Genomic DNA, 71062 nt, shown 5'->3' on the forward strand with positions numbered 1-71062 from the left:
AATTCATTAAAAAACAATAATTTTTTTCATAATTTTCAACATACGTTTATTTATGCTTTTTTTTTTTTAAATATCACATCTTATTTTTATTTTAACAATGTTATATTTATAACTATGTATTTATTCATGAATATATATGATTCTAATCCAACAATTAATTTATAAAGCTACTAATTCATAAAAATAAATAAAACTCTGGACTCATTGATATACAGGGTTCATAGGGCTGATGATGAAGCATGGCGTGAGAATCTGCTTCCAGTTGTTGTGAAATCAATACCGATAAAATAATAATAATAATAATAATAATAGTAATAATAAACGACGTCGCGGTGTCGCGCGCCGACGTGGCGTTTCTGGGACGTGGGTCACCCTGGAGCGCGCGCGCGCCCTCGGAACATCCCGTCCACACTACGTGTACAAGTTGCGTGTCGTGTTACGGAGACAATGTGCTTGCGTGTTGTGATGTTGTGTTGTGATGTTGTGTGCACCTGCTGCCCGGTGACAGCGCGCCGACGGAGGCGCCGATTGGCTCGCGGAAGGGAAGCCCTAGTTGCGTGAGCGCCGAACTGACGTCACGAGCCGGTTTCAGCCCTTGTTTGTGTGTGTGTGTGTGTGTGTGTGTGTGTGTGTGTGTGTGTGTGTGTGTGTGTGTGGACGCTCTCGCGCAACCCTAAACCGGAGGGAATTTCTCTCACCTGCGGGCTTCCACTGGTGACGAAAGCAACAGGAGTTCAGCCGGTGTGAAAGGGAACCCTCTCCCGCGTGCGCATGCGTCTGGTTTATTAAAAGCAGACCATCCTGCACATATCAGATCGACATTACTGAGAAAAAAATACACTGCTGTGGATAAAAACTGTAAAATTGTAACATTGTGATTGTGAAAATCCTCATAGTTCTACACACACAAACACACACACACACACACACACACACACACACACACACACACACACACACACACACACACACACACACACACACACACACACACATACCTTGAAGTTTCTCTCTCTCCCTTCCATTATTGACAAAATTAAAAAGTTATTCATTTTGCTCTGATTCTGACATTCTCTTGCTCAGATTTGCACATATGATATTTTATCATTCTTATAGGAAGCCTTGGATTTCTAATTATCATGGGTTGCATGTACAAAGAATTTGTCCTGGTGTGTTGGTGCTATAAAAATATGAAAAAGAACCTGGGAGAATAAAACAAACAAACAAAAAAAATAATATAGACATTAACTATACAGTTTGTGCGGGGGATGTAAAATGAGTAGGTGCAAAGATCCTGAACAAGTCCAGGGTGCAGGATTGCAATATAATGGTCCGTGTTAATTGTGTTAATGGAATAATCATGTAAATTAAGTAACAATGTTGTATCTATCTATAAATTATAGTATGTCTCATATAATTCCCTCCACTCTTCTGGAAAGATGTTCCTCTATATTTTGTTCACCAGCCACGAGAGTCTTAGTAAAGTCAGGTACTGATGTAGGTTAGGTGAACAATTGAATAGGGATGAGGTCGGAGCTCTACAGCAGGAGGTCTTTTACTCCAAGCAATGCAAAGCATATCTTCATGGAGTTTGCTTTGTGCCCAGGGGGATTGTCATTCTGGAATAGATTCGGGTCTTTTGGTTCAAATAAAGGGAAAATTTTATGCTACTGCATCCCAACACACCCTGTACAATTGTGTGCCTTCAGCATTGGGAAAGTTTGGGAAAGAACTTTAAAGTAACCGAAAGTCCGGTGTCCCAATACTTTTGTCCGTATATCTTATGAAATAAACAGTGTGGGGTTTACATTACTTTACTGTTATTGTTAATGAAAGCAGGCCAGAGATGAATGTGGGTCCTTGGTATTGTTGATGAGGTTGGTTGCGGATGGGAAGAAGCGGTTTCTATGGCGGTCCTGATGGTCCGCAGACCCCCAAAAGAAAGGATTGACTCAAAAAGTTTGTGTCCAGGGTAAGAGGGGTCGGCCCTAATCCTAGTTGCCCTCTTTAGGGTCCTGGAGGTGGTGCAGCCAATCACCTTCTCACCAGATGTTGATATAGGAGGTGAGTATGGATTGAATGATGGAGGTGTAAAAGTGCACCACCATTTGTTTTTTTCAGTAGAACTTCTACAGCTGTTGCAGGAAGCACAACCTGAATAACCGGAACCACACACTTTAAACCAGAAACGTCTTTATTATTACTTGCAACATTTTCTCAGTATTTGCAGTGTGTTTTGTTGCTTGGGGATTCAAAAGAAAAATACTTTGCTACACAGATTTTCCGGTCATCTGCCCAAAAAAAAACCCTGCCTCTAAAGGCTACACTATCACATCTTTATGTATATAGGTGTACAAATAGTGACAGATTCCGGACAGGAATTTTTGGCCTATTGGGAAAATGTATCCTTTGAGAATATAGCTGTGTTGTAGTTCCCCTACTATCCATGCTAAATACTTTGCGAGATTATTAGTGTGTTGCTTCCCGCATGGACAACTAATTCTGGTCGTTTTCAAAAGCACGTATCTGGCAACACATTTTCAGCGAATATTTCCCACAACTCTTTGCACGGAGTAAAGAGAGGTTTCATGACGTTTTTTTGCTTTGCCGAATTCAACCTGCTTGCATACTCATTTGTTAACCACTTAAAAGTATGTATTTCTCTATTAACAAATGAGTACATGCTTGCAGTTAAGAGTATAAGTAGATAAATTGGAATGCAGCACATATAACTTAAAATCAGTGCCAATGGGAAGTTAGGATGTTGAACGTCTGATCATAAGGTTGTGAGTTTAAATCCCAGGACCACCAAGCTGCCACTGCTGAGCCCTTAAAGAAGGTCCTCGGCTGCTCGGATGTACAAATGAGATAATGGCAAGTCTGCCAAATGCTGACTGGAAGAAAATCATGTTAAAAACCAGTTACTTTTAAACGTGTTTAGTTCATTTATGTTAACTAAAAATTGCAGTTTGTTTTCTGTTTTCTTTTTTTGTTGCCTGCAACATTTCTAAATACGCTTTGTCACACCTAAAAGCCAAGGTCATAGCCAGACCTTTTGCAACCAGTTAAATCCATTTACTTCACTGGGATTGGGTAAAACACTAATAGTAAAATCTACTTGTCTACAGCTATTGATGGATCACATCAAATATACCAGACACACACTGTTTGTTTGTAATTCTTTGTCAGCTAGCAAGCAATCTAAAAAAAAAAAAAGAAACCATTGCTAACAACATAACACTGATTAGCGCTTATTACATGTGCTAGCATTGCTAATTTACTATCATCAGGTAACAGTAGCTGCTGACAGACTAAAGGTATATAATGTTATCCCTGCTTAGAGTAATATAAAAAAAATGAATATAAAAAATATAAAAAGAGTTTGCTCTGTGTTTGCGTGTCTGTTTTGCACATTGTGGTCCGTGGGGTGAAGGCATAGCAAAACCGGCTCGTTCCTTTAGCATGTGAAATCCGCTGGCAGATTCCAATCAATGAAACAATGATGAAACAAATGCTGCGAATCTCTCAGATGTCATAAAGGGCCTTGTGTTCCTATGCAAAGCTGCTGATTTAGCAAAGCGAGATTTAGAAAGTCATGAAGTGTCTCATAATCATAGTAAGAAGAAAAATAATAAAAATCATCATCATTATTTATCCCAAATTTAAATAAATGCAATGATTTTGTCGATTTTGTAAAAAAAAAAAATAATGCTGGAAGCTCCCAAAAGATTAAAATGACTACACACACACACACACACACACACACACACACACACACACACACACACACACACACACACACACACACCTTTTTATTATTTAAAGCATTTAAACCCCCTTTGTTCTATAATAACACATCCATCTGCTGAAATAATAACCATGCTTCCCCAAAATCGTTTATGTTTGAAACCTTTGGCTCCTCATCTTCCTCTTCTACGTGTTTTGGAAATTAAAACAATTTCAACAACTTTTTTTTTCTCTTCTCGCAGCTCTTTAATAGACGGCAATATGAGCTATAATCATGACACTATAATTTCCTGTCTGGCGTTCCAACAGTTGTGTTTTGTCGAGCCATCGCCATGGCGATGAATGCTTGGGGAGGCGGAGATTAAGTGCATGTGACGCAGGACAGGTGAGCGCTTACTGTACTCGCATTCCTTAAGAGCACTTCCGGCTGTTGTGTAACACGCAACCTTAACGTGCCCCCAAGGCCCCCCCTCCCCCTGCCCCCTCCCCCTTTGGAGCACCGCCATGGTTTATGCAAAGCCATAAACCATGAACAGCTTCCATAAAAATACAAATAAAAAAATAAAAAGGACTGTTTGCCTAGTCACATTTGTTTCGTGAATTGTCAGACAGTATGCGTCGGAGCGCAGATGTACTGTGTAACCAAACACGTCAGACGCTTGACAAAACGGAGCTGCACCAATGCAATCAAACTGTTGCTGGACCTGTTTTCATACAGCTCAGTACTTACTATGAATACTTTTACCCCTATTAAGCGAGCTGTGCCGTAACATGCACTGCTGTGGTGTGTGTGTGTGTGTGTGTGTGTGTGTGTGTGTGTGTGTGTGTGTGTGTGTGTGTGTGTGTGTGTGTGTGTTGTGGAAAAACTGAGACTGAGCTGTAAAGACTGTCGTGTAATTGACAGAGCTGTATTATAGCGCTCTGTTGATGTTTGATATGTGTCCATGGTAACCGAGTGATCCAAAATGAACTTTGCTTCTGGTTAAGCAATTGACCTTTGACCCTTTTTCTGCAATCACAACATTTTTCACAAGTTCTATATGTTATACGAGGATTGGTAGTAATACCAAAAGAAAACAACACGTCTATTTCGTGTGACATGGGGAGAACCGGGTGCAAATGCATATACTCTTTTACTTTTAGTGTAAAACACATACAAACAAAGAAATACAAAACAACCTGAAGTGGAAATAAGAACCATAACCTGAATTGTAGAAAAGGACTGTTGGGGGAAACCACAAACGTACATTAATACATTAATCAGATGTAAGGGATCAGTAACATGTGACAGAGATGTGTTGTGGAAAAAGACTATAGAAATAGTGCTATAGTAATAAACCTAAACTTGAAATTTGAATTCTGTATCTCTAAATATAATCCTGAATTTACAATTAAGCTCTAAATAAAAATATTTCAATCAATGCTCTATTTTACAGCAAGAGAAGGTAAAAAAAAGTATGTTTTCTAAATCGGATTTGCAGAAGGCATCTCTAGATTGAGGTCGACCAGGAAAAACTATTGGATATTGGATAGCTGATGGTTTTTAGCAATTGCCATCAATCACTGTAGCTCGTTCCATAGTGTAGTGGTTATCACGTCTGCTTTACACGCAGAAGGTCCTGGGTTCGGGAACCATGAACTTTTTTTTGGGAAATTTCCCCACTGTGGGATAAATAAAAATATATCTTATCTCATAGTTGGTTTCTAGTAAGTGTTACCAGTGCAGGACTAAAAAAAAACTGCTTGGAGAACCTAAAATTACTCGGATATGTGTTAATTGATTCTCCTAGGCTATTTTGCTCTATACATCCATTTGAGAAAGTCACATAAGCCGGAAAATCACATAAGCCGGAATAATTTGTTTTGCAATTACTGTCAAAATCTCAATCGAAATGTAAGTAGGAAAAGCAATTGTGTGTCTGTGTAACTACAGTGGCTAAGCTGAATTTTTGGAAGATTTTACTAATGCAAAGTTTATAAAGCGGTCTTAAGCTTTTTCAACTTAGTATTAGGGGAATCACAAAAACAGAGAGATCAGAGAGAAAAAATCTGTGTAAAACATTTTTAGATTATGTGCAACAGATTCCGCTCTGTTGAACTGTGGTTAATATAGCGTGGTTTATAACTAAGGCCAATGCTCACCAAGGAATATTTGCCTCAGGCCGTATACGTGCGAAACCCCAAGCTGTACAATGAGATCTTGTTGAATGAACGCTGGCTCTGATATCCAGCAGCTCGTGAACCGACTGAGGCTGCTTGTCTCGATCAATCTTATCCACCATTCTTCATGAGTACAGTGGAACAGGCTGAGGCTTGAACAGCAGCTTGTCTGTAAAACGCCGCCGTTTTCATTAGGACGGATCTCAGGCCACTCTTCTCCAGCTGGGAGCTATGAGCAGTTCGACAGCTGAGGCAAATTCAGTCACTTGTCAAAACCCCTAATTCTCTCTCCAATGGGCCGCAAAAACGCTTTTTGGCTTTTTACTCATTGCTACCGGCAGTCATTTGGGGTTTATTTCCTCCCCCCCCTAGTTTTTTAGCTTCAGAAATCCAATCGTCCTTGGGTCGGAATCTGGCATCCTTTCATTCTGCTTTCCTTTTTACTCTGTTTTTCTTTTTTAACAATTTTCTTCTCGCCAGTTCACAAACCCTGATGATATTTTCGCACATGTGCATGGCAACGGTAAAACAGTCCGAATTCTTGTCCCGACCACGTTTGTGAATTACTGATTGTGTAAAAAGCCGCTGCGGCTTGAAGATTGCAAACAGGCGGCGTGGGGACGCAGCATGCTTAACCAGGGCTCAAAATAGGCCTGTTTGTTTCTGCATAGTGCCCAGGACACATGTGTTTGACATCAGGATCACTTGCACAGACAGGCCTTCAGACCTTGCTTAAGACCAGATGAACGGCACATACCTAATTTCGCTTATTTACTGAAAGAATTCTGCGTCTGTGACAGCAAAGCTAATAAAGTTCACAAAGCCCAGTAATACTTTAATGACTTCAAGATTCTTGCAACGTATATGTACTCAAAAAAATTTAATAGACTGCATTAAATGTACTGTGTTTTTTTTTTTTATGCATCTTGCCTTAAAGTCCATTTGGTTTATTTGAAACCAGGCCATTCTTTGAGTCATTAAAGGACTGAATTTTTCTCCTGCTCTTGGGCAGTCAGAGAGGTTTTATGCTTGTTTTCCTCATTAGCAAATTGGTCTTAGTGTTGTATATTTGACCTAATCAAAAAAAATATATTGGATGCCAGACCCCCAAACTGACCACATTTCCAAGTCAATTTCTGCGTATTTAAAATCCTGTTCAGTGCAGCATTGCGAGTGGGAAATAATCCTACGAAGCCCTCATGGTCATGGATTTATTTGGATTTCTAGAAGTGAGTCATTGCTTTGGGCTGTTGTTACTGTACCCATGCGGCCACTCTGCCTTTAGTGGTGCATGAGGGTATTTCAAAGGTACCATGTGGATTTTTTTTTAGACCCAAATCAAAGTAAACGAACCACTGTGAAGCTACTAATTTGACATGCAGTACATCTGATGTTGGCCAACCTGCTTTACTTTACTGTACATCAGCCAATCAGCAGGCACAGTGTGGAATAAAGAAAGACAATTGCATTTGAATTGTTGCCAAAGTCCAAGTATGAATGTACAACGAAGGTTCAGCTTTTGCCAGTTCACTGTGGGAAACAAGCCGGCTGAGAAAAATCTACGCAGAGAAAAGGGTTGACCTACTCCTCTTTACCACAACTGAAAATGTTTTAATGCTCCTTATAGAGAATCCTTTCCATCCTTTCTTTCTCCGTCTGAAACAGAACCTAAACACCTTTAAGGGTGTTATTTGCCATGTGGTGAAGAAATGTATCAAATCACTATCAGCTATGAATATTTGTTTTTTTTTACTTTATCTAATATTGTTTACTTAATTAATTGTATTTAATAGTATTCATTAAATACAGTTGGTTCTTCTACTTTGCCTTGATTCTGCCATTTTATTTGTTAAGTGAAGATCCCTTCTTGAAACATTGCTTTACTAATTTGTCTTTTTTTTATGACCGTCTTATGTTGAAGAAGCTATTAAATTGATCTTAATTAATGCCGTATTGAGGAATATAATTTGATTTGTATTTCAGGAGATAAAACCTCACAATTCAACATTTTTTTGGCTTTTCACTAACATGTGTCTCAGTGTTGAGGACTAGTGCATCTTTAAACTTACTCTTAATGTGAGTCAAATACTTAAGTACTGTTAAAATCAGATACTTGAAGACTTTTACTCAAGTCATATTGGAATTGGTGACTTTTAACTTGTAATGGAGTCGGTTTTGCAGTAGGGTATCTATACGTTTGTATTCTTTACACCTGTTCATGTGATTCAGTATGAGCTGAAGAAACTATCTTATGCTATAACTTAAAAAAGTTTTCACATCACATTCATAACTGAATAACACGACACTGGAAACATTTAGGGTCTTTTAAAGGTGACTTGATTAGGCCAACTCACACTTGACCACCTTTTGCGTGTGTGTATGCGATGCTTGACTGCTGGTCAAAGAATGTAAAACAAACAGACCACATTCTATAAAAATACAACCTATAACTATAGTTTTCTCCTCTCACTGATGTATGATTGTACCCCTCTTTTGGGTTGTCTTTCTCTCTCCTAACCCTCGATCTATGGATTCCCCCCCCCCCATTGAATTCCTCCACCACAAGACAGCGAAGTTAACTGCCTGAGCGACATGTGTACTACTTCTGCCATAATTGGAGCTCTGCGATTCACTCGCGACCACTCTCCGTCGCGGCCATGTGCCGACTTGTGCACGCCACAAGCCCCCGAAGCCCAGCAAAAAATAACCCCACCAGCCGCAGGCTTTTCATTTGATGGGGTTTTGGCAAGAGTATGGGCATTGCTCATGACACCCCTCCTTCTCGCATTTACTCGGGGTGCTGTTATGATAGTGCACAAAGCAGCTAGTAATCTATAGATGATTTGCACGGAACAGGGGTAATTACGTTTGAGAGGTCGGTCAGAGGAACGGCGAGGGGTAACAGATATTTCTCTGGTCAGGGAAAATTCAAGGGTGAAGCAAAAATAGCAAAATAGCACACCACATCAGGAGGATCTCTTCAAATAAATACCACAAAAAAGGCTATTTATAATCCGGCACCTCCATCCTGGGGTCTACTCACACAAAAATAGGGTCTTATTTATGAAGGAAGGGTATAGTGTGAAAAAAATTGCTCAAGAAGGAATTGGTCTACAGTAGGGGGGTAACGGTACACAAAAAAAAAAGACACGGCTCGGTTTAATTTCGGTGCAGTTTAGGCGAAGAAATGCAAAGCACAAAATTGCTTGTCGTTTTTTTTTTCATTAACGCCGTTTATTGGTTTTAACATTTGTAAACAATTTTGAATAAAATGCCTGCTTGGTTTCAGTAAAAAATGTTATATATAAAAATGATAATTAAATGAAATTTACGTAATACACTTTTTAATTATAATGATTAAATTGAGTAATCGATTAAATTGGCAATAATTAAAAAAAAATTTATTAATGGAAAAATTTAATTAAATAGTTTACATTTAGAACTTAGAACATATTTGGGTAATACATATTTATTTATTTATTTATTTTTTTTACATTTAATATTTTTTGTATAATTTTACACTATTTTTTTTAAAGATAGGTTCTACTAATTTCGCATACATTAACAAATGTCTGCATTTAAGAAACATGCAAGAGAGATGTTTATTTACTCATTCAATTTATTTATTCATAAAAGAGTTAATTCCTTCCTTCCCTCCTTCATTCATTCATTCATTCATTCACTCCCTCGTTATGCTGAATTGTCAGGAATTTCTCATTTTAAGAGAAATTTTTTAAGCTGTACATCAAACACAAAAGAATCATGCGGTTCACCACTGATTATGTTCATGAGGGAACTCGGATTTTAACTATGTAAAACAAGGAGCGCATTTGGTACATGTGCACTGTAACAAAAGTCCTGTATCCTAACGGTTCGGTACGAATATGTGTACCGTTACACCCCTACACCTCAGACATCCTGGAAAGATTTGGACTGTCATTCAAGGACATATACACAAAGAACTTCACAACGTCAGCGCTACTGTGGAAAGTTTTAAAAACATTTACGTCTGTCATTATTGATTCGTTCTAGATCAGCATTGTTATCCTGAGGACCATTGATAATCGGAAAAGGCAGGTCTATATGACGTCAGCTGGCAAATCATTACAAAAACAAACACTTTGAATCAGTCATGTTATAATAGCTAATGACAATGGTGGTCACATCACACCGAGGGTCAATCTTATCACTGCTACTTGCTTGTCACTCAAACTCCTGTTTGACATTTGCTCAAGTTCATGATAAGGTCTCCACTTGATAAGCTTACAAATCATGCACAACAATCCAATTTCTATTAAACACAGGGTTTGGATAAACACGCTTGCCTTCTTGCACTGCAATACAGAGCCCTCGTATTGATAAGGAATCAATAGCGTTGTGGATAAAATTAATAAATAAATAAAGCTTTCTGAGAAAGAAGAAAAACGTTTCGCAATAAAAATATTTCCAACACCATCGACTGAACTTCCTGTTTCCACACACTGGAAGCTCACTGGATAAATGATGGTCACAAACATTAAACCCCCAACAAACCTTTATTCTTACTTTTATATGCACTGACTGGAACCTATTCCGATCATTCTGTCTTGGGAAAACATTTGAGTAAACTGGAAAGGTAACTGAAAAACAATGGCACTACAGGATTGTGTTTGCATTCAGACAGGAAACTCTGGAAGAAAAAACACTAAAACCTCCACACATACACAAAATAGCTTTCCTGATCAGGTTAAACATTTCCTTTACAATAAAGCGTTCTGCTCAGCTTCACTATCTACACAGAGTCTAGATGATCAAGTCAGTGAGATGACTCAGAGTCGAAGGGACGTGACAGGAAAGAAAATTGTAGAGCAAATGTTCCAAGGTTTTCTCGGTCATTCCCACTTGATTCCCATCCAATCCGGAATTATTTGCAGAAAAGATTCATCTTTATTCAAATGTAGAGATATTCCTAATATCCAGTTGTAATATTATTGAAATTCTTGAGTTTTAATTGTAAGCTTAAAAGCCATTTGCAGAGGATCTTAAAATCTTTTTTTGAAGCAATTTTCAAGTACATCTAATTTAGAGAAATAAACATACTTGATAGCGCTTTGTAATATACCATGCAAATAATATTACTCTGTCTGCTTTCCTTCATCTATGTAAAATCAGCCACTTCGTCCGTTCCTTACATCCAATTCCACAGCTATTATTGTACATGCTCCAGTTACCTCACACATTGATCATTGACTGGTTGGGTTACCTCACGAACTTCATTACCTTCACTTGGTTCGGAACTGAACTGCCCATATAATTACTAGAACCTCCTCCATCGAGGATCTCTCTCCTGTTCTCTATCACCTACACTGGCTTTCTGTTAAATATTCAGTAGAATACAAGATTCTGCTTCTCACTTTTAAAGCTCTTCATAATCTTGTGCCCTCATATCTCTCTGACTTGCTTCATTCTTATATCCTGACGCATACTCTTACATCTTCTTCATCTTGTTGTAAGTTCTGTTCAATTAGTCACTACAGGGTTTAAGGCATTTAACTGGGCTGATCGTCTTTGGAATTCCCTTCAATCAATTTTAACAGTTAAACGAATGTTGTTTGTTGTATTGTTTTAATTTTTATGATTATAATTTAGTCCTTGAGTGTTTTAAAAGGCGCTTTTAAATAAAATGTATTATTATTATTATTATTATTATTATTATTATTATTATTATTATTATTATCTAATAAGTGTGCATTTAGCTATTGGAATAGGCAAAAAAAACCTCTGGCTGAAATCTGTGACCAAATGGAAAATTCAGTCCATTGACGAAGGTAAACATGAGCTAAAGGTTATTATTAGGTTATTATTGATACAGGAATGATTAGACAGGATTGTGCATTGGGTATAAGGCCAATGTTTGCTGACACTCCCAAAGCTGGTACCAGTTAGTGCCATTATTTAAATGTAAAAACCAATATTGATCCATTATTAGTCAGCTGGAACTGGGCCAGCCACACTCCCTTTTCACCATCATTTCCTGCTGTGTCACAGTGGGCCAGTTGTCCATGTAAAAGGTTTTCTTTTTTACTTGGAATTATTTGATTTTCTTTGCACTAAAACAAACAAGTCTTACAATGCCAAGTGTGGCCTGTTCTTCCTACAAACTCAAAAATGTGGCAATTTCTTTTTTCACAATTGCACAACTGACACTTTAATACAGCACATCAACACTTGACACGTACACTGTGACACTTTAAATCTGGACTACTGTCAATATTTCGCTCATATCTATACCAATTCATTTCTGTCTTATTTTGTATATTCATTTTATAGTATGGTATATTTTTTTATACTTTATAGTTGTACTTTATAATTTTATTTATACCTTATATTTTTATACTTTATATTTTAATATAAATTTTTTTTAATATATATATTCTTAAGTATTGTACTTTCGAAGTAACATTTCACCAATGGTGGACAAAGTACACAAACCATGTCGTAGAGTTAAAATTAAAATGTTACTCCAGTAAAAGTGCTCAAATTTAAACTGTCATTTGAATAAGTCATTCATTTTCTCCCGCTAATCCGTAATTCGGGTCGCGGGGGCAGCAGTCTAAGCAGACCCCCGCCTTCGACTGCTGCCCAATCCTCACAGCACCGTCCCTTACGGTCCCCCCTGCAGGTGGTGAGCCCACGGGAAGGCGGCCCCACGTCACTCCGACGTCACGGACCTTGATATTTCCCTCGTAAGGGACCCCCGGAGCATAGAGGGTAATGGGCCTTGCTCAAGGGCCCAAGAGTGGCAGCCTGGCGATACCGGGGCTCGAACCCCCAACCTTCCGATCGGCAACCCAGCGCCTTAACCGCTGGAGCCACCACTCCCCCTTGAATAAGTCACTTGAATAAAAGTGCAAAAGTATTTGCCTTTAAATGTACTTAAGTATCCAAAGTACTATGATTTATTATGGCTATAATGTTTTCATTATCATTATGTCACGAGATTCTTTACTTAATCAACTCAGTTTATGTGAAAAGTTACTCTTTGTAAAGATACACTAATCTATTAATTGAATGATATTAACGAGTCAAACATTGATTGATATTTATTAAAATGTCCATGAGCCCAAAAGCTCCTTCTTCAAATTGCACAAACGAGGCCACGGGTGTTGTGTCAAGTTCGAGTCTGGAGTTTCTTCCATCTTTTATTCCTCTCAAAATGTTCTGCTTGCTGTTAGACTGATGCTAAACTGTATGTTGGTGATAAGTAGATACCACCAAGCAGCAATCAGAACAAGTTGAACACAGAGCGTGCGCTCAATCCTGATTGGTGGCTTGTTGTGTACTTGACCAGAAAAAAACACCTGATTTTACAAAATGAAGTAAAAATTTGGATATTTGACTTTGAAATGTAGTGAGGTAAAAGTAAAAGTTTCCCCAAATGGAAATACTTCAGTAAAGTACAGATACATGAAAAAGCTATTTAATTACATTTACCTCATCACTGTACACCACTGCATTTCACTACGTCATACTCTGTATGAATGTGATGTGACGATTAAAATTTTATTTGAAACTTGAACAAATAGTGACTTAGTGGTCGGCTCAATTTCTGAAAAAGATGCACTTTACTCTGCCCATAACCCTAAAAATAAACTTCATATCTTGTTATCCTGCTTGAGATTGAAATGAAAAAGTACTTGAAGGAACTGAATCTTTTATTAAACATCTATGTGCCAATTAGGAAGCTGGAAAATTGTTTGACTTACATCCCAACAGAGCTTTTTGAACTTTTACACATGTACATACAGTTGCACTGAGGCCTTCAAAAAGGTCACTGCACTATAAAACCATTAAATGTCAACAGCATAACGAGTTCCAAAAGTTCGTTTCAAGCCCTCATTTAAAGGACTAATGGCGCCATGATAAGGGTTTCATCTGACCACCGTAAATAGCCCTTGGACCTGCAGCACAATCCCATTAATTTTCTTGAATTTGGCAGGTTCCGATAGACAACGTTACCCGAAAGATCACAAAGCGGGGTGTCATCAGTACGTCCCCCAGGCCGCAGCTTCAGCTTTGATCCTGTGAATCAGATGATATCAGTGGCTTCACTTTACAGCCTTTTAGACCCCCCTCCAGCAGTGACACAATTAAAGCCAGCATAGATTGCTCTGATCATTATCTCTCATCAAGGCCTTTAAGGCTGAAAAGACCACAAAAGAGCCCCTCTGGCGGACTGACTGGCTGCAGCCAAGAAGATCCCGTTCCTAATGTGACACCTAAATCCCAGGGTTCCCTCCGTCTCAGGGCTGCAGAACTAGTCGAAGGCACCTGCTTTAGTTTTCTGTAAAAGCATTTCTGGCAATAGAGAGTCCAGAGAGAAAGACAGATAGATAGAAAGATAGAGACAGAGAGAAAGAGACAGAAAGAAAAGGAATAGGATGTTAGTTATTTCACCAGATGTAAAGTTTTTATCCCAGCCAAACCAGACTCACTCTCACTCTCGACCTTCGTGGTCAGAACATTTAGCTCATGCGGCTTCTATTAAATTTATTTATCTCAGCTCCCCAGTCCAAGAGTAGTTCAAGATTATATACAGAGGTTTTATGAAGTCACTCTAACGTTTAGTCTCCAACACATCTGTATATTTTAGGAGACGATTAAATTTTTTTTCAAAGGGGGAATTTAAGTATGAAACACTCATTGAAACTAATGCATGTTCGAACAAGCAGTAACATGAAGCCATTTAAAAAAATTTGAATCGCATTTATATGTCCGATTAAAGGCAGCGTTCCAAAACATCCTGTAGCACAAAGTTTATCCTAACCAAAGCGAGCCTTCTGAGCTCAGCTGTAACAGATAGGACTGTTTTTACCCTTCCTTTTCACATTATGCACTACACTGTTGCCACATGATTGGCTCATTCCATAATTACACCAACAGGTCTCCCTATAACATGGATAGTGCTTGTACGATGTGGTATCAAAAAGTCTCGAGACTAGTTTTGTAACAAGCCATCAGATGGAAGCACAAGGCTGCACGCGCAGTCACAGGTAGCACCGAACTTAATACGTCAGTGTGCCAAAAGACATCGTCCAGTGTACAATATAATAGATATGGTGTAAAAGGAAGTGTTAAGTATGAAATGCTAAATGTATTTAATTGATTATATATATTTTATGTTTTAGTTTGGAATAAAAGGACACTTGAATGCATTTTTATTGTACTGGGACAGAAAATTGCACCCAATCATGGAACTAGTCATGAAAGCCATTCAGCTAATTTTCTTTGACACTTTTTTCAGTTCAAAGATGGAGCTGAAGTTTTGAGTCCATGCTACTTAAGACTAAAGGTTTCCTAATACTGTGTGTCCAGATTATCTCTTTGTATCAGCACTAGAGCAAGTGTAGTTAAAACCACTTCGGGGAAAATCAGCCCATCCTGTGCCTTCTGTGCCTTCCCTCTTTTCTGTCAGTCTCAGCGATTTTTCCCTAGAGAATATTTCCTTCGGACACTTTTTAAAACACGTCTTGTTTTCCAGGGCCGCAAGGAACGTCTCTCTCTCCCTCTCTCTCTCGGCTTCTTATAATACGGAAAAATAATAACAACGGCAACATTCCTGTGAGGGCTGTAATTTTCTTACGGCTGGCAAAAGTTGTGCATTATGGTCTGGGTCAGAGAACACATCACAACCCATCATCAGGCCAGCATCGGGCCCACATTGTCCCCGTGCGGTCAGCCACATCACAGGCCACGGTCATGACCAGTGGAAAGGCCCTGGTTCTTCGCACAAAAAACGTAGCCAATCAGCGGGCGAAAACAAATTCCTGCCTTTTCTGTACATTTGCCCCCTAACCACCATTTCTTTCTAAATCAGGCACATATTCCTTTTAAATTACAGCATGCTGAACCCACTCCTCCCTACAATTAACGTGAGTTTAGACGTTGATGGGCATCCTAAACAATCAAACCGAAACCCAGGGCGAGAACTATGGAACTGGAGATAGGGGAGGAAACAAGAAACTCTAGAAAGGGCTCTGTTATCAACTGAGAGAAAGTGTGCAGTAAATAGGTTAGGTTTCACCAGGTCGACAAGATTCGGAACAAAGCGAAGCCACAAACCGAAAAACAAAAGGCAGTTCAAAAAACAGCGGTACGTGGCGTTAACAACAGACTCGTATAAACTGCAGCGTTTAATGTGGTCCACAAACTGGCGTGTTAATAGATCCAAGTTCACAGAGCAAACCTTGTGACTATAAAGTCTGAAATGCTTAAGTAAAGGCTTTGTGGTGAAAGCGTGTAGTGGACCTTCATGTACAGTACCCTTCGCTTTGACTCTGCAACCTCAGCAGTAGTTGAAACCAAACAGAACACCTAAAGCGGTTGGATGATATAATTTGGGGTTACATTCCATCTCCAGCCTATATTTTACATTTGACATCTTTCCTTAAACGAGGAAGCAGCGCTTGGGGTTGCAAACTGTCCATTTACTGTGTTGCTGACAATTTTTGTCAGCCTGTAAAAGTAAACCTGGACAAATTACAATATCCAGAGCATTACTCAAAAAAAAGAAAAAAAAGAAAAAAAGGATGGGATCAGACTGGAAGCGATTACGGTGAATTACGAAGGCATAAAAAAACATATTTATACAGACGCAAATCCTTTTTAAAAGCCACTTGCAGCATATGGATAAGGATGGCTTAGATGAATCATCAGCTGCACTGTTTTGCTATAGCGCATACCTGTAATAAAACACATTCACCCCCTGTTCATTCCTCTTTCGCCATTTTCTATTGGTTGCTATATATATTGCTTGAGCCTGGGAAGCCAGATGAAGAACTCATTCTTCAGAAATCCTCCCTTGCTTAGCCTCATGTGCAGTTTGTTTACTTGAGGAAACAGGTTGTAACATATTCTTTCGCAAAAACTGCACAGCAGGAGCTCAGAAGCACACAATGGCTGCGTTGCTTAAGAAAGAGATTCACAGCCAAGGTCTTGGTACATGCAGAGCTGAAAGGCCCAGTGGCTAGACAGAGATTTTACTAAACACTACAAAGCATGAAAAAATTTACATGACGTAGAATGGAGAATGTAGAATCTGCACAGGGCATATGATCATATGTGTATAAATTGTGTGAATTAAAATGCAGTTAATTTTGGGGATCAGTTTTTTTCTGTGTGTCTGTCGGCTATAATCTTAATGCTCTCATCTGGCCGTTGCAAAGGCCATACACTCTGTCTGAAAATCTTGGGGCAAATATTGAGAACATGGAGCACCCAATGTGTCCCACTGATATTGAATTCACAAATAGTTTTCAAATTCAGTTCCATCCAAGTGTATTTCTATAGCGCTGTCTCAAAGCAGTTTGACAGAATGTTCCAGAAATTTAAATATAAGTGAATTATGTGTATTTATTCCCGATGAGCAAGCCTGGGGCAATTGTGGAAAGGACAAAATCCATAAGATGGCATGAGGAAGAAACCTTGAGAGGAACCAGACTCAAAAGGGGAACCCGTTTTCATTTGGTTGACACCAAAATGTGATAAACCAAAAAAACATTACCACCACTGGTGAGTGAGAAATATCATGAGCACTGGAGGGTGTGATTATGAGTAATGTGCTTTCTACAGTCTTATACAGTCAGTTGGAGTTGTAGGACCAGGTGCTAACGAGAAATAAATAAGCTCAATTTCTGAGAACAATGGGTACATAAAGTAAGTTGCACTCAATAATCTGTAGATACCTGAGCATCACAGTCAAATACGGTTCTTCTCTTAACTGTTGCCACAAATTTCTAAGCACATATTGTATACCATGTCTTTATAGGGGCCCAAGATGCCTTGAGCAACAGAACATCGCCCTTGTGTTTAAAGCAAGCTCCATGAGGAATTTAGGTAAAAAGGGGGGTCAGAACGAAAGGTCAGTCATGATACAGCACCCCTGAAGCACAGAGGGTTAAGGGCCTTGCTCAAGGGCCCCAAGAGTGGCATATTGACAATTCTCAAGGCTTGAATGTTGTGTGTGTTAAGGTCTGACTGGAAGATCTTAAGTGTCCTTCACAAAGCTCTGATCCCAATCCCACTGTACACTTTTAGGATCAACTGGAACACCGACTGCATTCCAGACCTCCTCACGAGACATCACTAATGCTCTTGTGGCTGAATAATCGCAAATCCCTACAGCCAGACTTTAAGAATCTATTGGAACAACTTCCCAAAAAAATGAAGTATATTTTAACAGCAAATCTTGAATGAATGAATGAAATACTCAGAAAGCACGAGTGTAATAAAAATATTAAACTTTTGGCCATATAAAGTACACCTTTCCTTTAAATATATTCAGTTTTTCTTTTTTTTCTTTACAAATATACAAATTATTTATAAGAAGTACATTTTTATTTGCAGAACCGATGCTTTCCACACCTTTCTCTCAAACTTGTGACACATTACCCCACTCAAATATTTGGAATATGTTCAACAGGAAGTCCATTAGAGGAACCAAAGTCTGAAAGGGAAACCGTCCTCCACTGCATGACAGAAGACAGTAAAATTATAAATGATTACCTTGTAAGTGTTAGTGATGAAAGAATGTTTAGGCTTTATGATTACAGCAGCAGCTGATTAAAACTGTTCAAAATGTCCATATAAACAAAGGCAATGATTTCGATCATCTGCTTACTGGGATTGCAAGCACTTTTGGGATAATTCATTTAACAGACTTTTGGTTTGGACTTACTGGCTGAATAAAACCACTTGCCAGAGCATTTTATGAGGTTCAAATTGAATTTCACACCCTGTTTGCTGTTCTTTCATCCAAACTTGTTCTTCAACATGTGTTCTTAGAACACATTGCTAGATGGCTTGCATCACACTTAGCCAGATCACAGGTTGTTTTAGGTCACACTCTGTAGGTGTAGGAATCTGTACATGGTCTAATGCGTAAGCAAAAAAAAATGGTTCGACAGGTGTGTTATTCACCAGCGCAACCACAGTTATGCATGATTGCACCTGCCGATTAAAATCACAGCATTCCTGTGTCTGGCAGCTCATCTGTGGGAACAGCTGACATGTACGGGGAGATGATTCTCCTGGAACAATCAAGAAAGTGCACAGGCATGCAAATGAGATTAGACAGTTTTTCTGACACGCCAGCCTCGGAACAGGAATCTTCATTGTCTTTTTTTATTTATAGAAATTCAATGATATTATATATATTTTAGTTTAGACAGCCCCTGAATTAATAGTACCATTATTAAAGTAAAAACAGGCTCTGAAAAACATCTATGTGGGTAATTAGCTGGTTATACTAAGTGTATTCTAGGTTTAATTAGAAGAAATTATGGACGTTCAGTCTAATGCGAAATATTGTTTAGGCCACAATAATCTGTAACTGAAGCAATTGATATATTTTACTTTGTTAAAGTACTATTTTGTGTGTTTAATTCTCAGGCAGTCATCCACAACTTCCTGTTTTACTGAGCTAAACAAATAAATGTGATGTTGAAACCAAAATCCCTCAGCCATACATCAACATAGGACAGCTTATAAAATACTTAAATGGAATAAGCCGGTTTGTTCACCTTCTTACATTTGGTGATAGCAAAGCTACATGGCTGCAAAGCCGAATTATGGTAATAATAATGAAGAGAATACAAAATTTAGAGGAGTAATATACCTAAATGAACCTAGTGGTTCATAAGTAAAAATTGCTGCTAATTCAAAGCTTTTTGGGGTCATTTTGAGGACAACACATCTCCAAATGTGCATTTAAACACCACTTCAATGCCAGCCAATTATTTGAAAAGTGTGTCATAAGGTCCATCCAGGTTCACACAAAAATCCCTCATTTGCTGAATTGTCATCCATCCAAATCCCCTGCCTTAAACACCGTTGTTTACGCACGTAGAGATCTGAGAAAGAGGTTCAGCAGGAGAGGAAATGGACTTCTGAAGGATGCTGTATTGATTTCCAGTCTTATCAGATGAAGATGTAGTGCTTTTATATGCTGGCAGCATAATAAACTAAACTAAACAGGGGTACTGATAATTATGACATTTTACTTAGAAATAGTTGTAAATCAATGTTATTCAAATAAAGATTAGATTATATTTTTTATCACATATTTAATTGATCATCAGGCATTTTATGAAGGGTAGCACTTCTCTCATGAAGGGTAGAAATAATTTTAGAGCTTATTTATAGTTACTAAAAGTAGTAGTACTAGTTGTCATAATAATAATAATAATAATATAAAAATATAATAAAAACAGACAGACAGACAGACTGATAGATAGATAGATAGATAGATAGATAGATAGATAGATAGATAGATAGATAGATAGATAGATAGATAGATAGATAGATAGATACTATTAATTCCAATGGGAAATTATTTATTTATTTATTTATTTATTTATTTATTTATTTATTTATTTAGATAAAACCAGAAGTCTAGTGGAAATAAGAATGTGAAAATTACTAGTAGGTTTTTATTTAATGTTGCATCTTCAAATGTGAATCTGAAAGTATTCTAAATTTGCAGGTTATGGCTCTAAAAAAACAATGAATCTTTATTAATAATAATAATAATAATAATAATAATAATAATAATAATAATAATATAATAATATAATAATAATAATAAGAAGAATAATAAACAATAAAACATGTTAAAAAAAATTTATTTCCAACAACATTATATAAGGGACACAAACCCCTTCTTGAGTTCCTCGATGGGGCGGATTATTCAGGTTCTGTTCTCTTAGATCTCTTCTTAGCTTTATTTTTTTCAAAAATCATTAATCCAAAAAAAAGCCTCTGAGAGTGGACATTCATATTCTCTGTCATTTCTACACCACTGCAGTTTGTCTGTGAGTGTGAAGCGCAGAGTCTCCTTATGGTTCGAGTTGGACACAGTGATGAAGTGAAGGCATGAACTCCTGAGCCACCACATTAGAAGAATTCCAGCGTCCCTGTTTACACTCAGGGACAAACGCAGGCATTGAGGCTGACCTGAGTTCTGAATGAGCTCTTTCTCCACATACGGTCCCTTCGCACCCGCTGCACATCCCCTCAGCCCCTTTCATTTAACGTCAAACACACCACCACTTCAATAAAATAACTCACTTAATGACATCTGAGGACAACCCCAGGCACGCTCCTTCCTACACACACACACACACACACACACACACACACACACACACACACACACACACACACACACACACACACACAAACACATACACACATTCACATTAGCTGCACTACTTAATACAAGATTCATGTTCTTTTTTTTCCAGCATATATTAAAAGTAACATTTTTAACATTTCTGAGAGTCTTCCAGAAATATAAATACGTTTTAAACCGGGAAAGTTTGAGCTGTACAAACACGTTTAAATACCGCGTGTAGTAAAACTTTAAGTTGTTATTGGTCTTCCTGTTTGGGATTTGTTGAGAACCAAGACACATTTTCCTCTTGGAGGAATCTTTCTGTTGGAATTCATTGCAGGTCCTGTCAGTAAATGACCACATTGCACGTGTCTGATGAATTTATCAAGCAATAATCACAATGGATTTGTAGACCATTTAAGATAAATGTTTTGGCCAAATGTAAACTAAAGCAGTTATCATCATGAAGTCAGCTGTCAATCATTGTCATGTGAAAATGCATCAGTTGTATCTTCCTGTAGCAGTAACTATTAAGTAAGGAATAGAAGGACATGGGCTGTATTGTATTAATACTGAGTTCTAAACTGCACGTCCTTTAGCATTTTATTCCTCTTATACTACAGCAGTTTGCCAACCACCACATGTTAGTTGCAGTTATAACACCCAGGATAAAATGTCAGGTCATTTGTTTTTTAGATTACACTTCTGTGCTAGCCTGCTCCTTAAGCATAAATACAGAATGCTTTTTGTGAAAATATATTTTGTTCAACTTCACAACACTGAAAATGGTAACAAAGTTAACTTGGGTATTGCGGGTTGCTAACATGATCTAGCCAGCTGCAATTTTTTATGTAATCAATTTCCTGATACAATTATGATAAACCCGATGTTTTCTCGATTTTGCTCCAACCCCAAGTTCCAGCCTTGGTTGTTGTCCCAACCTTGGATCTAATCTATAAGATTTTAATTGGACGCCATTCAGCTCTATACACGCAAGCTACAAGAAGAATCTTAACATCAAATACACATTTAATGTCAAGTGAGAATGTTTAAAAATGTTAAAACTCACTTATACTCAGGTCATATTACTGCTCTTATTATTAATAAAAGGCTTTCTGTGTTCCTGAAAAGCAGTGTGTGAAGAAATCCTTTTTCGTTTTCAAAGTTAAAGGATTGCAATGTCTATTTTCGTCGTTGCTTTGAAATGCCTGAGCGTTCAGCTTGAATTTATAATAACAAGTGCAGCTTGGCAGACCATCTTGCTTCAATTATACAATACCACTATACTGTGCCCAGGATCCCCTCCCCAAACCAGAAACCCCTTTCCTCCACACACACACACTCAAAAAAGAGGCATTGCGTTACACCACTCACTCGTATCCTTGTCGCTACCATGTAATTATACAATCTGCAAAAACCATTTATTTTTAGGCTTTGTAGAGAATCAGGCTGGGTGCACATGGGGAGCAGGAGAAAGCAAGAGGCCCACATGTTGCACTTTCAGTTTCACAGCTCTGGAGGCTAGACTTCATGCAATCAAACCTCACTGCACTTGCAAATGGAGCATTTACATTTATGGTATTTGGCGGATGTCCTTATCCAAAACAACACTAATCTGAGTTACACAACAGAGCAGTTGAGCTTTAGGGGTTTTCCTCAGTTGCAGCTTCTAATTTTTAATTTGTAGAAAATTGTTAAGCAACATAATGGATCCCCACAATCTAGAGTTATTTTATGAAAACAATTGATTATGCTAATTATACAAATATGTACAACTAGTCTGACACTGAACAGGCATAACATTATGAGCAGTGAAGTGAATAACACTGATTATCTCATCATCATGGCACCTGTTAGTGAGTGGGAAAAATTAGGCAGCAAGTGATCATTTTGTCCTTAAAGTTCATGTGTTAGAAGCAGGACAAATGGGCAAGTGTAAGGATTTGAGCGAGTTTAACAAGGGCCAAATTGTGATGTCTAGACGACAGAGGGTCAGAGCATCTCCAAAACTGCAGAAATCTTTTGTGAAAAGCGCTATAGAAATAAACTTGACTTGACTTGACTTGACTTGACTAACGCTGACCCGTGTGATCCGATCCAACAGATGAGCTCCTGTAGCTCAAATTGCTGAAGAAGTTAATGCAAAAGGGGGACCAACACAATATTAGGCAGGTGGTCATAGTGTTATACCTGTTCAGTGGCTATAAAGGTATACCTGATCAGTGTATAATTTCTGCAAATGTGGCATATCACTGCAACAAAACAGATACTGATTTTCAGTAGGTGAGGTGAGGAGGCCTGGGGTGCAGTCAGCATTCGGCAATGCCAACTAACTTGTTGCAATGTGCTGCAAATGATCTGAGGACTGACATGCAGATCTTCTTCTTCTGCAACCTCAAAAGCAATGCTGGCAGCACTCATGCATCTGTTTTTTGAAGCACCTTCTGCACCTGACACACAGCACGAGGATGCAACTTCTTTAATCGAACCTTGCGAGGCCTGTTCTGAGTGGAACCCATCTTGGAAAACCTCTGTATGACCCTGGCCACTGAGTATGGTACTGAATTCAACAGAAGAAAGTACACCATTGAGCGTTGTGTGTGTGTGTGTGTGTGTGTGTGTGTGTGTGTGTGTGTGTGTGTGTGTGTGTGTGTGTGTGGTCAGGACTAAGAAATACTTGGCACACATTCCGTTTCTCAGACACTCTTGTTTCTCAGACACTCATTACACACATGCTTCATTAAATACACACTTGATTAATTGCTTTTAATTTATATATTTATTTACTGCACATCTATGTGTATTACATAGCCACAAATAGTGTGTTTTTCTAAAACGTGTGTGATCTTTGTGGTTTCTTCTGATGCTTTGTAGATTTTTTTGTACAGTTGGTCTGTGCGTGTGTGTGTTTTTCTCTGCAGTCAGGACTAAACACTTGGCACAAAATTCCATTTCTCAGACACTGTTCTGAAAGTGTTGTGATGAAATGATTTGTTAAGGTTGATGCGTGACACAGAGTTATACCACGGCGAGACTCGGGGCATTAGTACCAGTCAGAGGAACCTGCTTGAACATGTTCTCCCGCTTTTGTTCACTTGCTCTCTCTCTCTCTCTCTCTCTCTCTCTCTCTCTCTCTCTCTCTCTCTCGCTCTCTCTCTCTCTCTCTCTCTCTCTCTCTCTCTCTCTCACACACACACACACACACACACACACACACACACACACACACACTGCAAACCTGCTTGACATATCGATTTGTTTACCACCGTATCTGAAGTTCACGTTAGGCTGGTAAGAGGAAAAGGGAGTACAGTCACTGCAACTCCACTGTCACTAATGTGCTAACGTTCTGCCCTTACACGCTACATTTACTCAATACTCATTAAAGGATGAGGTATGAATAATTAGCATTCTTTCTTGGTACAGGAAGCACTTACAGTTGCACACGATGTTCCAAACTGAAATCCAAACCGCAAGCACATACTGTTCTGTTTATTTTAAATTTATATAAAAGAGGATCATTAATTAAAAAAAAAAATTAAAACATATCTTCTCCCACTATATATCTACACCACACACACATCCGAACACCCACACACACTGTACACACTGTAATTGCATACTATCTATGAAAGGTTCTGCAATCATGTTTTTCTGGGAAAATTTACAATCACGTCTCACTCATATGCTACAAACTTTAAGGTAAAATAGTATTTTAGACTGTATGCTGTAAGAACATACATTTTATCCAGAGCTAGCTAGTTAACTTGAGGCGAGTTTGCTAGCTGTGTTTAACAACGCAATCATTTTGAGAAAAGATAGCATAGTTTCCCCTAATATTCACCTTAGCTAAGTCATCTTAACTGTTCTACTAGCAAGTTACCGCATCTAGTTTTGACTAGCTAAATACTATGGTGCAAAACCCTTTTATAATTGCTTAGTCATAGCTAGCTAGCTAAGGTTACCTACAGTAGCTAGCTGGCTGAAGTATCTAATTCATGAGGAATTTCTTACATTATATCTTACAAACTCTGAATAAAAATGAACACACTGTCTCCTAGAATCTAGCTATTCACCTCCCTAATTTAAGAGTTATATTATTAGTCATATCACATTAGCTAGCAAACTACTATTGCTACAGTAGCTAAAATAAAATTAATTAGCTAGGTGTTTTGCTTAACTTGTTATTGAGAAATGCTGATCAACTCTTTAACATCACAGACTTTCTCCTGACATTAATGCTAGTTTTACAACATATGCTGATTATTTGGCTAGATAGCTAATCTAAGATATTAGCTGTATTGATTTCAATATATAATTAGCAATATGGATGTATCATTCTTTGAGGTATGTGAAGCACTTTATGCACATGGTGTACTAAAAAGAAATTTCAACCACACACAAATACAGACAGACTTAAGATTCTGCATAGCCTCATATAATTTCTGAGTCATAGCTAGCTAGCTAAGGTTATCTACGTAAGCTAGCCTGCTTACGTAACGTATTTATGAGGAATAACTTTCATTATACATTACAATTTCTGAAAAACATAAAACACACTATCTCCTAGAATTTAGCTAGTCACTTATAACTTTTTAAAGAAACGTATACATTACATTATTAATTACATTATATTAAGCAAGTCATCTTACATTAGCTAGCAAACTACTATTGTTTGCTTAGAGATAGCTATCTTAAATAAGATGAGTTGATTCGCTGATCAACTTATTAATGCCACATATTTTCTTCCAACATTAATGCCTGCTAGTTCATTACATATGTTGATTATTTCGCTAGCTAGCTAATCTTACATTAGCTGTAATTATTAAAAGATATAATAAAAAATAAGGATGTGTCATTCTTAGAGGTATGTGAAGCACTTCATGCACATGGTTTACTAAAAATACATTCCAGCTACAAATCACATACGCACACCCACATAGAACCTTTCTACACATACAGAACCCTGAAAGGGTTCTGTATGAAAGGAAAGGAAGTGTGAAAGGAAGTGTGCATGTCTTTCTTAGCATAATCTCATATCAGCAAGGCACAGGGGAAGCCTGAGGAACATGAATGCACCAAAACAAGTGAGGGGTGAGGAGCTAATTTATTCTGTACATGTACACATTGTTTCAGGATGCTGGCTCGGCCGGTGAAACGGCTGTGACAACAGCTTTGTTTACATGCAGGTGCATCGAGTAAAGGTCAGTTTATATATAATTAAGATCAGAGCGAGGATGAAAACTACACATCAGTACAGTCGAGCGTGTTGCTTTTAGTTTTTTCGGCTTCCTCAGACCCACATCCTGAGTTACTGATCACAGATTAATACACTCTCCCACACACACACACACACACACACACACACACACACACACACACACACACACACACACACACACACACACACACACACACACACACACACACACACAAACGTCAGTCATGCACATGTTCACATGTGCAAGGTTTTGGATGAGAAAGTCCTGCTGAAGTTAACGATTCTACAGTAAACAGCTGCACACTTTTGTGTAGCTTTTACAGAACACAGAATATAAAGTGGGCTGCCTGAACAAAAAGGTAAACATACAATTAGCTCTTTCGAAAAAAGCAACCTTTTTTTGCACTATAACAGCTGCATTTGGCCAGAGCTATGAGCTCAAGCAACTGCTGCACATCAGATTGAAACCACGTTGTGTTGGGGTGGTGTTTCGAGGGTTGGGGTGACAGACATAAATGTAAAATTGCTTCTCAGGTTGCAATGTGATTGTATCTGGCAGGGACGTAGACTGGACACTTGTAGCTCATAAATACTGTTTACTGAATGAAAAGTTGGAATCGCTGCTCCTGACTGAGAGAGAGAAAGAGAGAGAGAGAGAGAGAGAGAGAGAGAGAGAGAGAGAAGAAGAAGAAGAGAGAAGAAGAAAAGAGCAAGTGCAGCTCTTACTTTAATGAAGGAGTGCTTGTTAATGGGGACGTTCGAGGAACCGTTAACCACCAAGTGCGTCATGAGGGTGTTTTACAGAATGAGGCTAGGGAACAAGATGCAAAGACATCAACACAAACTCTTTCACACCCACACACACATACACACAAACTTGCCTTTGACATTTAACTGTTAAATCTGGAACCATCATTGTCAATCTAATCTTGTGCGTTGACATAAGCCTTACATGAGGCTTCTCTGTGGATAATTTAGTGCATCTAAACGGGTTCTACTTGGAGAGTAATTTGATATAATAAACAAAATCAAGATTTAATCTTTCGAACCCTTGAACTCCAAATCGGTATTGGTTTTTGGAAGGAAACACTGTTATGTTATACTTCAGCAGTGCATATGAAGTTATACAAAGTTGCACTGCCATAAAAGGTTTATTTTATATTTGTATGTTTATATATTTATATTAGATAAGTTTTTTTTTTTTGCTATTTGCACTTCTGGTTAGATGCTAACTGCATTTCATTGGCCCTGTACTTGCATTCAGCACAATGACAATAGAGTTTAATCTAATTTAGTCTAATCTAAACTAAAATGTGTCTTAATTGTTGTGAAAGGGTTGCATGTACTTTTTGAAAGCTGCTCAATAAAACTCTATGTGCTGCGATCTCACTTGACTTATAGAAGTCGTAAATTGTAAAAGTTGTAAGTTATACTTGATACATTATTGCTATGTTTCTGCCTGCGTTATGAAGGGCTCAACAAAAAAACTTAACGTTCGACAAACCGATCTGAAAAAATGACAAGAATCCAAAGTGAATCAGATGTGTATTGTTTCTGTATGACTAACAACTGAGACTGAGATTACTCTGAGAGATTACTCCAGTAATCATGTTACTCCAGTAATCATGTTAGTTCTCACTCTCCAGTGTTCTGTATTGTTGAAAGATTTATGATCAAACTGTTGATGTCACCCAAATGAGGATGGTTCCCCTTTTGAGTCTGGTTCCTCTCAAGGTTTCTTCCTCATAACATCTAAAGGAGTTTTTCCTTGCCACAGTCGCCACGGCTGCTTGAAGGTTGCACACCATTCACCTTCACTGTTGATTTCTGTAAAGCTGCTTTGAGACAATGTCTGTTGTGAAAAGCGCTATAGAAATAAACTTGACTTGAATTGACTTGACTTGACTAGAGGCTTCTTCCAGTTCCAGTGATAGTCCTTTGTAAATTCCATTCAATTCGTTTTTATTTGTATTGCACTTTTAACAATGGACATTGTCCCGAAGCACAATGAAATTAAGGTTATGGAATTGCAAGTCTAGTACCTATAAGTTTGGTTATCCCTAATAAGTGAAGCAGTGGTGACTATGGCAAGAAAAAAAACTCCCTCAGAAGGTATGAAGAAGAAACCTTATGAGGAACCAGACTCAAAAGCAAACCCATCCTCATCTGGGTTGCACCGAATGTCCATTTATTACAGTTCCATCATTGTTGAGGTGTACTGTTCAGTGGTAGATGCTAAAATAGAGAGCCTTTAATGCAAACTGTGGTTCTAAGCGACTACAAACCAGCTTTTCATATTAATTAAATGACATAGCTTTTTTTTATTTTACAAAAAAGAGAGGATGGTGAGGACTTGGCCTTTATTGCTGCTATAATGTAAGTGCCAACTAGAACTATTTAGCAAATGTTAAGTATAAATGGATTTTAAAAAAGTATGGTTTGTTTGTTAATAATAGTGTGGTACAAAAGGAATAACACACTTTGGGATGTGCTTTTTATTAAAAAATAAAATAAAAAATCATCATAGTTAATGTTAACGCTGCTTTGTGTGAACTTTGAGTGCCTGGTAGTTGATCGTTTCTCCTGTTAACAGAACACCCCTAAGCCATTTAGCAGAAATGCACATGACAGCTGTTATAGAGTTTTTCAGGAAAAGATATTAGTATGTGAAGCAAACACTCGTTCAGAAAAACACTCATCGCTCATCACTGGATGAAAAATGTGAAGGCAGCTCAAGACAGGACATAACACCATGTATTCAATTTATAGCAGGGTTATGTCAGGTTTATGAAGCAGGGTTGAAGTCAAATATTATTACTATTACTTTGTGAAAGTTAAAAACTTGAAAATCAAACATACATGGATTCTAGAGAAAGGGGAAGGGTGGACTTTTCTCCCTCTAGCACAATCCTCTTCCCTCCTCCACCTCCTCCCGCTCCTTTTTCCTCCCAAACAGGATGTTTGATAGCTTGTGTGCAGTGGCCGAGCAGATGCGAGCCGAGAGCTCTTTCTTGGAAAGTTATTTGAGGTTAGATAAAGTTATCAGTGCTCCACTCCCAATACTTCATGCAACGCTAACATTGATTTACTGTGCGATCCCTTGCACAAGCGGTTGATTAAACAAGGCAAGAAAAGCCAATATCATCAATAAAAGCGCACTTCGTCTTCCAAGCAGCTATTCATTTTCACTTTCTGCCATAACTTTTGTCCTAATGAGCTGGGGGAGACTTGCTTGGGGTTTGGAGCGTGAAACGTAAAATGGCAGAAACTTGGCTTGTTTCATGACGATTCCTAAACTGTACACACTGATTCAGAGAGGCAGGAGAAGAACAACAGTATCTTTTATACGCTTTTATACATTTCAATGACATTGGAGTGTAGAAGTTTGCATTTTTATCTGAACCCTATTGTATTGCAGCTGATCTTTGTTATATGAATATGATTCGTTATTGTGTCCAGTTTATCATTCATGTCTATTATGTCGTTAAAAGTGTTTATTTTTTAACTTTGAATACTTAATACTTTAATATTTGAAATACTTTAGTACTTAAATACTTTATTTGTATTAATTATGGCAGCATGAAAGTCCAGGCGAAAACTCTCAAGCAGGTCTCTGTGAGATGTCGAGTTATGAGTAAACGAAAGTCAGTAAAGAATTATCTCATCTAAATGGAAAATATTTCTCTTCACAGAGCTGGAGAAGGAGACCAGGCTGAACAGTGAAAACTGTGATCCAGACACGAAGCATACACAGATACAGAACCTTAATGGTGGAAAAAAAAACATAGGGACAACAACCAAATTTAATAATAATAATAATAATAATAATAATAATAATAATAATAATAATAATAATAAAATTTAAAAATATAAACTATTATTATAATGAACATACCGCATATTAATGAATTTATTATTTCGATTTTACACTGTTTCTGCTATTATTTACTGCATTATTATCATAATTTGTCTTTTTACAAATAATGATATTTGTAAAAAGTTTCATTATTTTTCAGTTTTTCTGTTTCCTTTTATTTCTTATCCGGTTTAGAAATACCATTTGATCATTTCGATATGTTTCCATGTTTTATCAACTTGTTACTTTTGACTGTTACTTTTGACAAAAAAAAGTTCAGTCTTCTTAGCATCAAATCGGGGGTGCACAAACTTTTGCAATCTGCTACAAGAAATGTCAGAAATCACTTGATTGCTTGACTGATATGCTGTTATTAGAGTGAGCAGAGGATGTGTGGAACTGTGTGTGTGTGTGTGTGTGTGTGTGTGTGTGTGTGTGTGTGTGTGTGTGTGTGTGTGTGTGTGTGTGTGTGTGTATAACAGGTAGTGAGGCTCTTCAATTACAGCCAACCAGTACTTATAGCTAAACACCTGCTGATCGGATAACATCTAACCTGACAACATTTTGGATACACACACACACACACACACACACACACACACACACACACACACACACACACACACATGTTAAAAGAGCACTAATCACCTCACACTCTTTTTTTGGCCATGCTTTGAAGTTCCACCACATGATCACAGAGCGAGAGCGGCCCGAGGGACTGATCCGCACTGGACACCTCAGCATCGCTAATGACAGAGAGACTGTAATCACTGCAGAGTGCAAATCATCAAAAGAAATGCAAATAAGCCTTCCTGAGATACAAAATGTATGTATGTGAGGCATATATATGCAAAAAAATAAATAAAGATTTAAACAATATAACCTCAAGAATGTGAGAAAACACACAGATAACTGGTGTGAAATAATTTACTTTAATAATCACAAGAAAAAAATTTAGTTTGTTTGAATTTCTGTGCAAATGCCTTATTTGCAAACGCTATTTATCTTACTATTGATCAAATCCAGTAACTCGGTCTTTTGTTCATATACAGCAACAGCTTTTTCATGAGTAGGATTTGACCTGGAGTTTCTCCTGGGAGCACTCAGTGTGAGATGGGAATGCACCCTGGATGGGACGCCATTGCATCGTAAGGTCCACACAAACACATTTATACACTTATTTACACCTGAGTAACTTGTCTAAATACTAGAAGCTTTTTCTGAGGTTTGAGGAAACCAAAGAACCACAGATAAACCCTGTGAGGACATGATGAGAACATTTAGTACCTGTAATGAAACAAATATGAAAGGTATGTAGTCATGAGAGTAAGGAAAATCTCTCAGGAACTGCAGATATTCCTTGAAAATGATTTTTTTGAGAAACATTATAAAACTCCCAGCACTTGAGCTTGAATTTAGAATGAAGTTTTTTTTTAAATGAGCACAATGTGTTGTGTTGGGACACAACATGAAAAGCAATGCCTCCTCAACCAGTTCCATTGGCTGGGTAGTGATAGCGAGTACCCTTGTAGCATAAAGCTTAAAGATGCATCTCTAAAGCCGGTCAGAAATCTGAAATTACGGCCCTATGGGAACGGAAAAACAGTTTCTCATTCACTGACACAAACATTCCTCAGCTCAGGTTATAAAGTGCAGCTGAATGTTTGGTATGTCAAGTGTTTTCTCTGCAGTTTAAAGAAGTCTATTAAAAATTTGCCAAGGAAAGATCTTCAAGCGTTCCTCAGAGCCAAAATGCTCGCAGGCTTGTTTGAGGTTTTAATTAAGTTCGGTATTTAATAATGCTCCTTTGTTAAATGTTAGTGATGACAAAATGCATGTTTTTTGCAAAATAATTATTCCATAACTCAAATCCCTCACCCTCACAGACACTCTTGTTATCGGACAGTGAAAACTGACACTTCAAAACGATTGGTGTCTGTTTCACGTGGCTTACGACATGTTTATAACAGTCTTGTTCTCACCTAATATTAGGTATCATAAAAGGATTACGCTACGGGTCATCTTGAATAGGTGACTGTTCTATATTTCTAATATTAATCCCGGCGAAAAACGGGGCAGAAACCTTACACACGGATGGTTCTGGTCGTTTTGACGTCAATCTCATAGACCTTTTGTAATGAGTTCCACTGCATAAAAAGCAGCTTAATGCATGAGCTCTTTTCTTGGCTACCTACTAACAAAAGCTCATTTTTGATGTCTCCCAGAAGTATGATGCAAACCCATACACGGTGTGTTTGTGTGTGTGTGTGTGTGTGTGTGTGTGTGTGTGTGTGTGTGTGTGTGTGTGCAAATATGTTTTCAGTCCAGGATTGATTTCCATCTGTCCTCTTTCCCATGCAACACAATGCAGTGTCTAAAGTCTCACAGTAACAAGAGCAGCAAATATCTGTCATTTACACACTGCACTTATTACGAGCAACTACTGAAAGGGGAAACACTCTGTAAGTGCTCTTAATACTGCTTAAATGAGCAAACAGGCCAAACATTTTTAAGCTTTTATCTCGTGGAGATATATATTTATACATACAGGTGGTCCCCAACTTACAATGATTCGACTTTCGATCTTACAATGACGATATCGATATTATAAAATTGAAAAAGTTTCAAGCGGCAGGCAAACGTAGCAGTGTATATGTGGTATGATACGTTGGGATGCTGCCAGGATGTACAGCGTTTGACAGAGTTTAATTGCCTCAGTGATAGAGCGTGTATTTCTTTCTGTGTCTCTGCTGTTTAAAAGCCCAATTTTAGCTCTTGTCTCTCTCCTTTTTTATCTGCACCACCGGACACTGAAACAAAGCGCACTGATTAGTCTCATCACTACATGTGTGCCTATAAGCATCTATTTTTCCCAAAACCATTACCACAAAGTTGGAGGCACACAATTGGACGTGGATTGTCATTGGATAAACAATATTAAAATTTTCCCTTCACTTAAACTTGGAATGCCGAACCTGTTCCAGCATGACAGTGCCCCTTCGCACAACATCAGCTGTATGAAGATATGCTTTAAAAGGGTTGGAGTTGAAGATCTTATGTGACCTGCTATAGAGCTCTGACCTTAACCCTATTAAACATCTGGGATGAGTGTGAACGCTGACTGCACTCCAGGCCTCCTCACCTCAAATACATCAGAACCTGTCCTAGTGGAACATCTTCCCAGAAAAGTGGAGGATATTAAATTAAGAATGAAAAGCACATATAAATCTTAGGGTCAGGTGTCCACAAACTTGTTCACTGTCTATTGTCCTTTTGAGAGAAAAAAAAAGTGAATAGTGAGCTATCTGTCTAAATTTATAGTGTATTAATCTATAAATAATAATAGTAATAGTAATAATAATGGTAATAACAAATTCGACAATTCATTGCATGTTAGTTTTACAATAACTCGTTTACACAAGTGGCCAGTTGAGGGTTCGTTCAGGGACCAAGCAGATTGGCAGAATTTAAACTCTTGACCTTGTAAGACTAGATAGATAGATAGATAGATAGATAGATAGATAGATAGATAGATAGATAGATAGATAGATAGATAGATAGATAGATAGATAGATAGATAGATAGATCATTTCAATGGGAAATTTATTTATTTATTAATTTATTCTTTTAAATAGAAACCAGAAGTCTAGTAGAAATAAGAACTAGTAGGTTTTAATTTAATGTTGCATCTTCAAATGTGAATCTAAAAGTTTTAAATTTGCAGGTTATGGCTCCCACTGATGTCCATCACCATTTTAGGTACCAGGTAGACCAGGATCAGTAGCCCTGAGAGACCATGACACAAGGAGGGAGTTGGAATGTCAGTGTAAAGACTCAACAAACAAAATTAGCAATGATACAGTATGACACCAATATAACGTGATTTTATGGATGCACCTTTCATAATATGTAACAAATTTAAGTTATATGGGTAATACTGTGGAGCTGATAAAAAGCCATTTCCATATGTGACCTTTTATTCATTTAGTTTTATTTTACTTTTTATTTTATTTAATTTTATTTTGTTTAGAAAATGAAGTAATTTCTTTCAACAGCTCAAATTCATGACATGAGGCATAGAGCAAACAAAAATTAATGGCATGCTGGTTTTATTTGACATTACTTCTTATATGACTGCTGTCTCAGCAAACATAAAGCTCATAAAAGTCTTCACATCACAAAATAATGATTTCCTGACAAATACAATATTAATCATTAAAAATAAATGCCATTAAACCTGTAAAGTTTATGGTAAACAAATGAATCAGATCTAGACTTCCTGTCAGTCATGACAACAAACAAACAAAAAAAAAATGGTTATGATTTAAACTAGATCTTTATCTTAATTAATTTTGTCAGTTCCAAAGAAACCGAAAGACATTACTGTCATTTAAACTCATAATTATTAATGCAACGTAGCAGATGAGATGATTGATTTCACAAGCTTTTAGCAACCAAATATTTCACTATTTTATAATCAATTAAATGTTTTATGTTGTTACATGCAGTCAAATTCCTCCTGTAGTTATGCCTCAATGGCACAATGAGGGCAAACATCCTCTTATCACCCGAGTCAAACCAATCTTTAATCTATATATCTGCAATGCTGATAATAAAGCTAATCTAGCTAATTCATCGAGATAGCAAGATAAGGTAAGAATAGTATGAGCATTTTTGTCTTTACAGTGTGTGTGTGTGTGTGTGTGTGTGTGTGTGTGTGTGTTTCATTTTTTATATCAACACAAATATGGTTCAAAGCAAATATGAAAGCAGATTAAGAGGTTTCTTCAAGAACTTTTTCAACAATATCAACAGTATAAATCTCTCTAAAAATCTATAACTGCAATACAACTAACCACAACTCTGAACATGACAGAAGCACAGCTGAGCTGTTGATCTACATGAAAATATCAAAACCTCATTAAAAAGCCCACCAGGTCTGATTGCATCATCTGTGTGGTAAAGATCTATGGTGTTCACTCTGACGTCTTTGTCGTTTCGGTAATGCTAAACGCGTCTAAATACCCCTGAAACAACCGTTAATATATATCTCTCCTGCCCCATGACTGTAATCAGGCTGCGCAAGGCAGTAATCTCCGTAACCAGCACCTATAGTGTCTGCTGAGTGGTAAAAACTGCTGCATAAACTCTAGGCCTGTAATAGTGGGAGAGAATAATGAGTCTAATGGAGCAGAGAAACGAGAGAGGATCATTTGAGAAGGTAAGTAAGAAGAACACTTGAATAGGCCCTAATTCATTCTTTTGACAAAGACTGAGACAGACAGACAGCTCTGGAGAGAAACCTGAGGAGAAACAGAAGGAATTCTCTCTATTGTTTTGTGTGGTTGTTGTTTTTGTCCATAAGCCCCTTTTTTCTGCCCCCCTGGGGTGTGAGCCAGCAGGGGGGTGTGTAAACACAGCTCCTGTAACTCACAGCGGCTCCTCTCGCAGGTTTCTCCCCATTCACGATCAGGCTCCCCCGGGCTCCACTTTCCCAGAGGGAGCGAGGCCCATTGTGCCACTCCAGAGGCCCAGCAGGAGAGCTCTGAGCTGCACGCCAGAGCCCCGGGATGATCGTCTGTGCCTGGAGGCCGTGGCACGAAGGGCCGGCCTGGAGACACTGCGAACTGAAAAGGTGAAGAACTTATGCTCGAGGAGTTTTGGTTAAACTCAGGTTAAGGAGTGGCTCAAAGGTGCAAAGTCCGTAGGTGTAGACACACTGATATAAACCTTCATGTAAAGCTACCAAACTATACAACATTGCACAGTGGTTGTCTTTTTTCTACTGTACATACTGTAAGTGTAAACATTTTGCGCAGGTTCATTGGCGCTATAAACACCATGCAACTGATACACCAATGTGACTTTATATATGACCATATTTATATAAAACGGCATATAACGGCATTCACTTTATTAACGGGCCATTAATGCAGCATATATATCTCTTTGACCATTTATATAAAAAATATAAATAAAATAATTATAAAAGAGGTGAAATTAAAGCCTTCAACGAAACACACATTTATTCACGACATCCTTTCTTTACTCGGATGTAAAAAAATAAATAACAGATGCCATGATGAACAGATAATCAGTTATTTACTTCACACTTCATAATGTTATAATGTCATAAGGATTGCTACTGATTTGATTTTAAATCCTACTCTTTTTAATGTTGAACTTAAGCATGATATCACTGCACACTATAATAATGACATGGTCACATGTTTGTTTTTTTAGACATAAAAAAATACGATTACCAAATTTCAACATCGAGAACTCTCGCTATCAGCAGCCTAGGTGCCAGGCATTGGGACAGACCGGAGACACCTGTTCCTTGTAGACAGCAGAGTCACTGGACACACCTTTATGACCGCCCTGAAGTCCATCCAACCTGCACAAGATGCACGGACTGGCTGGACTTTGCCCCTCATGCAGACGTGAACAATGTCACATATTCAGGCCTGTGTGTGACTCAGAGACTGACAAGGCTGACGAGTTGACAAGACAAGGCAGTGTGCTTGCGCTAATTGGAACAGACTTTGTCCTACTGTGAAACGTGCCTGAGGCGACACGGTGTTTACCTGTGCCAGGATCCATCCAAAAAAATAAAAATGTCGGAATGCCATGACAGAGACGGCGAGACCCGAGGGAGATTGTACAGCACAAACACACGTGTGATTAATGCCGGAGAGGGCAAACACGGCCTTTTGTCTGCGAGTGTGATATGCTTCTTTGCTCGTGGCAGTGCTGGAGATGACGATAGAGAAAAACAAACACTTCAGTCTTATAGTTTTCAATCAGCCTCCATTCACTACTAATGGGCTGTGTGTGACAAGCCTGGCTGACCAAACACAGGTGTGAAATCAAACTCCCACGCAACACCAGGCCTGCATGCATGCGTGCTCAAAAACAGTGTGCTTCACCATTTCACAAGTTCACTCAGGTATAACATAATACCGCTACCTATATCTCTGTATGTTTCTGTTTGGAAACTCTTAGACACAGTGAGCAAGGTCTAAAATGTTTCTTATTTATTTTTATGCTATTTCTAGTTCAAAAGAAGCGCAAACACCGAACAGCACATCTCCTGTTAATACTTGTTTGCATATTCATTTAGGTCTCATTATCTGTTTAATACAAAACTGCCAGTAAACACAAGCCAAGCCAAGTTTACCATGTGACACCTTATCACACTGGCTTTACTATAGAAAGACCTATGTTCTATATATACTATCAACACCTACACAACAGCAATATCTTTATTGACATCTTGAAGGCCATTTGACTGCTCAGAACTAGAGGTTGTTTTTTTTCACACAGTGCGCAGTCCAGCATGCTGTAAATCTTAACTAGGTAATGAAACCATAGACTTTTTCATATCACCTTACATATCCACTCATGGTAAATAATTACAAAGGATGATCTATACACATAAACTACAGAGGCAAAATAGACAGCATCCAATTTCTAAGAATGGATTTTATAGGCAGATGAACGACACATGAGCAGAAAGTCTGTAGCGTTTGATCCGTGTATTCAATAAACAAGCCCAAACCTTCATGATATAACGAGGATACCGGAGTTGTGTTTATACGCATTGTACACATTGTACACACTGTACACACTGTACTGTACTGTAAGCACACATCCCTTTGTGCTAATTCATCAAACAAAATACTCTCTTGTCCTGTGTAATAGATGCAGCAGCACATTTGAATAAACAGCTAAATCCAGATGGGACTCCAAATAGTCAAGTGACTACTCATCAGACAAATTCTACACACAGACAAAGAATGTTCCAGAAATACACACTAACACACACACATACACGCGCACAAACATACACACCTGTTAGTGGATGGATGGCTCAAAAACTCCTTCTGCATTCCGGAACATCAGTCTGTCAGACACACCCACCTAGACTGTGAGAACCGCTCAATGAAGATCTGGAGATGTTTGTGTGTGTGTGTGTGTGTGTGTGTGTGTGTGTGTGTGTGTGTGTGTGTGTGTGTGTGTGTGTGTGTGTGTGTGTGTGTGTGTGTGTGCTTGTTAGATGGCCTGCGCAATATTACATGTTTCGTTATATTGATTGTACAAAGAGTACAGCTTTGCTCAAATCACTGTAGTCATGAATATATATTCTGAATCTATACACTTTACAACTTCGACATATTAATATAAATATAGTGTACTGGAATAATTGACTTGCATATTAAATGCAATCCAGTGGGTCAGCTAGCAAAACAAGCAAGCTAACATTGGTAGATTAGCAACACGTTACACCAAATAATACACATCAATGATACTAAAGGCAAATAAGTTCACAAAGCAGCAAACACCATTTAATTAAAATTACACAATTTTAAAAGTCTAAAAAATGTGTTTATATATTCGTTACAAAGAACTATATTGACAAAATAGGGAGTCAAATGGGAGTCATGAATGCGCTAGCTTAGTATTGTAAGTGTAACAATCACTGACGAGCCAATGTCAACAGCTAATAAATGAAACGGCACAGTGTCTGAAAGTCTTCTACTGATTGGAAAAAATATATCTTGAAATAAACTGGCGTGAAAATGATTAGCGTCTCCTCCTTGTACTTGCGTTTAAGGAGCTACCGTGTCCACTCTAAAAGGGTCAAAAGGATCAAACCATCTTGACGACTGACCCAGGGGTCAATGCACCTTAAGTCATGTACAAAGTCTCACCTTTCTGCTTTCTTTGTTCAGATTTTCTAAAACATTCCAGCCAGCTTGAAGTTTTTTACTTCTTGGTTCCAACACCAAAATAAGAAATAAATGAAAGCTTAAATGTAGGACAAATATATTTCCATTAGACACTCTTTATTGAGCAAGATGTGTATGCGTTATTTGACACAGAAAATTGTCTGGAGAAGCTTCCTCTCTGGAGACTTTTATTTAACATTTAAGGAAGGAGTCTCAAGTGTCAGCGCTTTGATCAATGTGAATTTGTTGCTGATGTTGCATTTTGGTAGTTAGCCATGATCATTTTATCTTATAGCTGCTAGAATGAATGTGATAAGAAAGTACATTTTTGAGGTGCTACACTACTGTAGCTATAAATGTATAAAATGTATTTTAACAAATAAAAAAACTTGTAAAATTGCTGTAGTATGAGAGAAAAAAAACATGCCAAGTACACTTTATGAATAAAGTATTGGGAAACATAATTATTTAATAATACATATAATACACATTGTATAAACATTATAATACCATAATACACATTGTTAATACTGCTTTTTAAACTGTGCAATAATAATAATACAATTATTTTGTGCAATAACAAAAATTGTAACTTTGCAATATTCCCCAGTGCAATTTGTTTGTTTAATAGTGTAACTACTATTATTCTATATAATATATATATATATATATATATATACTGTATATATAATTTTTCCCAACCATATGGGGTTTTTCATTAAACTGTTGTAGGCACACATTTATATTGGATTTATATATTAGGATGCTGCAGTATCAAATTTTCCCTTCACTTGAACTAGGAGACCCAAATCTGTTCCAGCATGACGATACAACTGTGCACAAAGCCAGCTCAATGAAGATATGGTTTGCAGTGGAAGATCTTGCGTGGTGTTCTATAAAGCCCTAAACTCAACCCTACTGATAAACTTCAGGATGAATTGGAATGCTAATTGGAACTCAGGCCTTCTCACCTACTGGCTGAATGTTTACATGGATACAACTATATACTGTATAATATATATAAAATATAATCTCGCTCGTCACCCAGAAGAAAGGATTCCCTTTTTAGTTTCCTTTCTCATCGTCATCGCTGACACCTTTGGTATGTTCATACATTCTGGAATCCACATTGTGCATGACTCTGTTCAATTTAGAAACATCTAAAACATTTCACGTTTCCATAGAGACTCCTGGGTTTGTATCGGTTTTTTTTTTTTATGTTGGTTGCTGCTCCCTGAAATGATTCACGCCACTGTAGATATCACAAGTAACTTGTGTTATTTGCATCCCATGCAGGTGTGTGTAAATGTCTCTTGCCCGAGTGATTCCCTGCACTTCAATTACCGCAGGCACGGCCGATAAACGTTGCGGACCAGGCTAGAGGCTTTATCTTATCAAACTCAGTCTAATGAGTTCTTGATGAGCGTGCAAATCTATGACCCAGAAAGTTCACCCTCAGCGAAAAAAAAAGAAAAAAGAAGCTTGAAGAAAGAAATCAGATCAACACAAACCTGCTTATGTGTGTTGATATGTGTTTATCATGTGGAACTAGACTGTGGCAGCTAAACAGTGCAAACTTTCTGAAGACCATTCCTGCCCTAATCCGTCAGCTCAATTTAAGGTATCATTTTGCTTCAGATAGCTTTGGAGTGTGTTTTATCAGTCATTCTTGGAAAAGAATAGCCCAGGACCTATGCAAACATGCTCATTATTATTAAATGGATCTTTCATGAGAAGGCTTTATGCTTGCCAGAATAAATACTATATGTGTGCTTTCTGATAAAAAAGCTAATTTAGAAACTTGTATGTGTACCTTATGACTTTGTATACATGGATAAGTTGAAATGCGTGAAAGCACTCCTGACCCACTCAAGAAAGCACGTCGATAATCGTATGTATGTATTTTCGCAACAGTCCTGGGTGCACCCAGGTGACTCAGTGCTTAAGATATGAAAGGCACCAGGTACTCCTTTTGTCTTGTATTTATATATAAAACAGAATATGAACTTTGGGTATGTGTGTGTGTGTGTGTGTGTGTGTGTGTGTGTGTGTGTGTGTGTGTGTGTGTGTGTGTGTGTGTGTGTGTGACTCCACTAAGACTGCAGAAAGCAATAAAACAAGTGCATCAATAAAAACACTAGTTTCTGCCAGCCATTCTGTTTTTATTATGTTATTATCAACTCTCACCGTTTACATCAATGAATGGCTTTGGAGTGCTGTAACACAGATGGAAAGCAGTCATCTTAGAGATAACAGCACCACACACACACACACACACACACACACACACACACACACACACACACACAGGCACAGGATGTACAAATAAGGCATAATCACACAGTAGCATTAATATGGACAAATTTTAAAAGAAATTAAATAAAAAGAAAAATTCACTACAGTTTATGGTTTCAATGTGTTACTATATGATTTTGGTGTATGCGTTATTATGGTAAGTACGCTTGCTGTAAATTAAACATAACATGATCTTGGTTAGAATTTTGTAGTCCTGAGTCATCTGTAAGTACATGTATGTGCAAAAGTGTGCAAGTACATAGGTAATAAGTAAGTATGTAAGTACATAAGTATGCAAGTAAATGTGCCGAATAATATAAGATAATATAATATAATATACATAAGCATTATAAGTATGCAAGTACATAAGAGTATGTTAAGTATGTAAAGGTAAAATGGTAGAGGTACTTTATACTTGTCACATGTACTTTACAGTGCAGTGACCGAGCAATGTTTTCAGAAGCTTTTAGAAGGCCTTTCTCAATGGCTCCAATAGTGGCATCTTGGTGATAGTGGGGCGTGTACCCCAAACCAGTAACTCAGTGCATTAACCGCTGAGTTACCACTTAGTGTAAGTAGATAAGTATGTAAGTATAAGTAAGTACATACAGTATGTAAGAACATAATAAAGTACATCTGTTACTGTAAGTAGAAGTATTTCAGTAAGTAAGTACATATTTAAGTAAATATTCTGTATAATATAAAGTATGCAAGTACATGATAAGTATATTTTACTTTACGGCATTTGGCAGATGCCCTTATCCAGAGTGAATTTGATCTCATTTATACACTGAGCAGTTGAGGGTCAAGGGCCTCGCTCAAGGGCATTGCTCATGGGACCAGCAGTGGCAGCTGTGATGGTGCTCAGATTTGAACTCATGACCTTCTCACCAGAAGTCCAACATCTTAACCACTGAGTTACCACTTCACATATTAGTAGCGCATGTAAGCATGCAAGTTAGCAAGTAATGATGTAAGCAAGGCCATCTTTAGGTATAAGTATGCAAGTATAAGTAGATAAGCAAATAAGTATGCAAGAATGTAAGTTTGTGTGCGATTAATAGCAGGTGCTCAGATCACTTCCTTTGCTTTAGCAGAATAGTTTTCTGAAACAGTGTTAGCTTCAGTCACGTTCGAGCTGCTGCAGGGAGAGTGTTTGGTATACAGTACATCAATACGGAGGTAGAGTGGAGGTGATGGTTGTGTTTTGGAACATATCATGTAATGTTGTTATTGTCCTTGGTGTAGTTTAGAGTTTCGCATTGCTCCATTTGGGAAAAGGCCTGAAGGCTAACTATTGTCCTGGAAATGCAAAAAGCAGTATTGAGGACATATGAACTGAACTCTCACGCACACACACACACACACACACACACACACACACATACATGCACACACGCACGCATACACACACACACACACACACACACACACACACACCTTGCCTTGTTAACATTGCTTCTATTGTGAGACGTGCATCAGGTCTATTGTAAGGCATGTCCTCTTTGCACTAGTTACTGTACAACCTGTTCCTTTTTTTTTCTTTCTATAAACGGTTCTCATCTTAAGTATGTATGACTCACACATCCATTCAGAGTACTGGAAGTCAAAAACAATAATACACACAAACAAACATGGTTAGAGTTAAACACTACTGTTTAGCTCTTTTATTTCAGCAATATCACTGTTCTTAATTAGTGTTTCATGCTTTTTTTTTTTTTTTTTTTACTTTCCCCTCCAAAATTTTTCAGCTTTTTATAAAACGGTAATTATTTTGTTTTTGTTTTTTTTGGTTCATTTGCTGTATGGTTCCACTTAGGTTTAAAAAAAAAAAAGGAAAAGCATGTACTTCTACTGTGTCTGCTTTTGGTGCGAGGAATGTGTTTACAGAAATGAAGTATGTTATTGCAAAGATGATTTGCAAGCACTGTTGTTTTGTGAATAACAGCAAGATGAAGTCAAGTTTATTTCTATTGCGCTTTTCACAACAGATATTGTTTCAAAGCAGCTTTACAGAATTTACAGATTACAGATGAGAGGTGGTAAAATCGAACACTATCTTAAGTTTACGCTCTTTAAAAAGATTTTCAGAATACAATTATTACAAGTGTGAGTTTGAAGGTGTATAGATTCAGACTTTGGGTGCCCACAGACCGTTCTGAACTTGACGCAGAGGATGAGATGAATCCGGTTACGTGGGCAGAATGAGACACAAGAAACTCCCTCACTCCAGAGCTGACATAAGACCCCAAGTGTGCCAGCGGATCTGTGCCATTGGCTTTTTTTTTTGTCTTTTTTATTTCTTCCTGGAACATTCCAGGCCTGCTGGTAAGAGCCTTGTGGAGCTGAGAGCAGGTGAAGAGGATGTGATTTATTGCAGGTGCGTGCTGACGTGTCTCTGGGTGATTTCTCATGGCGGGAGCATTTCTGTGGAATGAGGCGAGATGCTTCAGCGGTCAGCAGTGTGAAACCGATCCTACCTGTGGGAGAGATCTACTTATCTGCTCTTTATCAAAACACACACATACACATAACAATTTTCAAAAGAAGAGATCACCTGCATCATTCTCCTCGTTCTTATGAATTGGAAACTTGCACAATATTCACATCCTGTGGCCTATAAACTAAAAAATAACCTTTTAGCACAGTTTTATTTTAATGAGCATAAACATAAAATGATTCAAATTTCTCATTGGTTCAGCATCTATAAAAATATTCCCTAAATCTGTTTTCACTCCAGTTCATTTGGCTTATAACAGCTGACCTGCTTATGAAATCTTTTATGAATTTAGAACATTCTAAATGATTCTATCTTAATTTTAGAACCCTTTTTGTCACACTCTGTAATTAATATTACTTATTCATGGCAGCTGAATGAAGTGAGACGTTACAACATTTCTGACTAATGAGATCAGAAAATTCTCATCGCTTATTCAAACCCTCCCTAACTGCAACTCCATCCATAAATGTCTTCAAATTCCTGTGAACGTCGAGTCAGGCGATCCTAAGGCATCCATATATAAACGTATGCTTGTCATCACTTTCCAACACACACACACAGTTCTGAAAGTCCTGCACATTTGGATAACATTATAAAAACATGACCCACGACCACTCCGATTTTATATCCGACTAAACAAACTCTATTCGCCGGACCCATAAAAAAGGCAAATTTAGAGATGAGATTTAAACATCCAGCTGTTGCACATGTGCCCGCGGGCTTCGATTCACTTCTTAATTATATCCTCCACATACCATAATTGCAGGGGATGAGAGAGAAGAGGATAAAGCATGGAAGAAAATACACCATATACTATACAGTATAATACCACCCCCTACTCACACGGCAAAGACAAAGGCAACGCACGTCTATAAACCTACCAAATTAGTTCAAAGAGATTGTGTGTGTTGGGGGAAGGGGTGGGGGGGGGGTTTACTGGAAGAAAGAAACAGGATCAGGATGAAGAAACGAGTTAAAACTGTATAAAACGAAGGAAAACACATGTCCAGTAGTTTTTGTCTGAGGCCACAGTATGTGTGTGTATGTGTGTGTGCTTGCATGCGTGCGTGCGTCAAGCGTGTGTGTGTGTGTGTGTAAAGAGAAAAAAAATGGACTTCCCTGGAATCCAAAGCAAACAAGCACAGAAGGACCTGACCCAGATCAAATACTTCTATGTCCGACTCATCATAGCTGACCAGAGAAAAAAGAGAAGAAAAAATAAAACCTGGACCTGAAAGTATAGTATAGTTAAATATAATATAATATAATATTATAGAATAGAATAGAATAGAATAGAATAGAATAGAATAGAATAGTAAAAAAGTACATAGTAGAAAAATTTGGTAGCTTATGCAATAGTCGCTGCTAGGCTAGGTCATGCAAGGCTGCTAGGGGTGTAATAACGTATTCCTGAAAATCCAGAGCAGCTTGTCTTGGCACTGCCTATTAAGAAAATAAATAAACACACAAACACACACACACACACACACATACACACACACACAAACATTATTATCTCATCATTGCACCTGTTAGTAGATGGGATATATTAGGCAGCAACTGAACATTTTGTCCTCAAAGTTGACATGTTAGAAGCAGGAAAAATGGGCAAGTGTAAGGATGTGAGCGAGTTTAACAAGGGTCAAATTGTGGTGTCTAGACGACTGGGTCAGAGCATCTCCAAACCTGCAGCTCTTGTTGGATGTTCCTGGTCTGCAGTGGTCAGTATCTATCAGAAATGGTCCAAGGAAGGAACAGCGGTGAACCGGTGACAGCGCCATGGGCGGCCGAGGCTCATTGATGCGTGTGGGGAGTGAAGGCTGGTCCGTGTTGTCCGATCACACAGATGAGCTTCTGTTGCTAAAATTGCTGTAGAAGTTCATGCTGGTTCTGATAGAAAGGTGTCAGAATACAGGAGTGTGTCAGAGTTTGTTGAATATGGTTGCATAGGCAAAGACCATTCAGGGTGCCACGCTGACATAATGTTATGCCTATATATATATATATTTATAAGCCATGAAATTCTGGGGAATCTACATACTAAAAACTAAATTAAATGTAATTAAAATTCAATTCAATTAAAGCTCATCTGTATTCTAAAGCATATAGTGTTATGTACACATCCTCACAGCATGGGCATGGTCAGGGATAAATGATTGGAATGCGTTATCTCTTGTTACTCCACGTACTGCAAACACACCCAGCCCACAATCTTTCAAAAAAAAAATAAAAAATTACTCAGAGACAAGAGCACTCCCTGAGAAAAGAGGAGTGGAAACAGAAGCATCTCGAGGTTGTGTGTAAGTCAGGCCACATGACTATCTCCAGCCGGCGTATTGCACAAATGATTCAATTCTGAAATTGGGGGGGGTGTTGCTTTCTCTGGAAGTCTACGTAACTGCCGTAACTTTTACTGTAGATCATAATCATGCTGTTGTGACATGGACACACACACACACACACACACACACACACACACACACACACACACACACACACACAGACAAAACACATATCCATTTCCCCTAAATAAACCTTGTTGCTCATTGTAATTGAAACTAGTTCCTGACTTGTGACTTATGAATTATTATTATTATTATTATTATTATTATTATTATTATTATTCATTCATTCATTCATTCATGAATTCATTATAGCTCTGACAGAAGATCAGGCTATAATTCAAATCACAGCATTACACCATGGAAGGTAAAACTCTCTAAAAAGTCTTCAAATAAGGAACAATAAAATTGTAGCTTATCTAAAAAGGTGCTTTATATGGGAATTAATTAATTAATTTAAGCCAAGGTTCCTTAAGGTTCCTGAACAGTTTTCTTCACTAATCACCTTTGCTCAGTTCCATTAAGGAAGGTCAGTAGTTATAAAAAGCTTCCAAGGGTAAGAGGTTAAGCACAAATTCTGTATTTCCAGGAAGAAACCTTTCAAGAAGTGCTGCACTGAGAAGCATTGCTTCAATACCTTACAGCACCAGGTTCTCCCGATCTTAGGTTTCCTCTGGGTTCTTTGGTTTCCTCCTACCTCCCAAAAACATTACACTGGATGGATTGTCTGTAAATTGGCTCTGAATTAGTATGTCAAAATGTGACAGGTCACATATCTGGATCAGAGCCAGTGCTCCTGAAAAGAATCCACCACAACATTGATGTAAAAAAAAAACCTTGACTTGCATTAGTGTGATTCTGAATCCTTGACAAGGAGCCAAGGTAGTAAAGTGATAAAATAACTCACTGTCAATCGAGCTAATGCAATTTGTAATTTATGTTTTTTGTTTTTTCTCACCTTATATCATTCATAATTTTTTTGGAGACTGCTGGAACAATTCACAGAGTAAATATTTGATTGTATGGTGTAACAGCGACATGTAGTCCCCATTCGATGTTATAATAACCTCCATTCTTCTGGGAAGACGTTCCACTAGATGTTGGAGTGTGCTTGTGTAGATTTTTCTCATTTAGCAGTAGTGGGCAGTAATGAAGTAAATGTAATTTGTTACTGTATTCAAGTAGCTTTTTTGTTTATCTGTACTTTACTGAAGTATTTCCATTTACTTTCACTTCACTACATTTCAAAGCCAAATATCTTTCTTTTTACACAACTACATTTTGTTAAATAAGTCATTCCTTTTTATTTATTAGTGGATAAAAAGGTAACTGGTCAAGCATGCGGCAAGCCACCAATCAGGGTCAAGTGCACGCTCTGTTTTGATTGGCGCTTGGTGGTATCTACTTATCACCAACATACAGTTCAGCAACAGTTCAACAGCAAGCAGAACATTTTGAGAGGAATAAATGATGGAAGGAACTTCTGACTCGAACTCGCCACAACACCCGTGGCCGTTTTTGCTCGATTTATTTTTTAAGTAGTTGAAAAGAAGGCCTTGGGGGGTTAATGATAATTTTAATAGATATCAATCAGTCAGAGCTCTGTATCGGACCACACAAGAAGTTTCATTCCAAATCATGTAAAGTGTATACTTGTTACACAATTGCACTTTTGACCACCTAATATACAGTTACAGTATATGAGTTACAGTATAACTGCACTTTCCAGTGTCATCCAGATGAGGATGGGTTCCCTTTTGTGTCGGGTTCCTCTCAAGGTTTCTATTTCTGTAAAGCTATTTTGTGACAATGTTTTGTAACAATTAAAACAAAGCAAAATGGAAATCAATTGAATTAAGATTTATTCTTCGATTCAAGACAGTTTTGTCTAAGATTGACAGTTCAGGTCAGTTCAAAATGGTCATTTTGCAATGTGGTACATGGGAAGAAATCTCACTGTTGAAATCCTTCCTACACACTCAGTGGTGTCACTCGCATAAGGAAATGCAAAGTTCATAAGTTCAGTGTACGATGACGGCTAAATGAGGTACGTTCTTTCACAGCACTGAGGCAGAGAGAAACACTTCTAGCACTTTTCGAATAAACCTCGGTAAACACGAGGCGACAATGCAGGGCTTTAGAGACACATAAGCCGCCTTTGGTTCAGACCAACTGGAGCACATCAGTGTAGCTGGACCACAGCCTAACATTCAGAACTCCTAAAAACACACAAAACGTGGTTCGCAGGAGCCAGAGGAGAAGAAAAGCTGGAATAACATCTCGATCCTGCAGCTAAGGTGTTAAAGCCGCCACTGGGTTTTAAACGCTCTGAGAGGAATGTGTGTAGCGTAGAGGTGTACAGTGTGTGCTCTGTGTGGTGCTCTACACTACTACACTGCACCTTATTGTGAGAAAGAGGCTCACAATCCTAAATACTAATCCTAACAGGGCCTCCTGATGATGATTGCATGTGCTGAGACGCTATATATATATATATATATATATATATATATATATATATATATATATATATATATATATATATATATATATATATATATATATATGTGTGTGTGTGTGTATATGTGTCGCAATGAAAACAATCGTGGAGCGTGTACGATGGGAATCATTAACATGTTCTAGCGCCTTGGGTTTGTTTAGTTTTGTTTGCCTTGTGTAAAAACACAGGAAATGGTGCTGCAGGAAAAGGTGCCATTTTTCTCTATGCCTTTGTTTGAACGAATTTGCAAGGCTTAAAAGACATCCATTTTATTGTGTGCATTGGTACATGTCCTCATGTCTGTATGTGTGTGTGTGTGTGTGTGTGTGTGTGTGTGTGTGTGTGTGTGTGTGTGTGTATACGTTTCCTGTACTCTGATTTCAGCTGACTGCACTTTTCCCTTCCAGACGGCAGACATTCCTGGACTGTAAGCGCCACAAGATACAAGGTGCGAGTATAGAAAGCAGCCTTTCAGCTCTTCGGAAATTATTTTTCGACCTCCGCATCTTCACCCACACACCAAGACGTGCTCCTCGTCACATTCTATACTTACGCGACACCCATTTTCTTGAGCCTCACAGGCCCAAGTGAAGAGAGAGTGAAGGTGGCTGCCACATGCTAACGCTTAGGTCTTAGGTCATTGCCTTACTAGCAGAAAGTGGAAAATGTTTACTCTGTGTAATGCTGTAGGCTCACTAGCTGTCATGGAGCCAGTATTTCATAAGACACAGAAAAACCAGCACTTTCTGCAGTTCTTAAAAAATATTTTATAAGTAATAGCTTGTAAGTTAACTGAGAAGGTGATAATGTCTAGTTAGGGATCTACATTGGATGTCATTGCTGGATAGTTAGTGTCTTTTTTATCTTTTATACAGAGGCTTCTGAGGGTTCTTAAACAGTTTTTCCTGTGGAGAAAGGCACTTGACAGCTTTGCTCAGTTCCATTAAGGAAGGTTAGTAGCTATAAAAAGCTTCCAAGGGTTACAAGTTAAACACAAGTCCTGTATTTGTAGGTAGAAACCTTTGAGAAAGCAGTGCACTGTATCTTCCCACCTGCCAAATACATGCCTCTGGATGGATTGAAGACAGTAAATTGGCTCTGTCTATGGCATATTCCCGTATCACAGCAAGTGTTCCAGTGATAGACTCGGAATCCACCACAACCATAAAAAGCATAATATTGTGTTTTATGAATGAAAACCCCTAAACACAAAAAATAAAGAAAAAATATTTCTAAATAAATAGAAATTACAGTAAAGCAAAAGTCAATTTATTTGGAAATGGGAAACAGAAATAAAAGAATAGCTTCAATTTAGTGTTTATGAACAAAAACAAAATGGAGGCAGTGTTGATATTATATAGCGCCTTTCTTCCCCATTATTTTCTTACGTTTAAAGAAAAATTCAAAGTTCCCAAAGCTGCAGCACTCCTATAATCACTTCATTTTTGTTTCTTTTTACTAGAAACAATAGCAAGCCCAGTATGACCACTGTATTTATGCTAATGCTAACAAAACTTTTTCTCAGGGTAATTAGCAAAACACAATAAACAAACATGGTTACTGATGTTGTCTTCCTTTGTTGTACATGATGAAAGATTGGTTTTGAACAGTAAAACATGTTCTCAGGCTGCAGGAGAGGTAAAATCCTCAGTTCGGTTGACTATTAGCATTTTGAATGGTTTAGCTCTTGTGTAAAAATAAGCTAGTTTTGAAAATCCTTCCTCACTTTCCTGAAAGAGCACCAAGGCACCTCGTGAAAAAAAAGGACAAGATCCTGAGGCAGCTATTTGTACATGTGTACATTGTGCTTCCTGACAGCGCTCCTCACAGTGCTTCAGTCACAACAGTCTGAGACCTACGTAAGGCTTTCCACTATAAGTGGCAAAGGTTAGGGAAACACAGCAAACCTTTCAAATTCCCTCGCTCTCTCTTGCTCTCTTTTACCTACTATCACCAGGAAACATCTTTTCGCCGGACAGGAAGTGTCGCTGTCTAATTGGCTATGTGTGATTCAGTGAAAGCATGTGTGTGTGTGTTGTGTGTGTGTTTTCTCAGCCAATGAGAAAGCAGCTATTTTGAGGCTTAGTATAAAAGGAACGAGGGTGAGGAGATCACACATCACAACTCTTTCCAGGCCAGGCCGCACTCTTACATGCAGTCTTTCCGCGCAACGAACACTCACACATTCAGAGGAACTGGAGGCGATGAGCCATCGCCACTCTCCTGAGTCACAGGGAACACAATATAACAGCTAGTGATCTATTACCTCACCAAGTGAGTGTGAAGTAAAGGCACACGGCGATGTAGAATCATAGCGTCGAATTCACTCTTCCCCGCGATTCACAATATTAACGGTGTCTTTTTGCTGCTTTTTCGCTGTTTTGACGCGCCAAATTCATGAAAATGTAACCTTACAAGATGTCTTGAGGCTTCGATACGGTCTAAACGTTGATATGGTGACGTTTTCTTTCGAGAGATTTCCGCCTAAGAAAAAGCTTCATGGTTGATTTTTTTTTAGCTTTCTGATTATCTCATCGGCTTTAAGATTGAAAAAAGAAGGGATCTATGAGAACTACAATGTATAACTGCTCTAATGAAAGAGGAACTGACGAGTTCCACAAATGCTCCCTACCATTAAATGTAACTATAAATAGATTTTAAAAAGTACAGTGTGTCATTCTAGATAAAGCATGTTATTGGTGGCAGATTCAGTGTGAGAAAATAATTTGTGCAGATTGTTGAAGTTGCATTGGCAAAAAGTTCCAGAAGCCATTTTGCAGGTGTTGTGTCCCATTTGCTAATTTGGAGGGAACAGGTTCAGTCCTCAGGTGATGCTCGAACGGCCCGCACATCAGAGAATATTGAGGCTGTTCGAGCTGCCAACACGCATCATCCTTGTGTTGAGCTGTTTATTAAAAATGATGCACTCATGTTGTAAGCGCATGAGAAAACAGGACACGAATATGATGTCCTAACTGGTAGATTCCCTTTAAGCAGCAATCTTTATAAAAGGCTTTTACAGCAAACGCTTGTTATGTACCACTCCACTGCTCTATTATAACTAATGGCAAGGGTTTCAAAAGGAACTCGCACTGGATCCAAACTGTTTGGAACTCCCAGTTACAAAATTTACTGTTTCCCTCTGCCACCCACTATAACATAGCTTATACTAGTTTAAAAATATTTGTCAGCAGAAGTGCAGAAACTGGGAAGTGATATCATTAAAAGGGTCAAATAAAGGGTCAAATCTAGAACCCTTGACAGAGGGATTCTTCTGTTTGTCTGTCTGGGGGTAAGTTTACAATAAAACATTTCCTCTCACAAGTGGTGAAACTAAAACCCTGAGAATTCTTGAAGAATCAATTTACATCATTATACTGTTACATCTTCACAGTAGTAAATGTCTGTAAGAGTGATTTACCCACAACCTACAATGTAACCAATTAAATTTTTTCTAGTCAATTAAATTACTATTCATTATGGAATTTCACTACACGCTGTGAGACACTACGTGATGCAGGGTTTACAGGGATGATTTAATAGCGTGCCAGCATTACAGCAAGAACCAAAAATACCCAGTGTCCATAGAACTGCAGGAGAAGTAAAGACCTGGCAATATCCAGCATACCGGCGGAATTCCGTAATTAGCCGTCACAGCTCCGGAGACAAAGGCACTGCAAAGGGACAGGAAGGAGAACAATCCTGAAGCCTGCGCAAATTCCAAGAAAAGATCAACACGTAGGAATTGCACAGCGGCCCGGCTCCTTCGCTTCAGACTTAGACCGGGTGACTCATCTTGGTTAAAAGCAGTGATGACCTAAACAGCAATTTGGTCACCAAAACTTCATGGGGAAAAAGATGAACAGGCCTGAAAGAGCAACAGTGGGTTTATTTATAATGAAAAGCAGACTCAAGCAGATTAGGAGGTTTAATGCTATGCCATGCACTATATGTACCTGAATGAAATTGAATCTAAACCGTACATCTATGTCCCAAAAAAGTGGAACAGTGGAAAAACACCAAAGGTAGAGATGCAGCTCTAGTCAGTATGATGCTTAGTCTCTGGCAGCTTCTCAGCCTCAGCTACATCTCTCAAGTCTGTAATTGGGCTCAACTAGAAGATCCCACCTTGTAGGATCCCAGGCCTGAAGTGCTGTATATCAGCTTTTGCATTACATTTACGGCATTTGGCAGACATCCTTATACAGAGTGACTTATATTTATCTCATTCATGCAACTGAGCAGCTAAGGGGTTAAGGGCCTTGCTTTGGGGCCCAGGAGTGGCAGCTTGGTGTGGCTGGGATTTGAATTTATGGCCCTTGGATCCAAAGTCCAATGCTCTAACTAAGCTACCTCCTCTATGTTTTTATCTTTTATATCAAGGTGAATCTCAACCAATAGGGGCATTTTAACAGAGTATGTTTTGAAGAAGGCAGTTCAGACTGAATCCAGCACCCCAGATGATTTAAAAGTTGGTTATGAAGTCTAAGTTCTGCACATTCAGAAAAGGCGATAGTAGCTTTTGCCCTGATGATTTCTTTAAATATATATAGTATTCACTATTAATATCTTAACACAGTAATAACAGTACAGTGTTCACTATAAATATCTCAACACATCTTTTAGTGCCTGTACATGTCATAAAAAAGCACACCTGTGAAACCCAACACACTGTATTTGGCTTCTTCATTTTTTCCTAAGGGTATGCAAACTTTTGCATTTAACTGTTAATAGAAGGTTTAGACAGGTTTTAAAAAAAAAAAATCTATAACCAATAAAAATGTATATATTAGACATACAGGTTCCTGCCTCCATGAGTGACGGTATCTTTATTCATTCTCTTATCCATTCGTTTATTCTTTCATTCATTCATTTGTTCGTTCGTTCATTCATTCATCAACCCTGCGGCCTACACGCTGTAACCTCAAGCATGTCGGAAAAACTTCTCATAATATTATGAATAGCCATATAAAGTTATGACAGGGGACATAATTAAACATACACTCATGCAGGATGTTATTTTATTTATCTCTGAGTGGGTGGCAGGGTATTTAGAGCAGGAGCAGCCCACTTTAGCCCCACTCTCTCTTTCTCACTCACTTGGTGGTCGCAGACGGAGGCAGAAATTAAGAGTCTGTGTAACACACACTCGGGAGAAGGATTCGTCTTTCTTTTCCATCTTAAAGATAGCACTCCTTCTCTAAACGTTCGCATTTGCAGCATTAGAGCATTACCCCACCAACCCATCATTAGTGGGCTTCTGGCGAGGTGGCACACCCAAACTAGAAGTTTCCGGCACGCTCTAAAAATGGCCGCCCTGATGATGGGGTCCGGGCCGAGAAACAGGGCCACCTCGCGTTACTTTCTTTTTTTTTTTTTTTGCACCAGAGCATTTATAGGCCTCTGAGAATTGTGGCCTTTTTTTCCTCTGTAGCGCATTTTGCACACTGTGAAAACATTTTGTTGCCGTGACCTTGGTTGCTCCATTCCATCATTCCACCTACACACGCTAATCACACACTGTCAATTCAATGTATTTTTTATTTGAATAGCGCTTTTAACAATGAACATTGTATCGAAGCAGCTTTACACAGATAACGTGGTGATTAAAAAATAAATATGTTCTTTATCAATATAAATATGTTCTTCACACAGTCTTACGGCATGATACATGAGAAAACAGAGAAACTCTTTTCTCACACCTTTTGTATCACAAGTAAAAATGAGTGTTAGACAAAAAAAAAGGGATGAGTTCCTGGAATATTTTAAACGCTCGATGCAAATTAATTCGGCTTTCTGAAAGTTCTTTCTTGAAACTTTGATATCCGGATCTCAGATTAAACGTCAAGCCGATGAAGACTCTTCATTCGTGACATGTTAAATGTACAGTTTCAGTTATCAGGCTTTTTTTTCTTAATCTCTCAGAAACTGCCTGTCATCTTTCACACCATTTCAGTAACTAACACAGACAGAAAAAGAGAACGAGGCATGCGTAAGACAAAGGTAGTGTGTATGTGTTCCTGTATGTGCCTTGCAGCTGCTTTGCACACACATACACACTTTCTCTGCTGCTTCCTTTGACAGGCACTTATGAAAGTATGATATGAGTGTGAAACAGCCAACGTTAAACCACAAAACACGCTAGCTGTAATCCACTACTCTCAGTGTTGCCACACAAACACGAACACACACACACACACACACACACACACACACACACACACACACACACACACACACACATACATATACACAGAGGATAGAAAAGTATTACTTTTATTATTTTCCAACTTTTAGCAGCTGGCAAGCATTAGTCAAATCGAATGAGGTGAAAAACGTTTCAGATTTGATAAAAAAAAATGAAAAAAACAATCCTCGTTCAGTCATGAGTCACATCAGGATATTTTTTATGACAGAATGTGAAAAATGATAGTGCGGCCCCCAGGCATTTTCAACTGCAGCTCACTCCAACACGCCACAACTGGGATTATAGAATTCGCATCCTAGATTCGGAATAAGACACCAGATGTGGAGTGAGTGTTTTATTAGGTGCGTATACAGCATGCTGATGATTTACCAGGATTTAATATGGAAGAAATAAAATACTTGCATGCAGTTATAAAAAAAAAGATCAATCCACTGGGTGATGTGACCATCACACTGTCACAACATCTAGTATTTAGATCGTTTTTTTAAGTAATAATGAACATGTATTGTTAGACTGTTTGTAGGTACTTGGACTTGGAGCAGTAGTTCCCTCACCACATTCTCACCACTTTCTTTCACTTTTTTTCAATAAAACAAAACAAATACAAAAAAAAAAAAAGCTGGTCTATCACTCTTGTATGTTCCAACGCACTAAGAATCAAGACTCCTGGTCTAGAGATGTCCAGTCAACATGTAAGCTTCAGTTTTATGTGATGTGTCCTGTAGTTCTTGTGAACAAGCTGTTACTGTTACATCAGAACAAATACGAACCTGTGCCTGGAATTCTAGCCGGAAATTTTTTGCCCAAGCTTCTGGGACAGGAAATGAATCAACAGCATCTGGACCATCAGAACTGAGAAAAAAAACGGTGTGTTGCCTGAAAGGTGAGATTTTCAAAGCAGTTGTTCTTAATGATATACGGTATATTCTGCCATATTTGCCATCGTGGTGGCTGTGGTGGCTTCTGATCAGTCATGCTTCACTTTTGACCACGTAACCTCACTTGGTCCGTACGGTGGTCACACTTTTTAAAATTTTTTCATAACTCTTATTGTTCTTTGTAGTTACTATCAACCATCAGCTTTAAGATGAATAATTGTAGAGCTTTGAACAGCAAGTTTAGCTGGAGGTTGTTGAGTTCAATATGCAAAGTTCTACTAGGCGAGTAAAAATTGAGAACAAAAGAAAAAAACACAAAAAAAACGCTGAAGATATTGAAACCGAATGAAAAACAACCGAACTGGAAAGAAAACAGTGCGACTGTAAACACGGCGCACATGCAGAAGAGCAATGATGTGATAGGAATGTCATGAGCTTTGTTTTTAGGTGGGGAAAAGAAAACTATGGCAACAAAAAAGGGGGAGACCCGAACAGCTGTGTGTGTGCGTATGTGTGTATAAGGTCTTAGGAGAGCTTCCAGCCGGACTGCATCACTGGTGATGTTTTACAGATGGTCGCGCTGAAACAGCTCGAGCCGGATTATTTTCTTCATCATCTAAATCACCACGAGCGCAACGCGTTCCCTGATACAGCCCTCAGCTGGGAGCAGCTCTGCTGTAGTGCTGTGAGCTCACATGCTGGCACTGAGGCATTAATCATAATAAATGGACAGGGGAACCCCCGTAAAAAACGCGTTCTAAGACACGTTCTGAGACTCGTGTTTTGAGTTTGCAGGCACAGGGCAAATATGAAAGCAGAAACATTTACTACTTTATTTGTTTCACTCAGTTATTTTCCCTTAATTATGAGCTGAATCCACTGAAAGAGCTAAACTACATTTGGTAGGAAGCTATGCAGGTGTCAGCTAGCATGCTAGCAAACCCAGATTTAGTATAGTGACTGTGCAAAAGTTTTAATCTGGAGTGGAAAAATGCTGCAAAATAAGAATCCTTTCAAAAAATCAAGTATGTGTATGGTTTATTTTTATCTTTTAAGAAAATGCAAAGTGAGTGAACAAAAATCCAAATCACCACCACCCTCGGCCTGCAAAATAGCATCAATACTTCTAAGGCACACTTGATTAAAAACATATCTTTTTAGCAAAGTTTACACATAACAAACATCACATCATATCCTTGTGCTCCAGAACATCTGATCACATGCACATTATCAACTTGTGCTGTTAATATCATGAACAGCAGCTACGCTAATTCCTCTCCACTGCTTCTCTTTCTCTCCCCATCCCGAGGCATCCTGAGGTTGCTCCAGCCCCAGTCACATCCCACCTTATGAAGATTGTGGACCTTTAAAGAAGTATATGCCGACCCCGAAAACATCCCGAACCATCTAGAGACGTACCAGTGCCAATTGGATCCCATTTTATGTGGATTTTGGACATTGGACCTCCTTGAGTGTTTAAAGGCTCTGCCATGGAGAAGCTGGTGTTGGATCTGTGATGATTGCAAATGTTGAGCTAATTTTTGAGTTCCTCAGTAGTTCCTAGTTTTATAACCACAATGACTTAAAGACTGTAGAAAGAACATTACTCATAATCTCCAGTACTCATGTTAGTTCTCACTCTCCAGTGTTCTGTATTGTTTAAAGACTATAATCACAGTCTTGATGTCACCCAAATGGGGATAGGTTCTCCTTTTGAGTCTGGTTCCTCTTGAGGTTTCTTCCTCATAACATCTGAGGGAGTTTTTACTTGCCACAGTCTCCATGGCTGATAATCAGGGATAAATGCACACCATTTACATTACCTGTTAATTTCTGCCAATGTCTATTGTGAAATAATAGAAATAGAAATAAACTTGACTTGACTTGCACACAGTTTTTGAAGGAATTCGACAGGTAGGTTGTTCCAAACATCTTGGAGAACTAACCAAAGATCTTCTTTGGATGTAGGCTGCTTCAAATCCTTCTGTCTCTGCATGTAAACCCAGACTGATTTGATAATATTTAGATCTGTACTCTGTAAGTGCCAAAAACCTTTACTTCCAGGGACTCCTTGTTCTTCTCTACACTTAATGACGTTGGCTGTATGTTTGGGGTCGGTATCCTGCTGCAAAATAAATTTGGGGCCAAATAGACACCTCCCTGATTGTGTTGCATGGTAGATAAGTATGTGCTTGAAGTGCGACACTATTAATCCTGACCAAATCTCCAACTCTATTTTCAAAAATGCAGCCCCAAAACCTTCACCACGTTTCACCATTGCCTGCAGACACTCATTATTGTACTGATCTCCAGCCCTTCGGTGAACAAACTGCCTCTTGCTACAGCCAAATATTTCAGATTTTGACTCATCAGTCCAGAGCACCTGCTGCCATTTTTTGCACCCCAGTTTTTATGTTTTTCATGTATAATTGTTTCCAGAGCCTTGTCTCTCACAATGGAGGGATGGCTTTTTGGCCACAATTCCTCCATTAAGACAACTTGGGTGTACTGGTTTCTGCTAGTTCTTTCCTAATGGCACAGCTGGACGTTTTCTGATGTCATAGAGAAGTAAGCATGATGTGTCTTTCATCTGCTTAATTAAGTTTCTTTGGCCGACCACTGCATCTACGATCGTCAACATTGCCTATGTCTTTGCGCTTCTTCTGACGCAGTATCATGATGCTGTGAGCAATCTTGCCATGTGTCATTACTGTGACATTTTTTTAATTGATAAAAAATAAATAAATAAACAATGAAAAAATATTTTGAAGCATTCTTACATTACAACATTTCTTTACACCTGCCTAAAACTTGTTCACAGTAATGCGCCTCTAAGCATGAAAATGGCAGCTGTGGCTAGCGAATCTGGCTAATCATTTACATTTACATTTGTGGCATTTAGCAGTCGCCCGTGTCCAGAGCAACGTACAAAAGTGCTTTGGGTCTTTATTAATTAATAAATCTACACTGGTACACTAGATTACAACTTACGATAAATCAGCCTACAACTTTTTTGGGAGGTTTTTATTCAATTTTTTTTATTTGATCATTTTTAATAGCATAACAGGTAGCCTAATTTTAGCTCAGGATCCTATTTATATCTATCCAGAAAAAAAGAGATAGATTTTTTAGGCTTTTTTTGTAATAAAACTTGCACTGGCACTGAACACTGCCACTGTTATTAATAGCGGGAACAGTAATCAATTTTGAGACTAGGAAAGTAGTGCAATAGTGCGAAGTGCAAGAGCCATCTGCTATGAATCGAGCTTTGCGTAGGTGCAGAAGCAAAAGTCCCCCCCTTACCACACAGTCACCCATACAACCACCAGTTTCAGATGTGCCACACACTCTTCTAAACCACAAGTATATACACATACATAGTTACACATCCTTGAGGCCACAGAATTTCAATTCGAACTAGAAAACAATCATGTTGATAATAAATGAAAACATGCTATTAGTCACTGTGGAACTTTGTACACAGTTTGTACACTGTGTCAGCAGAATGAACTGTTTAGTAATCACAGTATATTCACTTACACATTATTAAACCATTTTCAAATACTTATCAATCAAGCTGCATTTATCACCAGCACCTGATACACGCAGAAAATACACAGGTTGACTCAAACTGCATGAACGACGTGCTCTCGCTTTCACTCTCTCTTAACAACAAAATTACAAAAATAGAAATGAATAAACGAATAAAATAATCAATCAAAAGTTAAATCAATTAAAATAAATAAATAATTTATTAAAACGAATAATTGAATAAAATACATTTAAAAACCGAATTTAAAATAAATGAATAATTAATTAATTAAAATGAATAAAAAGACATTTTAAATTAAATAATATAAGAACTAAAAATATATCATTCAAAACAAATAAATAAACAAACAAATAAACAATAGCTATTTTCATAAAATAAAATATAAAAGTCAACAATCTAAATAAGTGAAAAATAAAATAAAATCATTTAATTTGTTTTATAAATAAATATAATGTAAATAAATAAAGAAATGAAATGCATAAATATTGAATTTTCATCAAACAAAGTAATAAATAAATATTAGCGTTTGTTCTCACTTTACAACACAATGAAATAAACAAAATAAAAAGCAACGAATCAAAAATATTATAAATAAAAAACTAATTTAAAATAAATAAATAAACTAGCTAACTAGCTAACTAACTAATAGATAAATGAATAAATAATAACTCATTTAAAAATAAATAAATCAATAAATATTGTCTCGCTTTTTCTCTCTGCACAACAAAATTAAATATAAAGGGCAAATCATCACTATGTTTTACATTCACTATCACATTCAAATGTAATAAATGAATAAATAAATAATACAAATAAAATAAAGTAACAATATTTTAGATAGATAGATAGATAGATAGATAGATAGATAGATAGATAGATAGATAGATAGATAGATAGACAGACAGACAGACAGACAGACAGACAGACAGACAGACAGACAGACAGACAGACAGACAGATTTTGTTTGTTCATTTATATTAGGCACCTGATGTTGTGGAATTGTTCTATACAATAAAGAAAGAAGGTCTGTGCATTTTTGAACAACATTTTCCACACTTTTCTGAGTCATTTCAAAAACGTCTTCCTCAGCATTGAGAAGCAACGTTTGAAGGGTGATGGTTGGTTGTCCCCTGCTGTCTGAAATATGATTGGTTGATGTTGGGCACAAATGAGAGGCCACAGGGCCACAGGGTTTACGGGAATGTTCCACAGAAGTCAGGGTTTACCAAAATGCAGAGAAAGCAGGCCTCAGACTGGCCAATGAGCAGATCTTGGCATGAAGACAACTGTCAAAATGTCCAAGTGTATGGATTTTTTTTAACTCTGTCTCCAAGGCTAAGCAGATGACTTCTCAGTTAAAGCTTTTAGAGACTGCCATGTTTAGCAAGTATATTTCAGAATAAAGCTCCAACCATAATAAATTAAATTGAAATGTAAAAAAAAAAAAAAAAAAAAAGGTTTAAGTGAAGGAGGGCAAAGCTTATGGCAGGTCAAACCAGGACTGAGCATGTAATTTCGATGAGCAGCCATATTGGCATCATATTGGCAAAAAAGTAGAGCTAAGAGTTCAACATGAGAAAGCTCGATTTGCTCATAAAGGCTGCAAAGCTACAAGCAAAGCCTGCAAAGTACACAGATCACCTGACTAGTCATTCTGAAAATTGACCGTATGAGTGTACGGGGCTTTTGCTTTTCTGCCGTTCCAAATATAAAATAAATGAGAGAAAAAAGAGAATGAATTGTTCGGCAAAAGTCCATTGCTGAATCATTTGAAAAAAAAATCATGCTGGTTGTCACTTTAATAATAACAAGATGAGTCAGAAAGTCGGGTGACATCCCCTGCGCTAGGAAATAATAACGTATTAGAACCAGTCGAGTTTTTTGAATGGCGTGAGTAGAAATTAAGATGCTATGAAGTAATAATGTCAACCTGCATAACTTCCTTATGATGCAACATTTTTAAGCTGACTGAGCATGACTGGCACTTCTGGACCCAGATAAACCTGAGTTTATGTACATAACTAGAAATCATTTTTTTTTTTAGCTTAAAATGTCTTAGAAGCATCAGGGCACAGATACTTTGTGTCTGAAAAACTAGTTTAAAAATTAGCTGACTTTTAGTTAAAGATCTACAGAACATCTGTCTTATCATATCTTTTTTATCTTGCAGCAAACCTCCACAGCTGCACTGATGTTATAAAGGGACACATTCCTTTCCTTAATAGCGCCAGGGCTTAACAGCAATTATCCCCTTATGGAACAGCAAGAGAAACAAATCCTCTACCTGAATCAGGCTGATGTGTCCAGACATGCACTTTCAATCTATATATATCTCACACACACACACACACACACACACACACACACACACACACACACACACACACACACACACACACATTCTCCAGTTAAACACTTACAACACACGTGCTTAATGCAGTACACAGGGGGTGGGGGGGCTTCAAGAGACACTTTAGCCCCAGGCCAAGGTCAAACATGTGCAGCACAACTCTGACAGCTCCTTGAGAGGAGTATGAGGTCAGACTAAAGGGTGTCAGAAGGTCAGAGGTTGTGGATCACAAGAGGTGGAGATTCTTGGTGATATCCTTCGCTTTAATTCCATACAAATACACGCACACCTGCTCATTTGACCTCTTACCCAAAGCTCGCGCGATATGTCTTCCAGAAAAAACACTCCTTTATCAGTCGAATAGAAAAATCTACTGCATTCTCTCAGAGTGCCTCATACAATCTTGCGTAACACATGCCGTTGCTGAGTGACCGGGGTACGAGTGTTTTCTAAACACAGCCAGGCCCAGTACAGGGTGAGGGAAAGAAAGAGAGAGAGCAAGAGAACCTGTAATGACTACATCGCCTCGTAGGAGGAGGGAGGAGAGGGGTGACGAACGAGAACCATGCGGTTGGCTCGAGCGTGGGTTTATGTCAGAGGTGCACTCCCCACTCCAGGTGGAGGAAACTCAAGGCCGTGTTCGCAGCACAAGCAAATCCCAGCCAAGTCACTTAATCAGGTTAAATCAACCGTACCCAAATCCCTTAACACGACTGTAACGGACAGCTCGGAGATAAAACCAGGTGTCGACACGCGAGCCAGAAACACGCACGTTTCAAGACTTGCTGGCGAGTCATCACGCATGGCGCGTTTCCCAGCTCTGTATCGTAATCATATAGCATTGTTTTTTTTTTTCTTCCCAGATGCTTTCCATTAACGTGTGTATTTGGGTGTTCACGTCTTGAGTGAGGAATAATTACACAAAGCAAGTTCGACAGTGTTTATTCTAGGGGTGTCCCCTACATATTCGATTTAAAATTGTCGTCTTCCCTATAGTTGACTGATAGTTTAATCATGTGTGTGTGTCGTCAAACAAGTGTGTAAGACAACTTTTATTGACTTTTACACACACAGCACACAGAAACAACTTTCTAATAAGGCAACCAAAACTGTCGATGACTAACTAAGTGATAGATGAAACTGAAGATGCCTTTTTCTCTTTTTAAAGTTGAAATGAAACGCGTGGATAAACAGTCACATAACGATTCCTCCTAACATTTTAAAGCCACGATGTACAAAATATTACACAAAGAAACCTTATAAGGTTAGATACCCTCAACCCTAACTCTTAACTCTAAACCCTAATCTTAAAAACGTAGAAAAACATTTAAAAACACCTAAAAATATAACAAATAAATAACCGCAGACAGGCTTCGCAAATCAGATAAATCGGCTAAATTGCCCGTGTGAGCGCGCTCGAAGCACCGCAAAACTATCAAAAATTTATTTACCGAATTACATTAAAACAGTTTATACCTTTACAAAATCTACAAGACGTTCAGTATTTACATCCCTGCCGCCAAGATGGAAAGTGAAACTCAAATCTGTCTCAGGGGGTTGGATTTATTCAGGCACTCGCCTTTTTTTCACATTTTCATTTACAAAATTAGCATAAAAGGCCGTTTATTAACGCATTGGGAGAAAACCGGTGGTTCTATAGGAAGTCAATCATTAAGCACCTACATATAACAAAAATAGCAAATGATATTGGTTGTCAAATCAGGCTTCTCCTATCGAAACATCGAATCTTCAACTATTCGGTGTCAACTTCAGTTTATACCACAATACTGTCGGATTCTCGATGTTGATTGGCTCATTTTTTAACCGCAGCTCTGACTCTATAATATATCAAATCGGTCGTTCTAATAATTTCATTCGCAATGACACATTCGTTAGAGAAAAACTTGCCGCTAATATTTGCTAGTTATAGAAGAAATCTCCTGAGTCAGCACTCTGCAACCTTTCAGTAGGTTTTCCATCAGAATTTTAGATTTTTTCTGGTTTAAGGTTTTATAGCCTTAGGAAAGATGGCAGATGAATAAAGAAATGATTCTTGAAAGCTTGCATGGACATTCCCAAACATTAATTGCAACGATAATTATAAAAAAAATGTGTCTGGAATAAAACCCTTCAGAATGGAAAACTTTGAGATGGTGACGGTAACTCAGCTTGGTGATCAGCCACAACACACCACGCTGGCGTCAATTATTTTATTTTCCTGAAGCCACACATCCCATCCCTTGTTTTTTTTCTTACATACGAATCTTCGAAAGGAGTCTGAACCCTTGACTGAACTTGACTGAACCTTTGATCAATGTTGGATCTACTGCTGATCATTTGTGTAACCTTTCCGAATCCATTAAAGCTGTTGACTCACAGCTGGGAGTGTGAATCCTTTTATTATACACTCACATGCATGTGTATATCAGCTCTGTAAGGTCTGCGATGAACGGTCAAAGATGCGTATAATTATTCCTAAAAATATCCCAAGCATCGCAGAAGATTATGCCTTATCATGCTTTGAAGTTGTATTTTCTTTCGTACTCAAAATAGGTTACGACTGCACCTACAGAGCTGCGATCTATTCTCAAATTGGAATTTTTGTCCAAGAGCAACCCGCCTCTCCTTTGTGCCTTTATTTGCTTTTTTTGCCTTTTTTTGTAACAGAAAGCAACCGCCTCAACACAAAGCACCGTCAAAACGGCTGAACATAACCCAGTGATTCATGGTTTCTAACTATAAGAGACAAAACAAGAAAATGATTTGGAATGAAGTGTGTTTAAGGAGGAGGAATATTTAAAAATGTAACACATGACAAAACACACACATATATATGTGTGTGTGTGTGTGTGTGTGTGTGTGTAAATATATATATATATATACACATTATATACACACATATGTAAGTTAATAACTTTATAAATGTAATAACTGAACAAACTACAGCCCATAATTTAGCAAAACTGAGCAATTTACAATACCGTAATGTATTAATGGCACCAGGAGTGTGGATGAGCACTGGTTCGTGAGTAGGGGGCAACGCAGATAAAAAGGGGAGAGACAAGAGCTAACACTGATCTTTGAAACACCAAAAACAGAAAACAATACGCACTCTGTCGACCACATGCGAGAGTAAGACATTCCACAAGGTGGGAGATGCACACATGTCCCAACGTATCGTACGGAAATTAAAACGTCACACGAAAATTTAAATATTTCAATACATTTTTCATACCACTATCGTCATCGTAAGATCGAAAAAATCGTAAGTCGAACCATCGTAATTTTGGGATTGCACATATATATATATATTACATTACATATAATGGCAAACATCACACACGTGTGTGTGTGTGTGTGTGTGTGTGTGTGTGTCTGTGTGTGTCTGTGTGTGTCTGTGTGTGTCTGTGTGTGCGTCATCTTTTTTATTGTTTGCACAATGGGAATGTCCTATAACAAGTAATTAAGTAATTAATGTATTTCACATTATTATTATGACAAAGTGTGAGAGAGAGAGAGAGAGAGAGAGAGAGAGAGAGAGAGAGAGAGAGAGAGAGACTATAAAAATAATGACTTTTACAACTAGAAAATAACTTGTTTCAAGGATGTGCGTACAACTGACGTGTGTACCTTTTATCCATTGATAGTGATATCTTCAATATACTGCTAGGACTGACATGCACCATTTATCTGTAACTAGAAATGGATAAAAGTTACACACGTCAGTTGTGGATTGTTCATGAAACAAGTTTCTGGTTTGTCTACAGAATTCTGTAGGTGTAACTACAATTAGATGAATAATAAACAATTTATTCTTTAATAAATATAATGAGTGAGTAGTAGTGATTCTGGCAAACTGCTGTAGGAGATATAATGTATATTAATGTATAATAAATATATGAGTTTATAGATTAAGCAAATCTGCACTATTCCCCAGCTCTGGTCCAAATCTACTAAATAGCAAGAGGCTGTCTGTTAAACCAACATTTTTTTTTGTAGATTTCAGGCCACACATGACTGAGCATTAACGTAGCACAGCAAATGAGGGACAGAGAACTGTAAATATCCCCCTGTTCAATTTGTATAACAGTCAAAAGGGACTTTCTCTACTTCAGAAAGCTGATCAACCGACAGCGCGAACACTGATTTAAAGCGAATATGCGTAGCGAACGGTTTTGACACCATCACGGGGCGTTTTTGTTTTCAGTCTGGCTGTGAAACTCACTCTTTCATTCAAAGCGGGTGTGTGTAGCCGCAGCGAACGCAACCACTTCCTGCCTACCTGCTTCTCACTTGAGAGAAAAAGTGCATGTGTTACACGCTCGAGCCGACCAATGAGATGCTCCCTCTGGCTCGTGCGTGACTGTTTTCAGCATCGCAAGTGCAATTGACTAAGCTTACTACTTTCTTAACTGATCTGCGGGCCACTGTTTCGGCTAAGCCCACAATCCATAATTAGTCAGTTTTGGGGATACTCCCTTTACATGCTCACTAATTTACTCATTATTCAAGAACTGTTACAGCTGAGCTTTCACCTCGTTGTTCCACTTTTACAAATTAGCGTTTGGAGTGGGTTAACTGATTTGGGCTGGGTAGTCATTCAGTTTCCACAATGACTGAAATATCTGAAATTGAGCTTTTGTACGTTATTTCTACATCCTTTTTATATATTTTTTTTACTTTGATCACTGCAGTTGTGTCTCCTATGACTCTATTTGGTCACACTTTAGGTTTAGGTGAGAGTTTACGGTTGCATGTCCTACACATGAGCAGGCAAAATGCTTTATAAAGTCTTTATACAACATCTATTAACATACAGACTGCATCATGAATTATATGTATATATATATATATATATATATATATATATATATATATATATATATATATATATATATATATATATATATATATATATATAAGTATGTATTTGTTTCCTGGACCATTTGTGAGTGTGTATTTCTGCCTGTAAGGTTTTTCCATACTAACAATGTCAAGAAACCATACAGACGTAATGCGATTTTTATACCCAATTATTACATCAGAATGAGAGAACTATCCGAGAAAGTTTCTGCTTAACATTGTTTTGGCAGAGCCTTAACATCATCATGCCACTGAAGTCTCAATTAAAGTGTATCCCATATGACAGCTTATAAGATTTTACCGATATTTTTGATATCATTTTATCATAATGACCCAATTATGCGAATTAATGTAGGTATATATTTTAACCACACAATTGTGTCATTTTCTGTGGCCTTTCACGTTCATTTCATATTTACGTGCTTATAACGTGTATTAATACTTATGACAATATCTTTTTTACCATGATATGGCATGCTATTCTTCACCCTTTAAGTAAAGTGTGCTTCGTATTTATGTATTAAAAACACTAATGACAGAAGTATTTAGATTTTCTCAGACTAATTTACCAATCAGACCAAGTAGATTTTTTTTTCAGCACATTCTGAAGTGTTTTATTTCTCTTATATGAATTCAGTCTGCCAATACAAATGGTTTTATCGTGTACAGTGCTCGTCAAAAGTTTGGAAACACAGAGTCTTAAATCATATTTTGAGACACATGCATGTTCCCTTTTGTTCATATATTGGACAGTGAATGAGTAGAAGAAATTTCTGTGGACAGACAAGTCCAGTTGTGACATTTTTGACGTTCTTAATGATTTTAGGTTGTTTTGGAGCAGGGAAGGTTGGAGACTTATTCTGGGTGAAAGGAAATCTGAACCAACATGGCAACCTTTCCATACTTCACCACAGAACTAGAACATGACCTGAAGCATAAGTTCAAGCTTAGTAAATGTTGTTTATAAAGCACACAGTCTTCTGGAGTCAAGTCAAGTCAAGTTTAAGTCAAGTCAAGTTTATTTCTATTGCGCTTTTCACAACAGACATTGTCTCAAAGCAGCTTTACAGAAATCAACATCAAGGTGAACGGTGTGTATTTATCCCTGATGAGCAGCCGTGGCGACTGTGGCAAGGAAAATCTCCTTTAGATGTTATGAGGAAGAAACCTCGAAAGGAACCAGACTCAAAAGGGGAACCCATCCTCATTTGGGTGACAACAAGAGTTTGATCACAAATCTTTCAACAATACAGAACACTGGAGAATGAGAACTAGCATGAGTACAGGAGTATAAGATTATAAGTAATGTTCTTTCTACAGTCTTATACAGTCTTTATGGTTATAAAACTAGAACCTACTGAGCTCAACATTTGTGATCACCACAGATCCAGCACCAGCTTCTCCATGCCAGAGCCTTTAAACACTTCAGGAGGTCCAATGTCAAAACTCCACACATGTAATGGGATCCAATGGATCCACATGGAGTGTCATCTTTTATGGACTGACCTGCCCAGTCACTGCACCTTAGTCCTATTGAACTGCTCTGGGATAAACTGGATCACAAGATCAGAAAGAAATCTTTAATTATTAGAGAGCATCACAGGCAAGTTTTACAAGAGGCATGACAAAGTATTTCAGCTGAATGATGAAGAACTGTCCAGATGCCAAGAAAGTGTAAAGCGGTAGTATTTTTTTCAATGAAAAAAAAGTGTAACATTTGTACATCTATATTTGGTTGGTCAAAGTAAATCTTCATAGCATTAAATTATCTAGTTTGTTGTATATAGACAGAAAGAGCATGAATGTGTCTCTAGACTAAAAGACTAGGTGTTTGCAAACTTTTGACAGGCTCTGTATAGTTACTTTAGAAACCTTGAAGCTAAAGAACTGTAGTGAATATATTAAACACTAATAACTGCATTGCTTTAATAACTACCATTATGTCACGCAATCGATCACAGAAACAGAGCATCACAGCACAATCGGCATTTCCGAAGCTGTCGAGTCACGCTGCCTCTTCCCGCCAGTAGCAGTGTAACCCGTGATGACGCCATTAGCGGTGTGTACAGGAAGTGACCTGAGCGGCCGTTTTATGAAGACGGTGTGTGCCGGAGCAGAGGGCAGCAGTCAGACTGACCCACCAATGTCCTGTTTCCTCTGCTGATCACAGCGAAAGTGTGCCACAGATACCGAGCCCTTTCCTGACGCTCCTCTTACTGAACCACTAGGTCTTGTTTCAGGTATGGAGAACATGGACAACATCCAAAAAAGCTATCAGGTGAAACAAAGCTCAGATTCAGATCTCCACGCCAAGCGGTGTGACTGCGATTCACTGAACATGGGCTTGATGATTCAGTGCATATGTAGCGACTGCAATCTTATTGTGTGGATGCTTTACCTTTGGAAAGAAAAGAATCCGAATGCTATGTTTTGTTTACAGGATTACATAATGAGCTTCAGCCTAATAATTGTGAACACATTGCATCATGGATCACAAGATAAGATTTCTTAGTGAAAAAAAAAAGCATGAGCCATGTTTCAGTGGAAACACGTTAACCGGAACACCTGTGTTGTCATTTCAGTTTTATTTCAACATCCAGTCACTTTCAATTGCTACGGGTGCAATACTATTTCAAGCATATAAAAAAAAGAAGGAAGATTCTTTTTCCTAATGCATTCCTGAACAGCTCCATTCACGTTTGTCTTTACATCTGCTTTGCGTTTATGTTTTAGCTCGAGATTACAACTTGCACGTTCCTCCTGAGAACCAGAAAGAAAAAAATATTCAAGCCATTTCCTTCAAAGCACAAGAAAATGCCAGTGTGTGGCAGAAAGATGGATGCCAGCTCAAGCAAGAACTCCGATGCTAAATAGTAGCAATTGTGAGGCCGTACAGGTATGCATCGACGATGAGGTGTGTGTGTGTGTTGTTTATTCAGCTGGCTGAATTTAGAGGCGGCCGATTCGAGCATATTTACGTGCGTGTCTGTGGCAGGTTTTAGCCGAAATGAACCAGACCCGCTTTACTCAAGCTTTCAATCCAGTGCTGCGTTCACGTAGAAGCAGTCATGCGGTTCACGAGATTTGACTCCTTTTGGACACTTCGGCATCAGAGCGGTAATCGGACATTAGCAGTGGATGTGGGTTGGTACTTAAAAATAAAGACTAAAGAAACACTTGGAAAAGAATGAGTCACGTACAGAAATCACATTGGAAAAAGATGAATCATGTAAAAAGGATGATGTGGAAATAAACGATTCGAGTATATATTTGTTTTCATCACGTGTTAAATGAAAGCATCACGTGGAAATTTACTGTGAGAAATGACACATGTAGGAATGAGTGCATCGGGTGGAATAACGATCAGAAATATCTAAAAAAAAAAAATGAAATGTGTTTTATAATTGATGTGTAAAAACGAGAGAAGCTCACGGAAGCAAGTAGTGAAGGGACAGCAGAAAAATCCGAATCAAAATAAAGGCAAAGAATCCAGTAGGGCGAGAAGAAGACACAAAAACAGGGAGCAAACCGAACCGGTAACAAGATATCACGGACGGAGATATAAACAGCACAGAGAGTCCAAGAAAAGAATCCACAATAGGCGTTACATCACAATAAGTGTGTGTGTGTGTGTGTGTGTGTGTGTGTGTGTGTGTGTGTGTGTGTGTGTGTGTGTGTGTGTGTGTGTGTGTGTGTGTTTTAAATAGTGTGAGAGTTGTTCATTTGTAATTGCTCAACCAGTATCTAAGTGAACCAGAGAGTGGGAATGTGTGTGAAGCTTTGGTGTTTCGGGTCGGCCATGTTTGGATGCTGTGGTGTTTGCAGAGTCTCGGCTGACTGAGATCTGTGAAAAAGAGAGCGTGAAAATCAATGAATCATTCGGTGAATTGAATTAGATGGATCAAGTATGTCTATCTCATTTGGTAGAAAATGAATCAAAACGAATAAATAAACGTAGAAAAAACCTAAATGAATCATGTGACTTTACAATTCTGTGATTGTAAATCCTGCGCTGCAATCCCGACTTCATTAACACGGGTCTAGAACGAACTACGCAACAAGATCCTTCAATCAAACAAAAGCCCTCTTTCAAGGTCACATCCACCCCCCACCCCCCTCTCACAACACCCAAATAAAACATTGTAAGAGGCAGGTATGTGTTTGCGCTCGATCCGGAACACGGCCGTGTTATGGTTAAGGGTTCACAGCTAATAAATAAAAAACAGGTCCCTCTCCTGCACACTGTACACTGACACCCAGTCATGGACTCAAGTCATGTGACCCCATACCATAGCACAAGCTCGGATTTACTCTTTTCTCTGGCTTGTGTGTGAAAACACGCTCCAAAATGGATCAATTTGTGCAGTGGGCTTTCTAAAGCGACGACGCATTTTTTGTCATGTGACGGTCCCAGACATTGTCTGGAAGTTTTGGAAAGTAACTAAACGGCAGGAGAAAATGCCGCATGTCGAATCGTCTTACGTTTTACCCGTGCAGCACAGGGACGTAAGCATTTTCAGATGTCTCAGTGTGAATGAGCAACTTTTGGACTTTTTTCAACGAAAATGGCGTTTTTAAATTGATCCGGATTAGTGTCGATGTAGCCTAAGATATCCAGGAGCTGCTTTTAAAGGATAAATAATCAGTGATGGAATGAAGTGCTTTCCTGAACAATTACCTCTGATATGACCCCTTCCATGAATGGC

At 38.2% G+C, this 71062-nt stretch overlaps 1 long non-coding RNA gene across 1 annotated transcript; it reads right to left on the minus strand.

The window, feature by feature from the left end:
• Nucleotides 1–33601: 33601 nt before the first annotated feature.
• On the minus strand, nt 33602–38160 carry LOC310717418. The gene is made up of 3 exons (XR_014530830.1): nt 37990–38160; nt 35570–35762; nt 33602–33921 (listed from the first exon to the last, which is right to left on the minus strand). It is a non-coding gene; the product is annotated as an uncharacterized lncRNA (long non-coding RNA).
• Between the last annotated feature and the right edge of the window lie 32902 nt (nt 38161–71062).

This window comes from Silurus aristotelis (assembly GCF_946808225.1).
Source record: "Silurus aristotelis genome assembly, chromosome: 22".
NCBI lineage: Eukaryota > Metazoa > Chordata > Actinopteri > Siluriformes > Siluridae > Silurus > Silurus aristotelis.